The sequence below is a fragment of the Quercus lobata genome, chromosome 2 (genome assembly GCF_001633185.2).
Source record: "Quercus lobata isolate SW786 chromosome 2, ValleyOak3.0 Primary Assembly, whole genome shotgun sequence".
NCBI lineage: Eukaryota > Viridiplantae > Streptophyta > Magnoliopsida > Fagales > Fagaceae > Quercus > Quercus lobata.
Window position 1 is genome coordinate 40,874,519 of NC_044905.1, and position 71,784 is coordinate 40,946,302.

The following is a 71,784-nucleotide window of genomic DNA, read 5'->3' on the forward strand; positions in this document are numbered from 1 at the left end:
TTCAATGCGGGGGTAATTTCATAGGGAAGTCCTGCCACAGAAATTGCCCACTTTGAGAGAATGGGCCTAGATGGATTATCCTCAAATTCTTTAATCCTCACTAAAGAGCAGGCTTTTAGAGGGAGAGAAGGGAATAGCCTATTGGTACATGTCCACTATCACACTCTTGCTCACTCTCTGTTTTTCATTTCTGATTTCTTTTTCCTTTCTAAGTTTCTTGTTTTCCCTCTTATCTTTCACTCCTTTTCTTACTTCTTTTTCTCTTGTTTTATCTAACATGTTCTCTGTTCTCTTCCGTTCTCCCTACTATGCACAGCTAAGGCCCTTTTTATACTGCCTGTCGTGACGGGTTTTTTATTGTTTTACCCCTTAACTGCTTTTGTCCTGGTATAGGTGTCCTGCCCAGACCACCCATTGGTCTGTCAGTTACCCAACCATCACCACTTACCTGTGCTGGCCGTGCCACACTCCATTCCCAGACAAAAGAGTTTTGTTTTATTTTCTTACTCTCCGTGACATTCCTATCTAGATAAGGGTGGGAATTCTCTCTTACTGTCCCCCATAGCATGTACTTAGTGATTCTAGCTCATCTTTCCGTCTTTTGGGTGGTATGTCATCCTAACAGGACATTTCCCCCAAAAGAGCTTGAGCGAGAACCCCAAAATAGGCTTTCTCCTTCTCCTCACCACCAGACCATACCCTTTCTTACCTCTGACTCATGGCCCACCACTCCTGTATTGGCTGGGTACAAATGGGTGGTGCCTGAGCCTTGTGCGTGCTCCACTTCCATGTGTGTCCATGGCTTGCCTATTGTTCATGCGTTCACCATGACTTGGGGGCTTGTCTGGTCTTTGCTGTTTCTGCTACTCATTCTTGACCTCTTGTGGCGTGGATGAGTCACTGGGCTTTTGTTCTTTATATCTTGCTTCCTCCCCGAGCTAGGTCTTGCTTGGGCATGGGTCTTTCCTTCTTCAATCCAACCTTTACCCTTTTTGTGGGTCGGTTGACATTTCTGCCATGCCACCTCGTTGTTTCTGCCATGTTATTATTTGATTTGTGCTTGCTAGGCCTCCTTTGGGCCTGTTGTACACTTTCCTTCTGCTCAGTTCCAGTAGGCCAGTACTATCGTTGGGCTTGTACTCACGCTGTTTTGGGCTTCCTTGGCCCATTTTATTCTCTTGGGCATCCTCGGCCCGTTTCATTTCCTCGGGCATCCCCGGCCCATTCCAATCTTTCATTCCCATGGGCTTTTGTTAAGTCTTTCGGGCTTCCCCAGCCCAAATTACCATATCCTTTACTTTCGGGGTTTATAGGCTTTCCCACCAATCCCATTTGCTTAGTTTCTTCCTTTGGGCTCCTTCGGCTCATTTTTGCTTTCTTATCATTTCTCATAATGCCCATGGATTTACTACTTCTTTCTTCGGACTCCTTTGAGCTCGCTTGCTTTCTTTGAGGTCATTTTGCTATTTTACAGGCCTATGGACTATTATTCCTGCCATTTGGGCTCAATGGTTTTCTTCTCAACTTGCTAATTATTCTTCTTTACTGTCTCCCATATTGTTGGGCTTCTTCCTATTATTGGGCCTCCTTGCTAAAGTGAGCATCAAAATGTTGATTAGAAACCTTTACTCCATTGAGCTTGTTTTGCGTTTTTGACCCCTATATATATATATATATATATATATATATAAGGATATATTCATTCTAATTCAGAACATATTCAACCATTGAAAAATTTAATCATTACTTACGTAATAATATTTAGGGTAAATTGCAAAGTACACACTTGATGATTTTTTTTTTTTTTTTTTTTAATTTCTTGTGCTAATTAGTGTTGATGCTCATTTTAGGAAACCCGATAAAAGGAAGAAGCCCAACAATATGGGCAGAGAAGAGTTAGGGAATGGATAGAAAAACCATTAAGCCCAAATGGCAGGAATAATGGATCATAGGCCCATAAAATAAACAAATGAGCCTTAAGGAAGAAAACGGGCCTAAAGGAGCCCGGAGAGAGAAATAGCAAACTCATGGGCAGTATGTGATGTAGAAAAGCGAGAATGGGCTACAACAAGCCCGAAGTAATGCAAGCAAAAAAAGTAAGGGGTTGATGGCAAGCCCATGAGCCCCAAGGATGAAGGATAAAGTAATTGGGTCATAGAAGCCCAAAGGAATTAGTAAAAACTCATGAGAACGCAGAGTTAGAAAAAGGGCCGAGGATGCCCAAGAGGAAATAAATGGGACAAAAGGGCCCACAAGAAATGTAATAAAAAGCCCAAATGACCATATTGAGTCATTGAAAGAAGAATAAGCAGTAGGCCCAATAGGCTGGAGTCAAATAACATCACAGCAGGAATGGCAGAGTGGTACGGCAGGAAATGGTGGCAAGACTGCGGAAGGAGTAAGAGAGTAGGTTGAAGGAAGAAGAGCCTACAATCAAGCAAAGCCCAGCCCTTAAAGGGAGTAGGCCATAAAGAATGGGGAATCAGAAAATAGCTCACGCCATAAGAAGTTATGGATGGGCTGCAGAATGTGCAAACGTGCCTCCAGACCACGACAAACGCATGAGCAGTGGGCAAGTTTTGGACATACACAGAAGTAGAGCACAAGCAGGGCCCAGACATCACCAGTCTGTACCCAGTCAATACAGGAAGTGGTGGGTTATGGGTCAGAGATAAAAGAGTATGGTCTGGCGGTGGGTAGAGGGGAAAACCTATTCTGGGGTTCCCGCTCAGGTTCTTTTAGGGGAAATGTCCTGCTGGGATGACACATTACTCAAAAGAAATAAGGATGAGCTGGAACCACTAGGTGCATGCCATGAGGGATAGAGAGAGAGAAAGCAACCACACCGTAGCAGGTAGGAATTCCATGGTGAGTAAGCAAACAAAACAATCTTCTTTGTCTAGCAATGGGGAGTGGCGCAGCCAGCACATGTAAGTGGTGGTGGCTGGTCAACTGATAAATCAGTAATAGTCGGCAAGGACACCCAAACCAGACAAAGGTAGTTAAAGGATAAAATGGTAAAAGCCCAGTCACGACAGGCAATATATAAAGGACCCTTGCTGTGCACAGAAGGAGGTCGGTAGAACAGTAAGAGTAACCACTAAGAAAGAATCACAACTTGTTAAATGGGTAAGCGCTGAAAGAAGAAAAGAAAAGAATTAGAAATCACAAAAAACAGTGAGAAAAGATAGAATCAGTAAGAGGAAACGGAGAGTGTAGAACAACAGGCATGCACCAATAGGTTAATCCCTTCTCTCCCTTTAAAGGCATGCTCTCTGCCAGAGGCAAAGGATTCTTTTGGGCACAAGCCATTCAAATCCGCTTCCCTCAAAGTGATTAATTTCTACGGAAAGATTTTCCTGGGAGATTATTCACATTGAGGAAAATGGTTCCCTTCTTAGTCTTGGTCCTGCGACATAACTTGGCATGACGGATTGATCTTTTTCTTTCTTTTGATAACTCATGTCTTCCCTATTTATTTCCACCATTTTCTTTACAAAGTGTTTCTTATTGTTGTAATTATCATTTTAATTGGGAATTATTTATTTACTTTGTCTAATGGCAAAAATACTTTCTTTTATTATTATTATCATGTTTGCTTGCCATGACTCGTCCAAAGTAGCTCTACCTGCCATAGGCATGTGAACAAAGCTTTTGGCCAACGAGGCATAGTTTGTGCACAAGCCGGACCAAAGTGAGTTGTAGTTGGACCGGTCTCAACTCCCTTATCCATAACACTTGGGCCTCAGTGCAGCAGGAGGCAGTCCAGCCCAAAATCACAAAAAGGCCCACCACAATTAGAAAATTGACTCACACATCTACATAGATGGCATCATTTTATTGGTTGGGATAACCATTTTAGCAATCCTTCTGGTGGATCTAATAATTTCTCCCAATAGTGGGAAACCAAATTTCAGGGTATAAAATCCAAGCAACCCCAAATTTTAGGAATATACTTTGCAATTTACCCTAATATTTAACAAAACTAACTAAATAAATCAAATTAACATATATTTATAATATACCCAAAATGGTATTTTACACCTCAAATCCACTATCACATAGAAGCCCTTGCAAAAAATCAGAGTTCTCAAATCTCACATAGCAATTAAAAAAAAAAAAAGTCTGATCTCACCCAAAACGCTCAAATCAATAGTGCACCAAAAAGCCATTGACTTATTAAAATGAACACTTCAAAAACAATAGCAAGCAAAAAATTTCCCTTTTCTCTCACTCCATCTCCCTAAGAGAAAGTGTATGTGAATGTGTTAGAATATGAGAGTCACCATCTCCCCCTTTATCACTGCCCAAAAATTCTATACAAATCAAAATAGATTCAAAATTCACAAAATAATAATATTTAACCATCAGGCAGGCCTTAGGCACAACATTCAACATCAAACAACATTATAAATATGGCCAATTCATACAAATACAATCTTAGTGCTACTAGGAATAATGTTGAAGGAAGCAACTCCTTCCATCGTCTAGTCTCATTCCTTGCTCGATAGATCATCAAGCGTGTTCTGTGTGGCCGAATCAGAAAACATAGCAACAACAGCAATTGGGATAACTATTAAATAATTCCAAACAATAGAATCATGGTTACACAGCCAACACCTCACCAATGGAATGGACATGCAAAGGAGTTTAGCAAAAGATATGTATGTTAATAGGATAAGAGACCCATTGCTGTTGAGAAAATTTGACAAAATATAACATACCCTCGTCAAGTCGATCTCTTGTTATGCGAAAATCCCCAAATAGTAATGACACAATAGATAATAGTGTAAAACAAATAGATTTCTAAAAGAACTATAGCAAAAAAAATTAAAATAATTGTACCAAAACACTCACCACCATTGTAGGCTAGTGGCCATTAATCTAACAAGGAGGAAATAAGGATGGTCAAATTTCTGTCAAAAGTGAAGATCTATCTTTTTTCTTTTTTCTAACTTCTTTCTTTTAGAAGAAAACTGATGATCTGACAGGGCAATTTTGAATTTTAGATATTTTAAGTAGACTTAAACCTAGGCTGTAGGGTATATTCATTCTAAATTCGGAACATATTCAACTAATGAAAAATTTAATCATCACTTATGTAATAATATTTAGGGTAAATTGCTAAGTACACACTTGATGATTTTTTTTATTTTTTATTTTTTATTTCTTGTGCTGATTAGAAAGTTGACTCACACATTTGCATAGATAGTATTATTTTATTGGTTGGGAGGACCATTTTAGCAGTCCTCCTGGTGGACCTAATAATTTCTCCCAATAGTGGGGAACCAAACTTCAAGGTATAAAATCCAAGCAACCCAAATTTCCGGAATATACTTTGCAATTTACCCTAATATTTAACAAAACTAACTAAATAAATCAAATTAACATATATTAATAATATACATATTCAAATGTATTAGTGGGCTCCAGTTAACTCAGTTGAAAAAACATCTTATCGTCAAATAAGAGATCTGAGGTTCGATCCCACCTAGGTTGAAACAAGAATTTTTTTTTTTTTTTTTTTTTTTGCATTTTACCTTTATTTTTTAAACATTTTAATTAGTTGTCATCTTTGCAAAACTATGTAGCAAACTAGCATCTCGATACTCTAAAACTCGAGTTCAAAAATAAAACTTGAGTCTTTAAGTCTTGAGTTGCATGTGGTGGCAATCTATTGTGAAAATAAATCCATGTGGAACTCAAGTATTTAAAACTTAAGTCCCTAGGTTCACCTGATCTATCCTCTATCCATCTTCTTCCTCCGTGAGTTCTAATTCTTCCTCTGTTCTTCTTCATCCTCCATCCGTGGGTTCTTCTCTTCCAGTGGCTTCTTCTTCCCGTGGCTTCTTCTCTTCCCGTGGTTCTTCTTCAAAGCTCACGTGGGTTCTTCTATCTTCTTCAAATTCTTCAAACCATGGGTTCTTTTTTCTTCAAATTCTTCGGATCTTCTTCTTCTTCTTCTTCTTCTTCTTCAAATTCTTCCATGGAACTCGAGTCTTAGAGACTCGAATTCCCCATGGCAAAAATCTCCATATCAACAATCAAAACTCGAGCCTGACAGACTCGAGATGTTAACTTGCTTAATAGTTTCAAAGCCTTGCTTACTAACGATATGATTTCTATATATAATGCTAGAGGGCAAATATCCCCTTGAAACTCTCTCTCCATAATATATAAAAATAAAAGGCATTCAAATTGATTGAACTCTAATAATACATGATATATGAGTCAAAATAATAATTTTTTTTCATCATCTTGGCTAATTAACACCATCTAATTAAGAGAGACATATTGCATGATACTGACAACGTATTTACTGATGGGAAACAGCTAACAGTTTTTTGATTTGAAACCAGTTAGGATTAAGATTTGATTTTGGGATGTTTAGTTTGCTTCTTATGTGTATAATAATTTTTGTAATTTTTTTCATTACAAAATTACCAAGTCCCTATTCAGTTAGCAATGTAAGCAATATCACTAATGAAAATTAACAAAATAACTAACAGCATTCATTCTAAAACTTGAAAGACCAATTACACTCACAAGTTAAATTTTCAGGGAACAATAATGTAGTTTCACCAATATGATATGATCCGATATTAAAATAGTTCAATGGCAAAGGCTTTTGCACTTTCGACTACACAGATGTAAGAATTTGTGAACTTGATTTCTAGGAACCACTAGATCAGCCAGGGCTCCTTAAATTCTCATATGATTGCTTCTTTCGTGAGGAGTCCAATCTTAAGTACGTTTAGCCAAAAGAAAATAATAAAAGTCAACAATAAAGAAAAAAGTAATTAACAACTAGATATTGAAACTATCACATTGCATGGCCAAAATTCACCAAAACTTGCATCCCAAACACTATCTGTACAGCGTACTCAGAGAGTCGGCACACATTGGAAACATTTTGAACCCTTTAAATGGGTTATACGCGTTATTGTATAATATCATATCTTGTAAACGGGTGTGATCCCAAGGAGATAAAAGCATTTCCTCATCACAGTTGCAGTTGCTTCGCATAGCAAGAGTCTGCTCGTTTCCTCAGCTGATCCAACGACCTAATCAAGGTTTCAATATAACAAAATTAATTCAGAATTAGGAACTTGACTAACCCATACATTCACTTGCATCTCAGAAATTGGATAACACACTAGAAATAGGAATTTGTTTATGACATCTCATAAATTGGGTAACCCACCAATATATCTTTCATCCCAAAGTGTAATAGAGGCAAAGATGGCTAATCCATCATTGTTTCATTGTCCTACAAAATAAAACATACTCATAAAGCATAAGAATGAACACACGTGAACCATACCTGACAATTGGAATAGAACGTCGTAAAGAATTCCGACAAATTATAGAGGTATTCACACAACACATTCGGCAATAGATTGGTGCAGGCCTCCTCAACAACCTAAAAAGTGAATTGGCAGACAGCAATCAGATCCACGCATCAAGCTGGCTAGTTAAGTTGCATTCATCCCAAGGTCAAGAAACATGAGAGCAACAAATTCTAAAAAGATCTTACCTCAGAAAATTGTAGCAGATGAAGCCCCAATGCACGTTCATCTGCATGATCCAAAACTATTGCCCCCATCTATCTCAAACAAACAAAAAACAACATTAGACTTCAACAAGTTGACTAGTTGAGCCTCATCACCCTGAATTATCAAGCTGCCAGGATAATCTCCAAAACAAAAAGTCCATATAAAACCACAAACAACTTACAGGGATGAGACAGAAGCCTTTACATGTCCTAAAGCTAAGGCCTTTTAGGAGCCAAACAAATAATGTAAGTTTAATTACGGTCATTAACTTATTATCAACATGAAGCTACAGTACATGATTGCATTTGGAAAAAAAGAAAAGATGTATTTATGATGTTTGAGTTCTCTTGTTTATTGCCTGTATACTAGAAAGGTAACCCTCTTTTGTGATCTTTAATTCAAGTTTAATTATCTATCCTAAAAAAAAGTAGCTTTACCAATCTAGTCAAAATTCAGTCCTCATGACACCAATTCAGGTCAAACTAGGGGCTACTGAAACTTAGTTGCATACAAAAACGCAAGTGCAACATTAATCATTCAGCTATAACTACTGTTTGAAGTAGGAACTTACACTCTTCAATTCCTCTATGTCTTTACCAGATTTCCTGATGATTGAACAGATCCGAGCATGAGCATACAGCAAGTATACAGCAGTATTCCCCTGCTCACATCAATTTTAGGAAAGTTAGAAACAAATATTAGTAGTAGTGGTAGTAAAGCAGTAGCTGCAACTGGGGGGGGGGGGGGGGAGGGGGTGGGAAGGGGAATTGCCCCACTGGCCCCACCAATGCCAGATTCTTTGTGTTTATATATAGAGATATCTCTTTCTTTATCTCAAGTTTCATAAATAAATAAAAAAAATTTCTACTATATCAATGTTTTAAGGGTTCAAAAGTTACAAATAATAATAAGCAAAAGTTTTAATTCAAGAGAAAAAAAAGTACAAAAAATATTGTTACCTTTCAAAAGTGTTTTGAGCTTAAATTCTATATATGATAACTTATTGTTTTTCATAAAAATGTATGCAAGTAATAAAAATTGGAAATAAATATATAATAAACTTCATAAATTGGTATTGTTTTCAAGTTAAACTCTAAGTTTTAGATGCACAAATATTTACTATATGGTTTAAGGAAGTTGACTACCTTCAATAAAGCTTTATTAGGAAAATGGCTATGGCGCTTTGGGGTAGAGGAGAATCAACTTTGGAGGAGGGGGATAGCTATGAAGTTTGGGGAAGAGGGGGGGATGAACTTCTAAGTTGGGAATGGGTGTTCATGGTTGTGGTTTGTGGAGAGACATTCGTATGGGTTGGGAGGATTTTAGTAAACATACTCAGTTTGAGATTGGGGTGGGGAATAGAGTAAAATTCTGGCATGATTGTTGGTGTGGGGATCAACCTCTTCAAACGACATTTCCAGTTTTGTATGAGCTAACCATTGATAAAGAGGCTTCTGTTGCTTTATCCTTACCCAGGCAGAGAGAAGGGGAAAGGAGGACTTGGGATGTGAGGTTCACCCGGGATTCAAATGATTGAGAAATGATTGGGAGGTGGGTCCTATGCTGGATTTTCTTCATTTTTTGGGAGGTGGGGACTGATTGAGATGGACTTTGAAGAAGAATGGGAACTTTGACACTTTCACATTATAAGACTTTACGAGGCTCTTCTTCTATCACTTTCCCTTGGAAAGGTATTTGCGGAGTGAAGGCCCCTAGGCGAGTTTCTTTTTTTGTCTGGATTGTGGCTTGGAATAAGATACCCACTAGCGATAATATGAAGAATAAGGGGTTTGATTTTGTTGATTAGTGTTTGCATGTGTCGATGTTGTGGGGAGACCATGGATCATTTGTTGATTCATTGTAAGAAGGCTCGACAGTTATGGTGTTTCGTATCTTTTGGGGTTTTTTGGGTCTTACCAAAAATGGTGTTTGATTTTTTTTTTGGTTGGAGAAATTGGCTAGGGAAACACTCGTCAAACATTTGGAATTTAGTGCCGTTGTGCTTATTGTGGTGCATATGGAGGGAACGTAATTGTCTTGAGGATGTGAATAGTTTTGATGATCAGTTGCTTGCTTCTTTTTGTGGTTATTGGTTTGATTGTTCTCAGGCTTGGGGCCTCACATCTTGTGACTCCATGCCTTTGTTCATTAGCTCTCTTCTATTTTGTAATTAGTTTTCTGTTTTTTTCTTTCCTATTTTTGTACTTTTTGACTACTATGTGCTTTTCTTGCATATTGTAGTGTCTTTAATAAACTTTTTCTTACCTATCAAAAAAAAAAAAAAATAGTAATCATTTTATGAGTTTAACAAAACTCAATATAAGTAGTGCTTGAGGTTTATCTATGTGAGAATTATAATTAAAAATTTCACTATATAAAAAAAAATAAAAATAAAAAGTTACTAAACAACTAATTCAGATATAAAATAAAAAAATACACAGCAAAATAAATAGAATATAATGCACCTGCCATCTTTTATGGGTTTTCTAACATTAAAATAACACTTAATAATCACTAATCAAAAAAATAAAACTTAATAATCACATGAGTGACATTTCATTCTATAGATTTGTCATATGTATATATATATATATATATATATATATATATAGACACACTAGCCGTTGAGCACACATTCACAAGCATGCTCAAAGGCTCTTCTATTTTTTTGTAAAGGTTAGTAATTTTTTTTCATCATAAATTGGGGTTGTTACCATTTTCCAATCACAAAAATTCCTAGGGGTGTGATGAGATTTATATATAAATAAATTATTTCACCCACAAACGCATAACACTCATTACACTCCTAGGTATTTTTTTAATTGGAAAATATAACAACCTCGATTTGTGAGACATTCGCCTATTAGGGAAGAGTTTTTGTTTGTAGTGGGAAATTTGTGAGATGCAGGGAAGAGTTTTTGTTTGTAGTGGGAAGTTTGTGACATGTGGAGTGGGGAGATTATTTGATTGTAATGGGATTCCTTTCTCTCTCTCTCTCTCTCTCTCTCTCTCTCTTTTTTCTTAAGAGAATAGAATTTCTATTTTAATTAGAAGCTTTTGGGTGTTTATCCAATCTTTTTTTTTTTTTTTTTTTAGTTCAATGTCATAATTTTCCATTTGAGGTGTACACGCTTTGCGAACTACAACTTCTCAAAAGATAATACTTATGACAATGTGACATTCCATCAAAATCCAAACACATTAGAGCATCCACATCAGTGGGTGGAAACTCTTGTATAATAGAAAAAACTACCATTTTTACACATTCTGAAGCAAAATTGCTCTACATCAGTGCTTCCAAAGTCTTGTATAATCATGTATATTTTTCCACGAGCTACAGTAACCGTGGATATATACAGGGTTACTGTAGCTCATGTATACAATATTTTAATAATTTCTGGTTCGCTCGTTTTTTTCTCTCTCTTCTCCATCTGCACAACAAACCATCCCTCATCATGTTCTTTCTTCCTCTGAGACACACTCCCACAGACACAAAATCAAAAATCAACTACAAACATAAAAAATCAACCACAAAATCAACAACAAAATCAACCACTAGAACAAAATCGTTTGATCGGTGATCGGTGATTGTGGATCGTGGATTGGAGAGGCGATTTGGATCGGTGATGTGAATCGGTGTTGATGGAGATCAGTGATGGGTTGACGAAGATCGGTGTTGATGGAGATCGGTTTTAATGGAGATCGGCGTTGATGGAGATCGGTGATGGGTTGACGGAGATCGGTGAGATCGGTTTTAATGGAGATCGGCGTTGATGGAGATCGGTGATGGGTTGACGGAGATCGGTGAGATCGGTGTTGATGGAGATCGGTTTTAATGGAGATCGGCGTTGATGGAGATCGGTGATGGGTTGACGAGATCGGTGAGATCGGTGTTGATGGAGATCGGCGTTGATGGAGATCGGTTTTGACCGTGAAAGAAAGAAGAGGAAGAAAAGAAAGAGGAAACGGCAGAGATAAAAGAAAAAGAAAGAAAGAAGAAAGAAAAGCTCTAGTGCCTCTGGGTTTTGACCGTGAGAGAAAGAAGAAGAAAGAATAGGAAGAAAAGAAAGAGGAAGCGGCAGAGATAAAAGAAAAAGAAAGAAAGAAGAAAGAAAAGGATATATTGGAAAAAGAAACGGTAGGTAAAATAATATTAAAAAAAGAATATAAAAATATTATTTATATAAAATATAGTGTATAATAGATGAACTGATGTGGATGTTTTGTAAAATTGGATGTGTAAAATAGAAAAGGTAGCTTTTTCGGTGTAAAATAGATGATAAATTTACACGAGCTGATGTAAATGCTCTTAGAGATAGGAAGTGCAAAACAAAATCACATCTTCTAAAAAAAGGGGGTGGATATTTGTGAATATCTTCAAAACATACATGATGAATAACTGTCAAGAGTCAACCAACCAAGAAATATTATTGGCCTTGCCCGTGTAATTTTCAACACCGTCCAAGAAATATTAGGAGCTTGTTAGTTGAGTCTTGAGTGCGCAGTTACTGTGGACTCCAGGATCCTGTGTCTTTTTCAGGTCATTTGTGTTGAACTGTTTTGGTTTTGAGAGAGAGAACGCGGAAACACTATAAGATTCGAGAGGCATAACGGTTGACAACAAAAATTAATACCTTTAGTTGTCTTGAAAGGAAGATGCTGGCTTTGGCACACACTGCCTTGGGCATTTCTCTTTGAGATTTGTAGAATAACTGCTGACTTTAATTTCATTGGAGTGTTGAATGGTGGTGTCTGGAAATTTGTGAATATCTTCAAAATTGATAGTGGGAAAGTTTTTAAAAAAACTGGATTACAGGAGATAAGGAAGAGTGGTAGTTTTTTCTAAGAACTCCTTATGGATAAGAACTGACATTTAAACTCAAATAAGGAAATGACATAGGTGAACGTGGGTTTGAAATTTGAAAGCGTTGAACATGGGTTTTTCTTTTTTTTTTTCTTATATAAAAGAGGCTAAAATTTAGGATTTTGAAAACTATTAGTTTACTTTGTTGACCCTATTGTTGAAAACTTTTCAAAAGTTGCATTTAAGGGCATTTTGGGATAACTGAAATGTCCATCCCAAATAGGGGAAGCTCCTTAAATAGTAGTGTGTGTATAGGCAATGCTTCTGTTCATAATATGTATAAATCTATGTATGCCATGGGTGTATGGAGACATGTATATTAGACTATTGGTTATAAATTTGTCTCCCCCTAAATTCAAATCCTGGCTCTGCCATTGGCTACAACAGTTACTAAAGCAAGCATAGAGAGAGCAAACAGATGACAAAAAACTAACAATACCAGTGAGTGGTAAAAGCACCTTATCATTCAGCATTTGATCAAAACTAAACGTGTAATTGGTCAATCTGTTGTTCTTCAAGTCAGCATACCTGCCAAAACCATTGTGAAAAATGAGTACTAAAATAAAAATGCATGCTCATGCCAGGCATGAATTCGTAATCACAATGTGTTACAGAAAATTGTTGTATAAGTTGGGCAATATTCCAGGAAGAGCAAAAAGTGATACTCTAACTAAGAAACTATCTTCAGTAACGTATTTTCTACCTGACAAATACCATCTGCTAGCTACAAAATATAAGAATAAGCATCACATAAACTATCCCAATGTAAAAAACATTTGATAAATTACTGAATGAGAATTACAAACTTTATGGAATTATCAGCAGGATATCATGATAATCATGAAATTTCAGAGAGAAATTAAAACTCGATATAATCTTTACTTCAGTAATGAAATGATCTACAAAAATAAAACCATGAGCTGGCAAGATACACTAACTTCATAATACATGTAGAGATTTGTTGTCTTATGGTGGGGATACTTACAGGTCAGACAACCAGTGAGTTTTAGATCAAATGACATCTCTCCTTGTAAGAACAAGGTGGGGGTAGGTGAATGAGTAATTACCAATATAAAAAAATACTAAATGGCACTGATTCTGCAAGTATTTATAGAATTATTGTGTATATTACTGATGTAGATAACAGTATAACTTACTTGACAGCACCATAACCTATTGCCTCAGCAGTTTGCTCAAGCTCCTCTTCAGTCCATTCATCCCCCTTACCTAACCAACATTGGAGAAATAATAAGCATTCCATAAGTTTAAAAGCTTCCTAGTTATGGTCTTATAAAAAGAACAAATAAGACATATTAAGAGTTTTAGGTATTACAGCAGAAAAATAGAAGCTGCCTCATATACATAATTACAAAAATAAGAAACAGAAAGAGAGAGAGAGAATATTTAAGACAAATAAAACAAAAGACAGGCCATTCAGTATCATACCACGTTCAATAAGTGTTGTTTTACAGCGACTCTTGGCTTCATCCAGTAAATCAGCTAACCGAACCACTTCACTGCTGCGAGTTCGAAAGCGCTTCTTATCATCTCCAAGAACAAGACCAAAACCCACATGGCTAGCTTTAGGGTATGCATTATCATCAGTAGAAAGCCAACCTGCACGTTTGGCAGCCTGAAATACAAAAGCAAAAGTTATCTCTGGTTTTATGCTTCTGACGGCAAATTTGCAGTAGTACTATCCCATGACTTATACAGATAAGTATATTAATTCAAATTGTTTTCAATAACCAGTTATGAACATTGATGTAAACAAAAAATTTCAATGACAAACAACATGCATGAATCAGCATAAAATGGGATACAAGATCTGACTTTGAATCCATACCTTAAACACCATATCAAAGTGCTGCTGCTGACCAACATCAGTAACATATATCATCCACTCAGCTTTCTCTTCATTAAGACGATACCTATACATTGTAATCAGAACTTTCAACAATCATAAATGCATAGACAAAAATCTATTAAAAAAATCCAAAACATAAGCCTTAAAGCATTAAGCAATTATTAGATGATTATGGAAAAGAGTGTACGCATCAAAGGAGTCAATTTCGTACTGTAACAGCAGGTTGTATGCTGTACAGATACCTAGGCCAGTACAGAAACACAGATGCCTTGTGCCATTCCATATACCAACTCATTCTGGCAATACCAGAGAAAATATCATATAACAGCCAGAGGGGAAAAAAATAGCAAACATTACTGCCGTCGATACCAATTTTATGGCTGATCATCCCCAACCACCCCCCCACCCCACCTCTCTATTTTTTTTTTTTTTTTTGAATTTTGTTTAGTGTCTTTTTTGAGTGGGCCTGCCCCTGCCTGAAACCAATGTGAATTGATTGCACAAGTCAACTTAATTCAATTTTTGTACCACTGCCACCTGCCAAACATGGAAACAACTTGGTGTGCTTTTATTATTATTATTAGTATCATCATCATCATCATCATCATCTAAGTACAACAATTGTCTATTTTTATTAAGGAGCTGACATTTAAGCTATAGATTAGCATATTATATATGGACTTATAAATTTAGAATATTTTTGACAAATTTCATGGGTTTTGACTAATAAACATATAAATAAAAAGGTTATACCCAGTGCACAAAACTCCCACTTTTTGCCCCAATTTATTTTAGAGAGACTGATTCCCAGACCCAAACTTGCGACCTATCACTTTTGACTAATTAACATGTAAATAAATAAATATCTTTATTTATTTATCTATCTATACAATTAGTTGTGATCCCAAAACAGTATACCAGTAACTGATATCGAAATATTTTGTTTCCCTGAAATAGCCTCCTGTATGGTATTAACTACATTGGAACACATACATGCATACAAATAATAAATAAATTAATTAAAAAAAAAAAACTCATGCATTAAAGTAATAATTTTTACTAGATGATAATGGAAACTATAATGTCGGTTTTATTCTTTTGGCAGTACTAATATTTAAGATGCCTCGGTAAATTATGCAAATTAAAGTCTACAGGAAACAGGCAGAAGAAATGCAAATATGAGAACAGCTAAATGATCATAAAACTACCAACTGAGGAATCAACTTCAAGGTTTATTAAAACTAAGATAATAGTAGCAAAAACTACTAACCAAATAGCTGCTAGATCAGTTGAAGCATAATTGTAACCACCATCACTCTTCACAACAATAAGGGGTATATTAAACCCTTCAAGAAAGATCACACGAGCCCCCTGACTGTCCTCAACTAAATTTTTACTAGTCAATTCCTTCAAAACCGCAGGAATATATGGATTGTAGAAGCTTTCCCCCTGTCAGCGAGAAAATATATATACATGTAAGTATTACTATCAGTTAGTGGCCTAATTTTCAGGAAACCTCACTATAAACAAAGATCTTTGCTGTCTATATGCAGCAAGGACCATCTGCATTTCATGTGACTTTAACGAAATCTACTATGTCCTCATTTTCAATTTATTGAATTGCAACACTATAAGTAGAAATTTAATCCAAAAAAAAAAAAACAATATAAGATATTGAACATTCACATACCTTTTCCTCTAACTGAACTCCAAGGCGTTGATAAACCCTGTTAAATTCATTTCGACTGATTTCACAAATCTGTGTCCATGCCTTACGATACTTCTGTTCCCCACCCTGTAGAAAGTTGAGCCACGACAAATTTGTAAAAGAGAAACTCAACAAATATAATGTGAAGCCTAGATATTCAAAATTTTAATAGTGACCTAAGATATTGCATTATCGGAGAGATCAACCTCAGTCCATAAGCTACAAAAGTAAACAAATAACCTGGAGGCGAACCACTGCCTTCTGTGCCCTCTCCTTAAAATCAGGATCACTGTCAAATCTCTTTTTTGATTCTTTATAGAATTCCTAACAAGTACCATTCAAGTTAGAATCACATTTCATCATTTAATTTTTCATTTTTGAAATGAGTCACAAAATCATTCACTATAAAATGCCCTAACGAACAAAAGAATTCAAAAGTATAAGAATCACACATTGAAAAATACAGTCATATTAAAATGAAGGTAATTCTTTCTTGACGACATCTTACTCCAAGTTTCACTTTGCAGGAACTGCAACTGAAGGTGATTAGGTAAATTCCCTAACAAATCAATTCCGTCTGACCTCACCATCTCCCTAATATCACCTTCTAATAGAATACATAATTCTAATATTGGTAATTATACACACATCCAATGGGTCTTGAACCCACAATCTCACACTCCACCTTGTTCTTATAAGGAGGGGAGATGCCATATGTGCTAGAACACATTGGCCAAAGTGCAACATGAGGTTAGTGATATAATAAGGAAAGATCCAACAACAATCCACAGCTTTAATAGTTTCATATACCTGTAGATCTCCAATAGCTGCTTCATTAACATCTTCCCAATTTGAAAACTTTTCAAAGAGGAATTCAATCAGCATACCAAACTGCAACACACATGGGAAAATTTTCAGCCTTATGGTAATGGTACTGATGAAAAAAGGAAAAGAATTTCTCTACAAGATAGAATACGTGATAATTAATACCTGTATAGCAATTTTGAACAAAAGCGGCTATTTACCCGTGCATGATCAAATCATTTCAACCATAAACAACATGACATCAGACTATCACAATGAACATGAGTGGTCTAGTTTCTGAAGTATATAACATCAGAGCATTGAATCTCATTTTATTAACTAATCTCCAAAGGTATATGTCGCTATAAGATTACGGTGGCAATATGAAGGTAGCAAGAAAAAAGCACACAAATGCTGCCTTTGTCCAATTAGGAAGATCTATTTTTAAAACGTGTTAGATAATGGAAATGCTTGACAGAGAGAAAAAAAATTCCACCATTCTCTATTAAGAAATCAATTAGCGTTTGAAGTATATAGCTACAAGCTGATGGATTTGATTTCAACAGAGGAAAAAAAGAACAAAATTACAAGTTCATACATAAAGCAAGAAACGTTAGTCGTAGCAAAGACAGGCAAAGACACAAAAGGCCCTTATCAAGCTAAAACAGCTTCTATGCAATAAACATATGTTTTCATAAACTGCATATACCTGTGTTCCCCAGTCGCCAACATGATTTCGCCGAAGAACTTCAACACATGAAAACTCGAGCATACGGGCTATTGTGTCCCCAATAATGGTAGATCTTAAATGGCCTACATGCATTTCTTTTGCTATATTAGGTGAAGAAAAATCAACCACAGCCCTTCTGACTGGAAGTCGTGGTGCCCATGTATCGATTCCATCAATTAGCATTCTTTGAATACTCTGCATCAGCATATTTGAAGTCAAACAAACATACAAATATGCTATATCAATTACAATAAACTAGGATGCATGGATGCACCATTTTTCCTCACATACTCGTATCCAATACGTATCGTACCGGTATCATACTGGATACCTCTAAGATACATGGCCAACCAAAAAAAATTTAAAAGTGCAATACATCTAGGATGCATCTGTGATACGAATTAGATACCGTTGTAACCCAACCCCAATAGTGAGAGATAGCCCAAACTTGAAAGAATTTTTATCTATATGCTTTATATATTGGTTTCAATGTTGAATACTTGTCTAATTATGTTTTATTTACTCTTTTGGATCTCGGTTTGTATTCTACACAGCATTTAATCGTCATAGATTCATTTTATTATTCATTATTGTTTTTAAATTGATAAATGCTTAACAATATATAAAAAAATAATGATTAACAATATATAAAAAATATATTTAATAAGTAATTAATACACATATCCCCGACATATCGTACCCCAAGTTTTTCAAGAAACATTGTTTCCCCGTACCCGTACCCATATCCGTACCCGTGCATCTTAGCAATAACGTAAAGCCTTCTCTTCCTTCTCTCTTCTTATTGTTTTCCCTTATAAATAAGATATATATATATATATATATATATTATAACAAGTAATAGAGATGTCTCTTCACTCAAAAAACAAAAGGTAGAAACAAGCATGCACCTGAGCCATCCAATTCCTCGATAATTTGACATTCACAAATCCTGGCCCAGCTACGGAACAGGATTCTATTATGTCAGATTGTGGGAGGTTTCGCATGATGGCCTACAAATACCAAAAAAGATGGGGATAAGTATCCAACACTATCAATTTAAAGTTTACTACAGAATTCACAACCTTCCATTTCCAAATAAGTTCTAATACAAAGGTAGAACATAGACAAAAAATAGAAAGAATGTCAATGTCAACACCTGTCCAACAGCTGGGGGGCCCTTAAATTCAGTTTCCTTTCCTTTTATTTTAGACCATAGGCCCATGGCATTGTTACTGCATCAAAGAACAAAATCCAAGTTTAGCATCCAAAAAGAACTCCTATGGAATCCAAAGCCAGCATTGCTATTATATTTTCTAGTGCTGGTACTAAAAATAGATAATACAACACTTCCAACCAAATCCCATAACCACAATTCACATATATGTCATTTCACAAGCAAGTGAGATACCATTGGTAATCTCCAAATTTTCCAGTGCAAGCAGCAACCAAAGGCTCTACATCTGCAACACTGGGCACCGTCACCTTAAGTGCCACCTCAAAGAGTTTCGCTAACTTACGCTTCACATTTTCTTCTTCCTGTGGCAAGAGTCCATTTTACTTTTAGCCTTTTAGGAAACAACTGCGTTCTTAAAATGAGCAAAGCACTTGGCAGGCACTAAAATAATACATTATTTTCGCACCCAAATGGGAGAAAATTAGAAATAAATAAATAACCATTTGAATTAACTTACATTTGCCATTGTTGAGACAGAGCGTTTCTTTGTTGCCAAAATGAGCCTCCTAGATGTTGTTCTCAACAAGTCTGTCTAGTTTCGCATCAAACAACATTAAAATTAATACAAATTCCATTACCAATTTTAGAAATCTCAAAAAAAAAAAAAAAAAAAAAAAAAAGAACTTGAAGAAAGCACTGATGAAATTGGAGTAAACAGAATCCAAAAATCTTTCAATTTTTGCAAGAAAATGAAACTTTGCATTAAAGAGCGCTCACACACACAGAGACGAACATAATAAATAAAAGCATAAATCGAAAATTGTATGTATATTCATGTGAATACTAGGAAACTTAACAGGAAGGCATAAATTTGAGGGTAAAAAAGTAAAGGCAAAACAAATACACAAGTATGTAAATTCTTAAGCGAGAGAGAGAAGAGAAATGAGCGTACCAGTAGTGGAAGGGAGAGATATAGAGGGCCGAAAGTGAGAGAGGCGATTGAAGTTGAAGTTGAAGTTGAAGGAGAGAAATGGGGAAGAATGGGAAGATGGCGCTACAAATAGGGTTAAGCACCCTAACATATTACTCTTTTCTCTAGATTCTCTACCCGCCCAGCCCAACGCTAACCTGTGTTAACTCCAGTCTGCTTGCTTTACTTTATTAGGGTTTTTGGCTTTTTCTTTTTCTTCTTCTTTTACCAATGAAATTAATACATGTCAGCGATAAGGATGGATCGGGGCCCACTGAACACATGGACCTGTGTTTTTTTCTTTTTTTATTATTAAAAGACTAAAATTTTATACATGAAATTAACTCTATGTTTGTTTTCACGTAAAATATTTGTAGGAAAATATTTTTTTATTTTATAGTGTTTATTTTGTAGTAAAATATTTAGTCAAAAGTAAAATATTTTTAGTCAACTAAATCAATCTAAAGCAAATTTGTGTAAAATATTTTACGCTTAAAATTTTGGTAAAATATTTTACCATTTCTCTCAAACTCTCACCCGACAACTCTCAAGCCATCTATTCTCTCCCTTTCACGTTATCTCTTCTCTCCCTCTCAATTTTCTCTCCTTCTCAACCTGAACCTTCTCTCACAAAACCTGGTGGCGCCACCCACTGACCGGCGTAACACAACAGCGACGCCACCCACCGACCGGAGCCATTCACCGACCGAAGCTACCCACCAGCGGCGCCACCCACCTTTGGCGCCACCATCAACTGACTCCCACTCCTCCCTCCTCTCATCTCTCTCATGAAGTCCATCGAGTTGTTGGTGGCTGTTCCGATCTTCCTTTAATCTTGCTAGCAACGGCTTGGGTTTTTAATGGTTGCTCTGATCTTGCTGGTGGCTGTTTTGATCTTGCTGCCGCTAGATTTGCTGGGTTGTTGGATTTTCATATTAGATTCTTTGTTTGTGGATTTTCTTTTCAGGTTTTTGATTTGATTTTATGGGTGTTTTAGCTTTTCTGATGTGGATTTTTGGGTTGTTGATGGATGTTTTTTGGTTCGTTGGTGATGATTTGGTGGTTGATGGTTGTTTTTTTTGGTAGTTGGTGGCAGTTTTTTGAAGCTTTGGTGGGGGCTGGTGGTGGTTTTGATGGCTGTGTTTTGAATGGTTGGTGGTGATTTGGTGGTTGTTGGTGATTCTGATGGGGTAGATGATGGTGGTTGATGGAATGGGATTACAGTGAGTATATTTTTCAATAGTTGGTGGTGGTTGGGTATGTGGTAGCTGGTGGTGGCCGATTTATATTTGCAACATTTAGGTCACAACACTTGCCAAACACTTGCAAATATTTTAAAGTAAAATATTTACATGAAAAATATTTTACATTTGAACATATTTTACATCGAAACAAACGGAGCGTAAAGGTACAGAAACATCATGAATAAGAGCTTGTTCTAAGAAATAAGGAAACTCTTCAATCCAAGCAAAGAAATCAACAACGCCTAAAGCATGTTTAGCTAACAAATGAGCAGGCCTATTGTCTTGTCGTCGAACATGAGAGAAACCAACCTTTCGAAATTCATGACATTTAGTTAGAGATCCATAAATCACAAAAGCAATAGAAGATGGAGCATGTGACACTTCTTTTAAAGCTTGGACTGTTACGACAGAATCCCCTTCCAATATGAATTCTCTAATGCCCACTTCCTTCGCAAAAAAGATGTCAGCTTCAAATGCCTTAGCTTCAACTTCAATAGCACCCAAAGGAGCATGGATCTTACTTAAACCAACAATGAAATTCCCCTCATGGTCCCTACCTACCACAGCAATATCAGCAGCTTTTTGAGATGAGAAGATTGCACCATCAACATTCTTATAAATAGGGTATTTAGGTGGAGACCACTTTGCTTCCAGGTAGTGAGATGCTTGCATTGCAGAATTTTTCGATGATAAACAGGACACATTCCAGTACTCATCCAAATAATTTTTTCACCAACTAAGTAAACTCATACTAGCCTTTCTTTGTTTTCCATGACGCACTTCATTCCTATTTGTCCATAATGCCTAAACAATTGTCATTGTCAGCCTTGAATCCTCCATTCCCCATTGAGCATCCATTAGAATGTGCCATAGAAATTCAAAAAACTTCTAAAGTGAGTCATTGACAGCAGAGGGAAGAGTGAAGAAAAACTCCAAGTTTCCTTAACTTTAGTACACTCCCAGAAGAGATGAAACAAAGATTTTGAAGCTCGCCCACATTCTTCACGTGTACTGCACCCAAAACATTCCTACATACCAGATTTGATTTTGTCGACAAAATATCACAGGTTGCTCTCCATGCAAAGTGTCTAATCTTGTGTGGAATTTTGAGTGACCATAATCTTTTCCAAAACTAACGCAAGTTGCTCCCATTTTACTTTTATCAATTTTTGAAGTGGGGAATGACCAAATGGGGACCCATAGAGCTTAATTTCAACTAGACCTTTGTGAAAATTTCTAATATGTCAGCTATTCCTTTTTTCAATCCCATCTTGGAGAGTTTGACAAGTAATGGGAAGAGTGTAAAGTATATGTAATTTGCCCATTTATTTTTTTTATTCTCTTCATATCCAAGGTTTTTTTATCCTTTACTAGAAATAGAAAATGAATTGAATTCCACATGTTTTTTAATAAAATTTTGTGTTGCACTAAGCCACTGTCATTGAAGAATACATGATATGTGGGCTTTGCACCCAATATAACCCTATCTAATTTACCAATAGTTTTGATGGGCTATAGAGGCCCAATTAGTGATGGGCATGAATCTGTGTAACCTTTATGTAAGGGTGTGCAACTGTCAACCAATCTAACTTAACCCAACTAATGGGCATGACTATGCATTCAAACTTAGAATTTTAGAGATGATAAAAAAAAATCAACATAATGTAAAAGGATAAGAAGAGAATATAGAAATTCAGTAGGTGGTCGGTTTTAATTTTACCTCGCCTTCTCAAATAGCGAACAATTGATGTTATTTTATAAACCTTAACACCGAACGATTCATGGGACCAAGACCAAACTCATCAACCTCCTCAGCAGCAATGACAGCAATACTGCACAAAGTTTAGGGAATCAAGAGTAATATAAGCACATGTTCAAGATAAATTAGCAAGGATCTCAATGTATAGCCTAATTTCTTGCACAAATGATAAGTATGACAATCAACCATAGGGAATAAAGATACATATAAAAAACTCAGTATGCTACCAACAATTGTAAAAGCAAAGCTTTATGTTAAGATTAAAGAAAGAAACCTTAATTTGCAACACAATTCTGACACCGAACTCTTTTATGTTTATTATGCTCATTATGAAACCCAATTTTGACACCCCGACCCCTCACCCTTCTTTCTCTAATTAGGAGAGAAGTTGGGGGACCTCCCGTTAAATTTTTAACCATTCAATATATTAGGTGATTAATTAACAAAACCAAAAATAGTCAAAACTAGAACACTGACCTCTCTCTCTCTCTCTCTCTCTCTCTCCTTAATATATATTTCCTCTTTTCTTCTTAAAAAGCAAGAAAAATATATAAATTTCTAGTCTCCTTATCCTCATACCTCATCATATTCCAATTTGTCTCTTCCTCGAACCTTTGTCAAAAGCGGCCAGTAACCACCAAGATATTTGGAATTCCCATTTTTAGAACGTGTATTTTCCCAGAAACAATTTTTAGAACATCACTTATGCTGAGAACAATTGAGACTGATAGCTTCTAATATCCAAAGACATAAAACTATGATACACATGACCAAGACCCATCCCAAAAGTAAACATCAAACAAGAACAACGATCAAACCTTAGTCCCAAAATCTTGAGGTCAACTATGGATACTCAGCAAACTACTTAGGGTTAGCCACATATTTTCTTTTCTGCCATTTTATCCTATCCAAAAGTAAACATCTAAACCCTCGATAAAACTGACAGAAGCTACATATATATGGTGATGATTTAAAATCCCTGTTCTAGTTTCCGTTGGATATATGGAGATACTATCACATGCTCCAAGTTTTCAGTAGCTAATCTGTAAAAGGAGAATTCAAAGGCAAGCTATAGGAGGACTATCAAGAAGCTTGCTTTCACAGACATGGGACTAATCATCACATGCAATGAAAGTAGGATGGGTCCAGCAATAGCGATAACAAGGTACCTCTAATTGCTATATTATCACACAGAACACAAAACAATATTTAGATTGAGGCTAACAATAAAAAACAACAAAATTGATTAAAAAAAAAAAACTAATTTTTGTGTTTACAGCTCACGTGAGCACCTTTCAAATTTATGACTTGGTTTTGATCACAGGCTATTGAATCTTCTGATTGATGAAGGGTTGGTGATTAAATGTGCTCAATGTTTTTTTTTTTTGTCTGTCATGAAAAAATACCCAATGATTTATTAATTAGTTTTGGTAGCACAAATACATGCTCCATTGTTTCAAAGGAGAAAATTGGCATATAACACTCATTTTCAAACATATTCGTTAGTTAGCATCGTTTTCAAACTAATTAGCAAACTAACATCTTGAGTTTCTTAGACTCGATTTCACTATAGCAACTCGACTCTCACAAGCTTGAGTTCCATGTGAACTCAACTCTTTAACACTTTATTTCCCTAAAACAAAAATAGAAACATTAAGATCAAAACAAAAACCACAACACCCAAAGAGATTAAAACAGAATCACAAAGCAACAAACCCAGTGAGATCAAAACAGTAACACGAAGCAACAAACCCAGGCTCCAAGTGGTGGCTCGGATTAAACCTAAGCGGTAAACCTAGGCGACGAGATCGGGATGAGGTGGTGGTGCGTTTTTTGGGTTTGGTTTTCCAGGTTCCAATCGGCATGTTTGTTGGGTTTGGTTTTGTAGGTTCCAATTGGTGCATTTGTTAGGTTTGGGTTTGCCGGTTTGGTCTTGCTGGTGAAGATATGAAGGATTTGAAGGTGAGATGCTATACAATCCTGTGAGAAATTGAAGTGAGAGTGAGACCTGAAGCTCATGCATGAGGAGCTGAAGTTGTTCGTGAATTTTGTTCTTTTAGTTTTGTTTTGAGGAACTCGAGTTTTTAATACTTGATTTCCACGTGGAAATCAAATTTCCAAGACTTGAGTTGCTATAGTGAACTCGAGTTTAAGAGACTCAAGATGTTAGTTTGCTAATAAGTTTGGAAACTTGCTAACTAACAAATATGTTTGAAAATTGGTATTATATGCCAATTTTCTCCTTGTTTCAAATGACAATGACAAAATAATAATAAAAGTAAGAAACCTCAAAAACCATAGTAGCTCAAGTATCGCAAATAAGCAGAGAAACAGAAAAAAGGGGCAACCTTTAAAGTGCTATTAATAAACATTATCACAAATAATCAATTTGGGACATTGTATAATATAAATGAAATACAAAGAAATCAAAATTTGTCGGTTTTGCCATATTTTCTCAAAACCCAAAAACCAAGCAAACACTATGGAGAGAGAGAGAGAGAGAGAGAGAGAGAGAGAGAGAGAGAGAGAGAGAGAGAGAGAGAGAGAGAGAGAGAGAGAGTCCTTACTTATGATAGACGTGGAGTCCCTACCAACGGAGCCACCCAAAATACAGAGATGGAGAGCAACATAGCGATAGACAGAGGCGAAGCGGCGGAGCGACAGATAAAGGTGGAGCAACAGATAAAGGTGGAGCGACGGGTCTTTGAAGTTTGAAGAGTAAGATGAGAGGGAAGTTTGAAGTGCGGGTGAGTGAATGAGACTGAGAGAGATCGTGAGAGTGAGAGAGACCGTGAAGTGAAGAGTGAGAGGGAAGAGTGAGAGTGAGGGGGTTTGAGTGTTTGAATCTTGCTTGCTCACTCCCAAGTGCAGGCGATCGTAGCAATATAATTCTTGGAGTACCGAGGTCAAATCATAAGGAGCAGGATAAATTCCAAGACAATATAATTAAATAACAATTTGGGTGAAGAAGAAAAATACTTTTGCTTGGTGATTGTTAACAAGAATAATAATAAAAACTGATTTAAATCAATAATGTAAATACTAGGGCATCAGGGTGTTTTCCTATATCGATATGAAATTCTTTGTGATCTAAGAAAATATCTGATTGTTCTTATACAATTAAAAACTTATGATTCGGTTGAACTGAGACAATTCAAGAACGCATGATAACCTCGATTAATAATGCAGTTAGAAAAGTTTTCAGAAAAAACCCATTCACTTTAAAACCTGATTTTTATTTGAAACTATTAGAAATTCATCTAAACAATAAGAAAAACATGACTGAACTTATTGAAAGTATGGAAGAACTAATACATCAAAAGAAATCTAATTGAACAATCAAATATGTTGTTGATAAAATCCTAGAAAGAATCATATTGAATATTCATACCGTATAGAAGAAACATTACCCTTAACCCTAGCAAAGAGTTTAGGCTGCCATTAGAGAAAGAAAAATACAAGGTTTTCTCTCCAAAATTCGTTCTACCTAGCCTCCCTTCAAAACCCTAATGTCTCAGTGTCCAAAGAAAATAAAACTTTTACTATTTTAATTTCCGCCCAAGTTTACAGCAGTAAATTGTGAGTTAATTTCGGCATTTAAAAATTGAGAATTTTGGAAAACTCAAAACTGGAAAGTTGTAGATATTTAAGTCATGGTTCCAACCCATCTAGCCTTGTGTCATTTGGATTTTTGAGGAGAGAGATACGCCCAAAATACTAATCAGTGCTCAAATTAGATTTTTCCTTTTCATATTTTTTTTTATTTGATTTCTTTCCTTATTTGAAGCTTCCAATCATAGTAGACGATCCAGGCACTCTAGTTGCACCTCCTTAGACATTTAAGCATGGTCCTTTAGCTCCACTTTAATTCTAGTTTGGCCTCCATTCTCTCACAAATTCCTGTAAACTCATCTTTCTCACATGATTTCCTGAAAGTAGAAAATTACACACAATGAATGACATCTTATTCAAAAAATTATGTAAAGATAAATAATAGGGATTAATGCAAATCATGGCTTAATTATACAAATTAAGCATAGTAATAAGGAGATAACGCTCACATAAATATATAACATGTATACATTTTAAGACGTTATCAAATCTCTGAGAGTGTTTGAGTGAGACAGTGCAGTTTGAGTGTTTGGAGGGTGTTTGGTAGAGGAGTTTGAGTAATGTTGTTTGGGTATTTTTGATATACGTATGGGTGAAAAAATGTATAAAAATGTGTGTTAGTGTATTTAAAATGCTTTAAAAGTTGCTTGAAATGGCCTACCAAACAGGCCCTCATTTCTGATAGTGTTTGAGTGATGTGAGTGTTTTGAGTGATCACGTGGAAGGCTGAAGGGAAATTGAGTTCAAAAGACTTGGTTTCCATTTAAGCTAAATCGAGTCCAGGAGACTCAAGTTCTTAAATTGAGTCCAACGAACTCGAGTTCGCCGCCTACGTGGACCAAATGTCCACCTCAGCTGCTGTCGCAATGGGAAACTCGAGTATAATTTACTTGATTTATAACTCAAAAATCTTGTTAGATACCAAATTAGTTTGGCTTTTAATGTTATTTTTTTAAAAAAATCCGGATGCTAGGAAAACCCATACTCACACGCCACATGATCATGAGCAAGCCAACTCAAAATTAAAATATCCGAATTCGAAACGTGAATACTTTTTTCACAAATACGTTTCGCGGAATCAAAATCAATAAAAAGCCAAAAGCCAAAAGCCGACGCTCCGCTCCGTCCCCGGAACGGAACGACAACAGAACCAGAAAAAGCATGAAAAGCAAGTAAAACGAGAAAACGGTAACGTTATGGGCAACAAGATCGCGCGGACGACACAAGTATCGGCGTCGGAATACTACCTACACGACCTGCCGTCGTCGTACAATCTAGTCCTGAAGGAGGTGTTGGGCCGAGGCCGGTTCTTTAAGTCCATTCTCTGCAAGCACGACGAAGGCCTAGTCCTCGTCAAGGTCTATTTCAAGCGCGGCGATTTCATCGATCTCACAGACTACGAACGCCGTCTCTCTCAGATCAAAGAGATTTTCCGTGCCCTTGACCACCCTCACGTTTGGCCTTTCCAGGTCCTAAATTCTCTCTCTTAAAATTTCAATTCGGTTTTCAATACACCTAATTATTGAAAACAGAGTTCTGGTGCTTACTTCAGTTTGTAATTGTAGGATTTTTATTTTAAAGGTTTTGGAGGTTGAGCTGTGAAGAATTTTGAAATATTATTAGCAGCATTATTGTTTGAAACTCAAAATGGTAGTGTTCTATTGCAGTTTTGGCAAGAAACAGATAAAGCAGCTTATCTATTGAGGCAGTACTTCTTCAATAATTTGCACGATCGATTAAGTACTCGGCCTTTCCTCAATCTCGTCGAGAAGAAGTGGTTGGCTTTTCAGGTTTTTTTATTTATTTTTATTTTCTCACACTCAAACATTGCATTCTAAGTGTTTATGTGGGTTCGGTTAGCTCAATGTCATTGAATAAGGGACCTGGGATTGAATGCCGCCTACGCCAAAAAAGAACTGATTGGTTTGCGTGTGTGTGTATATATATATATATTTTGATAAATAACGGAATTGTATTAATCAAAAGTCCAGGTACACCGGGGGTGTACATGGATAACAGTGCATCAAACACATAAATTACAAAGATTAAGCATTTCTAAAAAATTAGAACAAGGAAGAAGATTAAAGGAAGAACTCCACTCCAGCAAGGTGTGAAGAAGAAGAGATTTAAATTCTGAAATAGACCGTTCCTTCCCTTCGAAACATCTTGAGTTCTGTGTATATATGTATATATAAGTTTTTAATGGATACAATTCGTCTCAGCAATTTTATTTCCTTGGGTGTGCAGTTACTTCTTGCTGTTAAACAGAGCCATGAGAAAGGAGTTTGCCATGGTGAGTTGTTTGTTGAAGGAATCCACATGGAGTACAATGTTATGTTGTTTTCGTGATCATAGGTTGGTTTTATTTCTGTTAATTTTGTTTATCGTCATAGGTGACATTAAGTGTGAGAATGTGCTGGTCACTTCTTGGAATTGGCTTTACCTTGCTGACTTTGCATCCTTCAAACCAACTTACATTCCCTATGATGACCCTTCGGATTTCTCCTTTTTCTTTGACACTGGAGGAAGAAGACTCTGTTATCTTGCACCTGAGGTTGGTTCTTATTCATTTCTGTTTATACTCATTCGATGTTGTTTTGCTCCTCAAAATGCTATATGCTGATTGATTTTTGACTTAGAAACTATGATTCATGTTCAGTCACTTGTAATGACTAATGAGCCATCATCTATGATTGTCATATGCTGTGGTTTAGCAACTTTGTATGGCTTTATTGTTATGTCTCTTTTTATTTTGATATTTTGCTGCTTGATAAAACTAAGGTGATATTACTTTTGAGTGTATGGTTTTCTTTGAAGAAAGAGGGTTAAAGAGATGAAGGAGACAACTATACTTATTAAAATAAAAAAGAAAAGAACATGAATGAGAGAAGGAAGAATGAGATAAAGAGAGAAGAGAAATATAGGCCCTGTTTGTTTCGAAAAAACATTTTCTGGAAAAAGTTTTCCAATGTTTACAGTTTAGGAAAACATGGTCAACGAAAAACTATGCCTTTTTGTATCAAAATAAGAGCAGAAAATATTTTCAGAATCACAACGGTTAAAATAACCCTTCTCTCTCTCTCTATCTCTCTTCCCCCTCCCCCCCTTAATTTGAAGTCCTTTGTCTCTCTGTCTCCCCCATCTCCCTTGATCCTCCTTTGTCTTTCATCATTGCCGATCCCTTCCCCCTGCTACCAGATCTGTCACATCACTGCCCTTGTCATATCGCTGCCTCTATCTTCCCCCTTTGATCTTTGATGCCCTCATTTTCTCTACATCCGTCATCTCTCTCTACCCTTCTCGTCTCTCCTCTTCATCTGCCTCTTACCCTGCCATCAAAATCTGCTCTCAAACTCCTAAACCCCCCATTCTATCCCGACTCTCTCTCTAATATCTCTCATTACAGAGGCCCCACGCTGATCTGTGGAATTTGAAAAGCAATTTGTTTAGTTTTTTGCCAAAGGTAATATCACTCTGCATGTTCCTAATAATTTGTATGGTTTGTTTTGGGTATGTTGGTTTTTGGATCTGGGTGTTGAGTTGTTGAATATAATTGTGGGGCTTTTCTTTGACTGTAAATTTTATGCAGGACTGGTTTTTTGTGTTGGTTGGGTGAGTGTAAATTTACTAAAGAACCAATTTGATTGTGTTATTAGTATTTAGAATTGCAAGAAAATATTATTGATTTGCTATGTGTGCCAAATATTGAAAAATGTTTTCTAACTCATTTTTAAGGTTGCAACCAAATAGGAAAACAAGTTAGGTTTTCAAACTTATGTTTCAAGAAAACTAGTTGTTTTTCAATAAAACATTTTCTGCCAAAACAAATGGAGCATTATACAATAAAACAATTTAGGACTGGGGGGTCTAAATGTATAAGACAAGGTTGAGAAAAAGTGAAAAAAAAAACTCTTTTTCAAATTTCTATCAATTGTCATCCATTTATCCTTTTTTTTTTGGTCACAATAAAGTGTTATACATAAATAAGCCACGTAGAATGCCAACTGATATATCAAGTTAATAGGATAGTTTTTTTAGTAAAAAAAGGTTATTTGGATCATTATCTTATTTGTTGAAATGCCTAGAAATTCTAAAAAGGGGAAAATTATAGAAACTTGAATAAGACACTACAGCCATATGATGAAAACTTTCAAAAATAATAACCATAAAAGAAAAGAAAAAAAAGACCATATTATAACTCAATTTACTTCTGTAGGTCCCATTTGATTGTGTGTTAGACTGTTAGGTTGGATCCAATTGCAAGATCAGGCTGTATTTCTGATGTTGGCATTTTATAGAAACTTGTTTACATTAGTGCAATTAATTGCTGTTTGCTGGCAGTCATTTTGCTAATTTCCTGTAATAGAAGTTTGCCAATGAAGTTTTATCCAGTCTTCAATTCTGAATAAGATGATCGGATAATTGATGGTTTCCAATCTTGCTCAATTTTCAGAGATTTTATGAGCATGGAGGTGAGATGCAGGTTGCACAAGATGCACCTTTAAGGCCATCTATGGATATTTTTGCTGTAGGGTGAGAATTCTCTGTCTTGAGCATCTCTACAATGTTTTAAAATTTCAATTTTGACAGCAGAAGAAATGCTGAGATCACAGATGTGAACTTTTATTATTAGATATATCAATGTCAAATTTATTGAGAAAGTTATACATATCTATGAATTTGCTTGTAGCATAAGGTTATTTATTTATAGTATGTGAATTAAATGTCTAAAGTGATTACAAGCAGTTATAATAATATCTGTATATATAATTGGAACAGAACATTTTTATAATGTCCGCATTTTTATACTTCCAAAAATAACCCTATTACCGAATTGAAAGTGATTTAACAATAAGTTAGATTAAGGAAACAAAGTTAAATCGAGAAATTTAAAATTATTCACCAACTTCTCCTTGCACTAACAACCCCCCACAGATGCCTACATAAATAAGCAACATGCTCAAAATAAAATATTGAATGGAAAATGTTTTTTTTTTTTTTTTGGTTGAGAAAAAGGTAAAAGTAATAGTAAAAACAAATTTGAATTTCATAAATTAGGGCACACGTTTTACACTTAAACTATAACTGCTTGCAGTTACGACTTAGAATTGAAAAAGAAGAGCCTTTGAACTCACGCGAAGTGCGTGTGAAAGCCTACAATGATGAACTTGCAGCTTAATAATAATGGTATAGTAATCACTTTCTTACCTTTTCGCATTCAGAGGTTGAGCTTGATGAGCAATCATTTATATGTATTTGATAATGAAAGCCTATAATGACTGTTGGAGAGTTGCACTAGATTTCTTGTTTGAAAATTTTCTTGCCACTAGTTAGGATAAACTAAAACACAGCCATTTTTTTGGTTCCACAAGTTTCATTCACTTCTTCTTTATTGGGGGGATGGGAGTTTTCCTTTGCGTCTCTATTTCTTCAACCTTACAAAATAGGAGATTTAGATGGCTTTTTTTAGAATTTACACACTAATGAATGAAGTTTATTTTTGTTTTGGCCACTTGAATGCGAAAATGATATATCCTGTTTTTTCAGATCTTTTTCTTGGTGTGAATAACATGAGATCTCCCACTCTTCTCTCTCTCTTTTCTGAGCTGCACTTATCGAATTACTGTTTCAGGTGTGTCATTGCAGAGCTTTTCCTTGAGGGTCAACCACCATTTGAACTCTCCCAACTTCTTGCTTATCGCAGAGGTCAATATGATCCTAGCCAACATCTTGAGAAGGTAGTCTCTCTCTCTCTCTCCCCCCCCCCCCCTCTGTCTAATTTATACTTTATTTTGGAGCCATAATTTTATATTTTATATTATCATGTTGTACCTCTAGCCTCAACCTTAATTTTTTAGCCTTGCCTTCATTCTAATATTGCATTAGAGTTGATCAATGTCACTTCTTACTGGTGTCTGTATATCTATGGTCATGTTTCTTTTACCTTCTTTATGTTGTCTGGCCTTCATGCTCAATGATTAGCCATTTGTTGTCTGTGCAGATCCCTGATTATGGAATCCGCAAGATGATACTACATATGATTCAGCTGGAACCAGAGTCACGACTTTCTGCTGAAAGCTACCTGCAGGAATATGCGGATGTTGTGTTTCCAAGCTACTTCTCACCATTCCTGCATAATTTCTACTGCTACTGGAATCCTCTTCATTCTGATATGAGGGTAAACAACTATTATATATAACATGTAAAATGAATTTTAAGATCTCAACCTTTTGCTACTTATTGCAACTCACATATGGTGCCTTGCTTTCATGTAATTATTATATGTAGGTTGCATTGTGCCAGAGAGTTTTCCCAGAGATACTTAAGCAAATGATGGACACTAGGTCATCTGAGGAGACTGGTAGTGGACTCTGTACGCCTTCTAACAGTACTAGTGGTAAGCTGTCGCAAGAGATGGTTGCAAAACAAAATGTCAATTTGACAAAGGACTCATGTAGAAAGAGAGAGGAGACAGAGAAAGGTTTAACACGTGATCAATTTGAACTTGGTGATCTCAATACGCTGCTCAGGGATGTTAAACAGAATAACCATTACCCTGGTGCCAAGCTGATGCTTGAGGATGCGCCCAATTCTTTGTTTTCCCAAAATCTTAAAACTTGTGGGATGCAATCTTCCAGTGACCTGCTTCAGACTATCTCCAATGCATTTAGGAGAAATGATCATCCCTTTCTGAAAAAGATTACGATGAGCGATTTGAATACGTTGATGTCTGAGTATGACAGCCAATCAGATACCTTTGGAATGCCCTTTTTACCATTGCCTGAAGATAGTATGAGATGTGAGGGTATGGTTCTGATTGCCTCTCTTCTTTGCTCCTGCATACGAAACGTCAAGTTACCTCATTTGAGGAGGGCAGCTGTACTCTTACTCAAGTCTTCTGCACTATATATTGATGATGAAGATCGGTTGCAGCGAGTGCTTCCATATGTTATTGCAATGCTTTCGGATACAGCAGCAATTGTTCGTTGTGCTTCCTTGGAGACTTTGTGCGATATTCTGCCTTTAGTTCGAGATTTCCCCCCAAGTGATGCAAAAATTTTTCCAGAGTACATTCTTCCAATGCTTTCCATGCTTCCTGATGATCCAGAGGAAAGTGTGAGGATATGTTATGCCAGCAATATTGCTAAGCTGGCACTAACTGCTTATGGTTTCTTGATTCACTCAATAAGCATGAGTGAGGCAGGGGTTCTTGATGAATTGACCTTAACAGAGAAGCCATTGGCATCGTCTAATGAGGCATCTGGACGACTACAAAGGATAAATAGTGATGCACAATTAGCACAGCTGAGGAAGTCCATTGCAGAGGTCGTTCAAGAACTAGTTATGGGTCCAAAGCAGACACCAAATATCAGGAGAGCGCTCCTTCGGGACATTGGCAATCTATGCTGCTTCTTTGGCCAGAGGCAAAGTAATGACTTTTTGTTGCCCATCCTACCTGCTTTTCTAAATGATCGAGATGAGCAGCTACGGGCAGTTTTCTATGGGCAAATTGTGTACGTATGCTTCTTTGTAGGCCAAAGAAGTGTGGAGGAATATCTTTTACCTTACATTGAGCAGGCTTTAAGTGATGCAACAGAAGCTGTAATTGTTAATGCTTTGGATTGCTTGGCCATTCTATGTAGAAGTGGTTTCTTGCGGAAGAGGATACTACTTGAGATGATAGAGCGTGCCTTTCCATTGTTATGTTATCCCAGTCAATGGGTACGAAGGTCAGCCGTCACTTTCATTGCTGCTAGCAGTGAGACCTTAGGTGCAGTAGATTCCTATGTTTTCCTTGCTCCACTTATTCGGCCTTTCCTCCGTAGACAACCAGCATCTTTGGCTTCTGACAAGGCTCTCCTTCTATGTTTAAACCCTCCAGTTGCAAGACAAGTGTGTTATCAAGTTTTAGAAAATGCCAGGAGTTCAGATATGTTGGAGAGACAGAGAAAAATTTGGTACAACTCATCACCTCATTCTAAACAATGGGAAAGCATGGATATACTCAGGAGAGGGTCAGGGAAGAGCTGGCCCAATAACCAACAAAGTCCTGATGATCAAAAACCTGTTGGCAATGCATTGCAACAGCCAGAACTGACTGAATCTGATGATGGTGAGGCTAATTCTAGAGGCATGGGAAATTTAATGAGTAATGCTTGTAGCACAGTTGATGTTCGAGATCCCCTATCCTCAGAAAAGTTGAAATTTTCAGGCTTTATGTCGCCACAGGTTAGTGGTGTGAGTAGTTTTATATGCGATAAATCATCAGAAGGCATACCGCTGTACTCCTTTAGCTTGGACAGGCGGGCAGTTGGAATTCCTCCTGCTGGGTCTGATTCTCCATTACAAGTAAATTCCCCAGGAATTGGTTCATCATCAATGCCTTGGATGGATCCTGTAAATAAATCATTTAGCTTGGCTAGTTCAGTTCCAGCACCTAAGCTTGTTTCAGGCTCATACAGCATCAGCAGCGGCTCAAAACAGTTCCATAGAGTGGTACATGAACCAGAAGGCAGAGAAAATGATCAAGTGGCTTATGTCAATAGCAAATTTCAAGAGATTGGATCATCTAGCGTAATAAAAGGCAGTTCTATTACTGTGGAAGATGCCTCCACTTCAACTGATCTAACAGGATTGCCAACTTTTGCACGAACATCATCAATTCCAGATTCAGGTTGGAAGCCAAGAGGGGTGCTAGTTGCGCACCTCCAGGAGCATCGTTCTGCGGTTAATGATATAGCCATATCAACTGATCATAGTTTTTTTGTGAGTGCATCTGATGATTCTACCGTCAAGGTTTGGGATTCAAGAAAATTGGAAAAGGACATCTCATTTAGGTCGAGGCTAACTTATCACTTGGAGGGAAGCCGAGCACTGTGCAGTGCAATGCTTCGGGGCTCTGCTCAGGTTGTTGTTGGATCATGTGATGGCACGATACATATGTTTTCTGTTGATTACATTTCTAGAGGCCTTGGTAATGTTGTTGAGAAGTACTCAGGTATTGCTGACATAAAAAAGAAGGATATCAAGGAAGGTGCTATACTCAGCCTTCTTAACTACTCTGCTGATAGTAGTTTCAGTCAGATGGTTATGTTTAGCACCCAAAATTGTGGGATCCATCTGTGGGATACAAGAAAAAACTCCAGCTCATGGACATTAAAAGCAACTCCGGAGGAGGGCTATGTGTCTTCTTTGGTAACAGATCCTTGTGGGAATTGGTTTGTTTCAGGATCTTCAAGAGGTGTGCTTACACTTTGGGATCTGAGGTTCCTTATACCTGTGAATTCATGGCAGTATTCTCTTCCATGCCCCATTGAGAAGATGTGTCTTTTTGTACCTCCTCCAAATTCCTCTGCATCTATTACTGCAAGACCCCTTATTTATGTTGCTGCTGGTTGCAATGAAGTTTCTCTTTGGAATGCAGAAAATGGGAGCTGCCACCAGGTACATGGGGTTTATTTCTAATAATTGTTTATTAAAAAAGAGTGTGATTGCATTGCATGAGTCAGGAGTTCCCATAATCTCCTATAGGGGCTCACATAGTAACTATAGAACAAATCTTTTTCTCCCCCAACCAAAAAGAAAAGGAGAATGAAAGATTCAAGTAAAGATAAAAGCAATAGTGTAGTTTTGGTGGAAAAGCTAAGTTGAATTGTTGGAGATCTAAAGTTCAACAGAAATTGATTGATAATATCCTGTATGCTTTCTCTAGGATGAAGCATGGATTGCCCCCAAAAAGTGAATCATCAATACATAGTCCATCTTTTCTTCAACTATTTTAAGTAGTTGGTAATTCCATATAAACTAAAATTTGCCAACTCTTCACAAGTCTGGGACTAGAGCCCTGTACTCATTGAATTTACTTCAGTGACCTTGTTAAGTTACAAATGGATATACTAAAAGGCAGTAATTTTGGCAAGATAAAGAAGATGAGCATAGCATGTGCCACCTCCTTGACTTAATAATTGTGTGAAGTGTTACTTAGAAATAATGTACGAATGACAAAGTTGACTATATATTGATGGAACTATGAAGTACCTCCTGCTTTAAGAATGATGAAGGTGCATATTCATGTTTCATTATAGGGGCTCTTGGTTTTCATTGCTTATAGTGGCATAAAACACTCTGGATTACTATCTCTTGTATTATTGACATATTGATTTGATCAATCTTTACCTAGTTAAATTTGGTTTTCACAATATTCAACTTTTGTTTTAGGTACTGCGGGTGGCAAACTATGATAGTGATGCGGAAATGTATGATGGGCCTTGGGCCTTGGCTAGACCATCTAGTAAGTCAAATTCTAGACCAGATCTCAGACGAAATGTTAATCCGAGGTACCGAGTTGATGAGCTGAATGAACCTCCCCCCCGTCTTCCTGGTATCCGTTCATTGCTTCCCTTACCTGGGGGTGATTTGTTAACTGGGGGTACTGACTTGAAGATACGTCGATGGGATCATCACAGGTCTGTAAATAACTTCTGATCTTGTTTGCTTGTTTTCATGAGATTTCTGTGATTGAATTGACTTTAATTGTTGATGTTACAGTCCTGACCGAAGTTACTGTATCTGTGGGCCGAACTTGAGTGGAGTTGGGAATGATGATTTCTATGAAGCAAGATCGAGTTTTGGTGTGCAAGTTGTGCAGGTAAGTTTTATGTTTCTGTTCAATTGTGTACTGAAATTAATATTTGACTAATATGGTATGTTTTCTTTTTGGGATTTAGGAAATAGCTTGTGCTTTGCCCTTTTTTTTTTGGGTCAGAATCTAGTCAAACTTTTTTTTTTGCATCTCCACCCTATGATTCTCTTATCGTCCTACCTTTCTAGGTGCTTGTTTTATGACAATTGTGAATCAAACTGTGCTCATTTCTTGTGAAGTGTTTGTTGCTTTCAATTCCTTAACTTGTTTATCAGGCAATTGAAAGTTTTCTCAATTTTATGCAACTCATGCAATTATAGCTTGTGATGCTAAACTTAGTGTTTTTCTTTGGGTATATAGGAGACAAGGAGACGACCGCTAACTAGTAAGTTGACAGCAAAAGCAGTTCTTGCAGCTGCTGCCACCGACTCTGCTGGTTGCCATCGTGACTCCGTTCTCTCTCTAGCTTCTGTCAAGTTGAATCAGAGATTTTTAATATCGAGCTGTAGAGATGGGGCTGTCAAGGTTTGGAAGTAAATGACTTAAGCATACATAGTGAGTTTTTGTACATATTTAGTGCCAATGCTAGTTGAAATTGTACATTGTATTCTAAGACTAAAAGCATGGATTCTCTTGCATATAATTCAAATTATACCTGTCTGATTTGTATAGCATGTAAGCATGTAGGATTAGTTAGCAGTTTTTGTTGTTTGACGACGGCTTTCTTTTGTTGTTATGATATTTTAATTTAAATGCTTCAAGTTAAAATGGTGTATTATCAGCTTCTGTAAGATATTTATCCTGATTCAATTGTACCTTTTGCTTTTATATGGAAAGTTCCATTGCCATGATATCTCCTGGTCTGTTGACTTGAGCTTTGTTTATCTCAGTAATCTGAGAAATTATGGATTGTCTAAATTACAATGCTGTGCTTCCTTCATTTAAAAAAAAAAAAAATATTATAGCATTTGGAAAGATGGGGTTTGCATGATATTCTTTATTGGCATATAAGTATGCAAGATCACAGTTTTGACCTGGAAAAAATTATACATTGAACTGCCATTTGGAGATGTGCTTTAACCTTAAGGTTTGGCGTAGTTACTTGTCTGCCTAAGACAATTACTTTTTTTTTTTTTTTTTTGATAAGTAAGAAAGATGTATATTCAAAAAACTACTTTGTGCAAAGAAGTACAAAAGCACAAAGCATAAAGATTACAGAAAAGAGAGAAAAGCAAAAACAAAGAAAAGAAACTAATTGCAAAGAAAAATAGAACTAAGAAATAAAGGGAGAGATGCATTAGATGTGAGTCCCCAAGCCCTAGACCAATCAAAAAGGGAACCAGTAAAAAGGGCAAGCAACTGGTCATCGGATCTAAGTCCTCAAAGTCCGCCGGTTGCATTCCCTCCAAATACACCACATCAAACTCAACGAAACTAAATTCCAAATTTTAAATGAATGCTTCCCCAACCAATTCCACCAACCAAAAATTAAATTTGCAACCGATTTTGAGAGAACCCACGAAATCCCAAAAATTCTAAAGACAACTCCACAAACGATGAGCCTTCTCACAATGTAGCAACAAATGATCCACTATTTCCCTACAACAACGACACATGGTGCACCAGTTAATGAAATCAAAACCCCTTCTCTACAAATTATCACTTGTGAGAATCCTATCCTAAGCTACTGTCCAAACAAAGAAAGAGATACACCAGAGTGCCTTAACCTTCCAAATGCCTTTCCAGGGAAAAACAATGGAAGAAGAACCACGCAACTTATGATAAAATGAACGGATATTGAAATTCCCATTCTTTGTCAACTTCTATCTCATACGATCACCATCATCCGTTGAAGGTAAATTTGCTGCAAAGAAACGAAAGAAATCATCCACCAATACCACTTCCCAATCATTAGGGCCCTGATTGAAATGAACATTCTAACTTCTCCTATCCCCCGCTCCTTGCCTTATCAAAGAAGAGTCAACAAAGGCTGCTCTGTTAGTAGCAAAATTGTATAAGACCGGAAAAGCCAAATGGAAAGGAAGATCCCCACATCACCTGTTTTTGCTAAAAGCATCCCAACCCACGTGGATACTTCTCCATAAGCCACACCCGTGGACGCCTCTCTCCAACTTGGAAGTCCACCAAACCCACCCCCCCCCCCCCCCCCCCCAAAAAAAACCAACTCTTCCCCAAATTTGGCAGCTACAACCCTCCTCCAAAGCCGAGTCTCCTTGACCCTGAAATGCCAAAGCCATTTTCCTTGTAAGGCTTTATTGAAGGTGGTCAGTTTCCTAACCCCTAAAAAGAAGAAGAAAAGCTTTGTGGTTTTAGAAACTATTAAGAGAATGTTTGAAATTTTGAGCTCCTATATCTATATATTTTCATTTTTAGAACTTAAGAAACTCCTATTATGGTTTTTGTTTTGCTATTTCTTGTAAGTTTCTGTCTGTCTCTTATTTAATAGGTGGTTTTTTTGTGCAACTCTTTCAAAAGAAGACATTAGAATGTGACTATATATTGTGCCCAAAGTTGAGTAAGGTGTTTTGTTCCCAATGTAGGAGATGCATCTTTTTGGAAGTGTGTGCTTGTTGTAAGAATGGGGACCTTGAGAATTTTGAGCCATTCATGTTGGCCTTTTGCTTTGGTTGTGTCATCTGTGGGATTAATAATATGTGAATGGTCAAATAATCTCCATAAAGCTGGTTAAGTTTTCTTAGGGTTTCAAGTGAAAGTAGCCTAAAATCTTTTTCTTTTAACTATAAGTAATTTTGGCCCCAAGGGGAGGGGAAAGGGAAGATTTGATCCCCAGTTGATTGTGCTAACCCCTTGATGTGGAATTAACCTAGATGCTAAGTGAGCCATGTTAAGTTCTTCTGGCTGTGTTGTGTTCTTTGGATTTTTCGTTTCTTCTCTCCATCTCCCCCCAGAGGAACCACTAACTGAGAGTATGATGGAATCATCTTTTAGATGCTCTGGTCATGTGCAACATAAGAATAAGACTGAGGAAAGCAAAGACAACAAGGGATGCATCTAAAAGGAATAATTTTGATTTCCCCCAGTTGTAGAAGAAAAGTATATCATGCAAGTGGAAGGAACTACATGGAAAAGAGGAAGGCTGATGAGAATCTCAGTCAAAGGTTGTAAGAAAAACCATGGTAATCTATGATAAAAATAAATTAGCCCTACATGGAGTGGCACATTTTGATTCGTGCAGTTGAGGCAATACATTAGGAACTTGGGATTTAAGGTTGAGTTCAAGTGAGCCGTGTGAAGTTCTTCTGGCTGTGTTGTTTTCTTTGGGTTATTCCCCACATGGCCCCACATCCACCCTGATCTAAGACTGTTGTGGCTAAGATGAGGGTGTTGAGATTGTGATTGGTACTGAAGATGAGTTAGAAATAACGCAATAATAAGAAACTGGAGGTACCACTAAGTGAGAGTATGGTGCAATCATCTTAGATGCTCTGGTCATGTGCAACATAAGACTGAGGAATGCATCTGATAAAAGGAATTATTTTGATTTTCCCCTGTTGTACCAGAAAATTATATCATGAAAGTGCAAGGAGCTACATGGACAAGAGGAAGGCTGATTTAAAAATAAAATTATCTCTATATGGTTATGTATCATGTTTTGATTCATGCAGTTGAGAGAATTCATTAGGAGCTTTGGATATAAGGTTGAATTTCAATGTCGGTTTCATTGTTCATTAGGAGCTTCAGAAAACTACAATACTCAGCGGAGATTTATAAGTAGGCTTCAATTCAATTAAGTGCATTAAGGTACCACTAAATGAGAACACGATGTGAGATTCATTTAAGATGATTTGCTTGTGCACAACATAATACTTAGGCGATAAGGGGATTTTTTTGGGCCCTAGTGCCAAATACTGATATTATATGCATGGAAGAAGCTACAAGGACAAGATGAAGGCCAAAAAGAATGGGGGTTGAGGCAGTAAGATGAGACCTGATAGCGTATGACCAAGTGTAGTCCTAGATAAATTTTGATGAAACTTGGGATTGGGACTGATCAAGTCTTGAAATAAAACTAGGCCATGCTAGAGAATTTGCATGAAACTTCATTTTTTTGATTCTAACAAAATATTATTTGAATTAGGACTTGCAGTAGTGATGGATTATCTGTAGCAAGATTTGGAGAAACAATAATATGATCAGTGATAAATCACTAGTTGTCCTGAAAGTATTAGCAAATGGTGAATTTAATCATTTAACTATTATTCTGACACTCTCCCTTGTGTAGAGCCCATATTTCTCCTTAATAAATGGGACCCAAAATGTGGGATTTTTAACCCTTTTATTTTTAAATTTATATAATGGGAAGTGGAGTGGAGAATAGGGTTTGAACTCAAGACCACCCGTTCTAATACCATGATAAATTACCAGTTGTCACTTGTCACAAAATTAGGTTGTTCAGAAATGATGAATTTAATCATTTAACCATTATTCTAACTATCAAATTAATAAATGACAAGGATATTTGCCTCCTTTGAATACATGACGTGCACGACTCTGAGGACTGAATATATCAGTACATATTCATGTTAGTTTACCATTGAGGACTAGTGAAGCATGTTTAACAGCTCGAGAGACTCGCCAAACTTCATGTTGTACTGCACGCCATGAATCTGCAGTATTCAGGTTCTTTGCCTTCTCTATTGCATCATCTATCCCAGGGAAGGTTTTAGATCCATAGTCATCGTGCTTTGAGGGCCCATAAATCTGTAAAATGCAAAATAATAAATTTGGTTACGTTCTGTAATTATAACATTAATGCAAGATATTCACTCGGGTTGAATCTTTTCAATTTAATATCTGGGGAAATTGCTTTTATGTTGAGTTTTTGAAAAATATAGTTATCGTGAAAGAAGTAGTAATAAAGCCAACTAAAGAACTACGGAAGTAAGTTTGGCTAAGGATTCATATGTTGATTAAGAGAAACATACCAAATGCTTATACCAGGACCTTCCAAAGAGTCCATCTTTGTCTGTAAATGCGCGCTCTGCCATCATTAGTCTATCATTCAACTCTCTCACCTTCAAATGATCTTTATTCCACATTGATGTCCAACCTTTTCTTTCTATTATTTCCTAGAGAATCATAGTTCATGTTTCTGATAAATGTGGAATGTTATTATTAAATGCAATATATAGAAATGCAAGTTTATACCTTTCTCTGGTTGTTCATCATGGTGGCAGCTTTATGGAGCTCCTCTATGGACTTGAACAGAGGATTTAGGCTTATGTCTGTTTCTGAGATCTCATCTTTCAAGTCCTTTGTGCTTTTCTGTTAGTTCAGGATTAAATTCATTGTGTTTATGTCTGCCCCTAAATCTCTATGATAAGCAATTGTATTCCATAACACTGCATGTAATGATTTTCTTCGCATTTAACATTGTGATACCTGGATCTCCTTTGCATAGGAGAGATAGTTGAAAGGCAAAAACTCCTCATCTGCTAACCAAAGAGCTACTAAACCCCAAACACTTCCCACTGTTTTTCATAAATTTGATAGAAAATAAAGCTTTAGGCCCTTGGATTAAGATATAGATGTTGTTAGTTGATCCAGAATTCAATGCAAATTCTCATTCAAAAAAATGTTTCTTTTCAATTCTTGAACATGAAATGGTTTAGTGAGAACTGAAGTAGTAAAAACTAAAATATGAATTGGAAAAACTGACTATTATCGTATTTTCTAACACTCTTGAGTGCCTTTTTGTTTGTTTTCACTCCTCTTGGTGTATAATGGAATTTTCCAGACTCAATAGGCAATCATTAAAGAGTGCTTCAAATGCAATTTTTTGGCTTGTGAAGGAAATCCAAATTGGTTTGGGTGCTGGTAAATAACAACTAAATGGCTCACCTGCTACATGTCTATGAAACATTGGATCCCCAAATTTTTCCATCCAGACAAAGTCATCGTACATCGAGTGGTATACAGGGTATCCTGCATTTGGGAACAAGTAACAACAATTCATTGCTAAGCCATGAAAGTTCGAAAAGGCACGCTGCCATGTTATATTAACTTACATATTTCTTAAGGATAAAATGTTCTGCCATTTTGAAGCTTACCAAAGTAACAGTCTTTAGTCTTTTTTTTTTTTTGGTTGCTAAATAACTGTTTTAGTCTCTTACTACAGCAGTGAACATCATTGGTAAGTTAATGTGATAAGATTATGGTTGCGCGTTTGTTCAATGTTAGTTTTGACTTGTGATTTATAAGTTGTTTCCTTTTAGAAGGAGAATCATTAGTTCGTTCATGTCATAAGATAGTTTTCCATTCCTTCCACCCACACGCTGCCAAGCATGCTTTCATTTCCCTCTATTCAAAGCAAACAAGAACTTCGAGTAGTATGAGCTAATTGGATTAGTAACCAAAATTCAATCTTAGACTAAAATGTGTGACAAATTTAATGGGATGGTGGTAGTTAAGGGATGAACCATAAATTATATTTAAAAAAAAAAAACTGTCAATTGAGATATCCAGGGTTCAAATTCCCCCTCCCCCATTGTAACCATCCAAAAAAGAAAAATGACTATAGTGAAAGTAATATTTTTATTGACTACGAGAGATTAAAAACATTTGATGGAGTACTTCTGTCATATCTTTGGATAGGTTAAGTCGTTCTGCTAACAGTATTTGTGGGAGGTTTTGGTTACATTGTGATGAATTTGCCTTCACACTGTATTTAGCATCTCTTTGCTTGTTTTAGCTGGTGGTTGTTACGAATCGGTTGGATACCGTTGCTGGATTTTCATCATATCATACTTGATTTTGAAATTAATGCTTTGTTTTGTTTGTTTTTGCTTTACTTGGTGAAAGAACTTTTACATTTGAACCTTTTCAATTATTGATTTCGTTATGTCATTGTGTTTTCTAAGAAGTATATTCATAGTTGCTTCCTTTAGAATAAAACTGGCCTATATGTGCATATGTGCATGTGTGCATGCGTCACCTTACAAACTAAAGGATGATGTCCAAAGATTAAAAGTATTGTGCTTGTACATAATACTTTTTCATTGTAATTATTTAGACTTCTTTGTGTTCATTGTACATAAAGTAGTCTTTTTTCATTAACATTTTTCTTTACTTATTTATAAAAAAAAAAATAAAAAAATCGTGCTTGTTACCTCCTCCAAAAAACATTGCAGCTGCTGGAATTCCTACATGTTGCACAAAAGCTGCGAAATCTGATCCTCCATCTCCTAGCCTTCCAATCTTTGTATAGAAAGTACAGGTTAATGAGCACCAATTATTTAACTAGATACGTTTCAAGGTTTGATTAAAGTTGTCTCCTATGCATGATCTATCTGTGCGGTAATATGATGCTAGACTTGGGAATTATTTATCAAAATTGGATGGCTTGAAACAAAGTTGCAGTTTTTAAGGGTCACTGCAATGCAGGTCAGTTTGTTTCATAAAAAATTAATATGAAATCTTGAAGTCAAGGTGGTAGTGTAAGGCATTTGTATTTTGCTTACCGGGGGAGAATTGCTGGAATCAACCCATGAATCATAAATAGTTTGTGATGCGTTCTCTGGGTCTTGAACCTTCAAATCAATTACAAGTTCAATAGAGATGAGTGAGATAATAGCAGCAACAGAGAGAAGATTTCTTTTGACCTGAAGCAGGAGAAAAGATTTAAATCTAGATTAACTCTTAAGTTTTGACTGGCATCTTATGCGTTTCTGCAGCTGCTAATGCCCATCTGTATGGCCAGGAGTTGTGATATCAAGTATCAACTCTTGGTATGGATTCTGTAATTGCTGCTTTCGAAATTGGCTTATGCTTACTGTTGCTGGTTTTCCTATTATTACTACTTTTGAGATACCTGTTGAGTTGCTCGTTTGAGCAGTTCATCAAGCTGGGGCGTCGCAGAGGCATGGAATACTGGTCCAGCTACTCCACAGTCAACATTCAAATAAGCAACAGCCCTTGAAGCTAGCATTTCTCTGTTTTCTTCTACCCATTCAGTGGATCCTACCTGGATATGGTGCTTAGGTTAAATTTCTATTGTGTGTGTGTGTCTGAGAGAGAGAGAGAGAGAGAGAGAGAGAATGACCAGGCCATATTCTTCAGCGTCCCAATTGCATAAGACAATTGTTCTTCGAGGTTTCCATCCTTTTTTTTGCAGCTTACCCAGTCTTTCTGCAACCTACGGTTAACTATCAAAATCAGGTGGGGCTGTTTTGTTGATTATTCCTCATTAGTAGATACTGGATAGGACATTTTGTACCTCTAGCAATGCTGCGGTGCCACTATTGGGATCAACAGCTCCAAATGTCCACGCATCCCGATGATTACCCAGAATGACAAATCTACAGATAATCGTAACATTTGTGACTTAACCATTGCAAGTTAGGCTTCATTACCCCCATTGGGATATTGATTAAAACAAGTTAATATGTTTTACCGCTCTAATTTTGCAATTAACTTTTAAATGTCATTCAAAGTCAAGTGAAATAGTAAATAGATCTGAAACGTTTGAAATGCAGTTAATCCTTTGTGGAGCAAGCTATATTGCAAAAATTGGTGAACACAACCGATTCATGAAGATTTTCTTCTTTTGGACCAAAAACAGGCAAGGGGTGGAAACTGTACCACAAAAGAAAAGTATACCTAATAAGAAGGTAGTTGTCAATTTGTCCTTTCTGTTTTGATGAGTTACTAAATCATGAGCACTATGCACGTTTTCTTTAGAGTGATGCATATTGAAATTGAAGTGCAAGAATGAGCTAATATCTGCTGTTTATGAAAATTTTTGGACATACCGATCAGGCTCTTCCGCTCCTTCAATTATACCAATGACATTCTGAATAGTCCCTATGATTTGATTTCCCTGGAAAAAACACCCCTCAGTAACCAGTCTGATTTTACTTATAGGGCTGGATTGGACGTTAGTAGAATGTGCACAAGAATACAGAATGGTACTTGAAAAACCCAAATCTTAGTTTGAACTTACAGTGTAACTGAGATTGATAATCCCTGGCCCTGGTCCAACCCTGTAAGTAGGTGCATCTATGCTTCCTTGCCAATCCTCATGGGCAACATCTCCACCAACCGATCTCAAGATTGTTTCACCATCTGCCCCAGATATTGGCAAGGAAGGTATAAGTGGAACATCCCCTCCTTTCTCTACTTCCTCTTCAGATAACCTTTCACAGTCTCCAGTGCTTGCCCATCCAGGTGTAGTAGGGTCGCCGATCCCATTATAAACTGTTCCCACCTGAACCCCACTTGGTGGCATCCACTTCTCATCTGGGAACCACCTTGTATCCCCTCCTCCACCACCATAGTCTTTCCTATCTGTATACAACAATGCCCCAATAGCACCTTCTTCGTACGCATTCTTGACTATGTTTCCTCTGTTACAGGGGCGGAGGCACGTTATGCCTTGGGGGGGCCATGGCCCCCCCAAAATTTTTTAAAACCCCTATAATAGTAGGAAGAAATAGGCCTCACACTTTCTCATTTAAGAGCTGGCCCCCCTATGAGAAAAACTTGGCCCCTCCTCCAATACGTAGCCATAAAAATGCCCCATCCCAAATTCCTACTTTTCCTCTTTTTGACTTTTCCTTTCATTCTCTAAGACATGTCAGCTCTATCCCACATTTTTTTTTCTTGAGTGAGGCTATGTCCCATAGCTATTCAAAGTCCTGGTGTGGTGTGGGAATTATCATTAGAGTGTAGAGAGAGGATACAGTATTAGAATATTAGTAGGAATGAAATTGATTTTGAATTTAGTTGAGATGAATGAAATTGATTTTGAATTTATTTTTGACCATAGTAGTCTAATTTGGTTGAGTTTAACTGCTATGTATTCTATAGTTGCTTATAGTGACTTTGTTATATTTAATTTCTATAAATATTATTTCTTGTAAATGTAGTCTAATTTTGGTTAGATTTTATGTTTTTTTTCTACAACTAATGCAGGAAGATATGTATATATGTATATATGTCATACTTTGTACTTTTCTTGAATTACAAATCAATATGATAATATTACCTCGGCCCCCCCAACCAAAAATTTCTGGCTACGCCCCTGCCTCTGTATATTTCTCCATACCTTGCCAAAACAATTGTACCTGATACATTCACACCCATTTCTTTCAGTGTCGAGTAGTCTACTATGCGTCCATAGTTCACATAAACCACAAGTCCGGAGACACTGCCTGACTTTGCATATGCATGGAAAGTAGGCTGAACTTCATCTGCTACATCTGCATATGGATCACCATCATAAATTTCTTGACGAAGATTGAAGGTTGTGGGTGTCTCTGGAGGTGTTGGTATTAGTGTTAAGCAACGGGAAGAAGGGTAGGTTAGAGAAACCTCATAGGATGCTATGTGAGATTTGATATTGCTGGAGGTGAAGATGGATAAAACATAGGCTGCAGCCTCTGCGTTTGCCTCAGAACCAGCAGCGTGGGGCCGGCGAGTGAGGGTGTGTAAATGATGTGATATTGAGGTGTTGTCGGATAGAGAAGTGGATATGTAGAGGGAGTGGTAGAAAGATTTTGGAGGAGGAGGAGAAATGAGGAGGAAGGTGAAAGAGGTGGCTAAGCCTAGGAAGATGGTGGTGGCTGTTTTCAACATGGGGCTTAGTTTTCCCCTGTATTTTGAGAGAGAGAAAAGTCTTTTGGTGAGTGCAAATTTTGTTGTTGTGCAGCTTTTCTTGAGGTGGGATTTCGAATGTGTGTGGAGTAATTTACTTGGATATATATATTTTTAATTATTATCACGTTACGATCAAACACCTAATCTTAAAATGAATTATAACTGATGTTTCCATTATCATTATCATTAAAGATAGTATATGATGTCCTCTGTTTTTGTCTTCCTCATAATTGATTTCTGATTGAGACGAATTCCAACCTTTAATTTTTTTATCATTTTGAGCAATGTTAAACAATAATTTTTTTAATAATTAATTGAAATGATTAGTAAAACATCACTTTCATATGATTTAATCATTGTTACCATTTTTATTATGCACTAACCACATTATGTCATTTGGCTAAGTTAGACTTATTATTATTATTTATTTATCCTACCCTCCTTTCGGATGATGAGGCCACATTGAAGATATTGTAAAATATAAAGAAAGATTATAAATGATGTTATAATTATTCTCTAGCTTTATTTTATTATTATTTTTTTTTTTGAGAAACAGCTTTATCTATATCTTATGTTCAATTGAGAATCTTTAATTTTAATAAGTATGCATAGTATTGCGTGCCCCAGTTAAATTTAAAATTGCTAGTAAAAGACAATTTAGACATGAAACTGCGCACAGATAATCAACGAAGGGATGTGGGTACCGAAAGAAACAGAGTAGTTATGAAGTTAAGGGGACAATGGACTTTTGTCCTTATTTTGTAAAAAATCTAGCATAATATTTTGAAACTATTAAGCACTGAGTCTCTATTTTGAAACTCGATCTTTTAAAAACTGAGTTATAAGTGGAACTCGACATTAGTAATGTCGAGTTCTATGCATATTTTACCACTTAATTTTTTTTTTTTAAAATTTAAGTGAAACTCTACTTTATTAAAGTCGAGTTTCAATTAAAAATTTACATATAACTCAATTTTGAAGACACGGTGCTTAATAGTTTCAAAATAGGGAGATTGTGTTAGATTTTTTTTTTTAAAAAATAAGGGCAAAAATCCATTTTCCCCATGAAGTTAGTGACTTTGTCCCTGCTTCTTACAATCTTTAGTTTTACAATCCTTTATATATCTCATTGGAGCAAGTAGAGGATGCAAACAATACAAGTCCTTTCTAAGCATGCCCTCTGTTTTTATTCCTCAATTATATGTTTTATCACTGCAACCATCAATTATAAATTTGTTGAGTGTTTTCCTTCATTAAGGATGTCTTTTTTTTTTTTTTTTTTTTTTTTTTTGTTAGGATTATAATTATGTGTAATCTTGTATTAGTTGTTACCATAAATTGCTGTGTGTTGGCGATTCATGTGCATTAAATTCGTTTGTTCAGATCCAATATGAACAATTAGATTTGGTTGTTTGAGTCGCATGACTGAATAATATTGTAAATTATAGCTAATAGACCAGGTAATTACCCTCGTCTAGAAGAGCCAGCCTGGACGAGCATAGAGCGCCATGAAAGTAGCTATTCAATGCCCCGACGGTTACATATTAGTAAGAAGACCGTTGGAATCTTCATTAAGGTTGAATTGAGTAGGCCTGGGACGTTACCAGATTAGCCTTAAAGCCACCATTTAAGAAGGACAATAGCTAATAAGAATAGCCTATTTATAGGGCCTACCAAATCCAAGACAAGGTACATACACACTAATCGCTTTCACTTTCATTACAAAATTCTTTTTATTTCCTGAGTTCCATTAGCTGATTTTACCATCGGAGACTTTGTGGCCGGCACCACAACAGTGACCACCTGAGAGGATTTCCTTTTTTCTTTATTAACTCTGCAAGAACTTGGACAAGCTCATATTGGTTCCTCTGGACGAACCCAACTACTAACGATTTCAGCATCATCAGTTTGGCGCCGTCTGTGGGAACAAGGGATTCAGGCCTTTGTTTGAAATCATAGTCCCGTTTGGTTCCGACATCTAGATGGAGTCCAATACACCACAAGATTCTGCGGCATTAGCTTTGCAAATTCAGACACTTACAGCTAGCGTGGAAGAACTCACCAGGCAAAACCAAGAGATGAGGCTGCAACTGTAATAGGAAGAAAATTGTTCACCTATGAGGATTGAGACTAACAGGAATAACGATGAAGATAGCCATAGGAGAGATGACTACTGACGACCAAACTCTTCAGACGAAGCAAATTCAGATCTCTTCAGAGATATAAGGAAAGAGATGGATGAGCTGAAAAACGCAATGAGGGAAAAGACTGATCGGAATCTGAATGAGATGGTCCGAAGGATGGACTCACCTTTCACTACGAAAGTCCTAGAGTCCTTTGCCCCTAAAGTTTCGTCTTCCACAGCTCGAATCATTTGACGGCTTGAAAGACCCGTTGGACCATATCACCACCTTTAAGACGACTCCGAGTCTACAACAGCTCCCAGACGAAATCTCGTGTCGCTCTTTTCCTACCACCCTTAGGGGAGCAGCATGAGTGTCGTTCAGTAAGCTAACAACGTCATCCATTGACAATTTTGAGTAGCTAGGTAATTCCTTCGTGTGCCATTTTGTTGATGGGCAACGTCAGAAAAGACCAGCGGACCATCTACTTACCATCAGGTAAGGAGAAAGAGAGCCCCTGAGGACATACGTGAAATGTTTCACCAGAGAAGTCCTAGAAGTTGATGAAATGAATGATAAGGTACCACTTTCAACGCAGGGTTAAATCCATGGAGTTCGTAGTCACCCTCATGAAAAACCCACCAAAGACAATGGCTGAGATGCTACTAAAAGCCTAGAAGTACATGAATGCAGAGGATGCTCTAGTTGCAATAAGGGAAGAAAGCATGCCTAAGGAAAGAGAAAGTGCCAGGGAAGACCGGAAGGGACACAAGAGGGAAATGAAAGATTGTCAGACTAGTTCTGACGGAAATAAACGGAGAGATGACAAAATTCCGTGGACGGTAAAATTCACTCCTCTGGTAATGCCGTTGACAAAATTTTAGCGCAGATTAAGGACGACCATCATCTCAAGTGGCCAAAATCGCTCCATTCCTCGCCCAATGTATAGGATAAGAAGAAATATTGCCATTTTCACAAAGACCACGGCCATTATATTGAGGATTGCTGAGACTTGAAGGAGCAGATAGAAGAATTAATCCGGAAAGGAAATTTGCAAAAATTTGTAAAAAAAGGTGAGTCTAGCCGGTCTAGGGACGATCATAGATAGAAATATGAAAAACATCCTATAGACAAAGATAACTCATACAACCATCCGTAGAGTGCGATTAAGGAAATAAAGACAATTGCTGGAGGACCATCCATTAGTGGATCTTTCAAGTCCCTTAGGAAATCCCAACATAGATTTGTGAACAGTATTCATGGGATACCTCATTTGAAACAGAGAAGACGAACAAGTATGGACATCCAGTTCTTGGAAGGCATGAAGCAGCCATATGGTGATCCCTTGGTCATCATGCTTATGATAGAGGGATTTAACATCAGATGGGTTCTGATCAACAATGGTAGCTCTGCTGACATTATTTACCTCTCGGCTTTCCAGCAGCTGAAAGTGGATCCCAATATGATGCGACCATTCGAATCTCCCCTCGCCAACTTCAGCGGAGATTGGGTATACCCTAAAGGAATAGTGACATAGACATTCATAGCAGGTTCTTATCCCTTGCAACTTACCAAACAGCTTGACTTCTTAGTGGTGGATTGCCCGTCATCGTATAACATGATCATCATGAGACCCACCCCTAATTGTTGGAAAGCAGCAATGTCTACATACTGCTTGAAGGTAAAATTCCCAACAGAACGCGGCATAGGCGAAGTCAAGGGAGACCAGGTGTTAGCTAGAAAATGCTATTAAGCCGTTCTAGCCACCAAGGAGAACCATACCTGGATGATTGAGGAAGAAGAGAAGGAGAAGGTGGAAGCCCTGGAAACGGTAGAATTAGTAGATGGAGAACCAGAAAAGACAATGAGAAAAGGGACAAACCTGAATAATCAAATGAAGAAGGAGCTAGTACAATTTCTCAAGGAGAACTTGGACATTTTCGCATGGAGCCACGAGGATATGCCTGGCATAGCGGCAGAAGTCATTCAGCACCGTCTGAATGTCAATCCTGAAAGGAAACTTGTCTAACAAAGATGACGTGTCTTTGCCCCTGAACGTAATAAGGCCATCATGGACGAAGTGGATAAGCTACTTGCAGCCGGTTTCATCCGAGAGGTCTAATATCTTGACTGGCTGGCCAATGTCTTCTTAGTGAAGAAAGCAAATGGAAGTGGAGGATATGTGTGGACTTTACCGAACTGAACAGTGCCTGCCCTAAAGACAGCTTCCCGATGCCAAGAATTGACCAGCTTGTGGATTCCACTACCGGGCATAAGCTCCTCACTTTTATGGACGCCTTTTTAGGCTATAACCAAATCAAAATGTCAGAAGAAGACCAGTAGAAAACTGCCTTCATCACCAGTTAAGGACTTTACTACTACAAAGTGATGCCCTCTGGGTTGAAGAATGCAGGGGCCATTTACCAAAGGTTGGTCAATAAGATGTTCAGTAGATAGATCGGGAGGAACATGGAGGTGTATGTTGATGATATGCTCGTCAAGAGCAAAGAAGAGGACACACACTTAGACGACCTTAAAGAGACCTTTGTAACCCTTAAGCAATATCAAATGAGGTTAAATCCTCACAAATGCGCCTTTGGAGTATCGTCAGAAAAATTCCTTGGGTTTATGGTATCTCAGTAAGGAATAGAAGCCAATCCTGAAAAGATACAGGCCATACTAGACATGACCTCTCCAAAGACAGTGAAAGAGGTACAGACATTGACAGGGAGGATCATTGCTCTCAATAGGTTCATCTCGAAGGCTACAGACAGATGTTTTCCCTTCTTCAACTCTGAAGCAGGCTTCTGCCTGGACGAGCGAGTGCGAAGAAGCCTTCCAAGAGCTGAAGCACTACTTAAGCAATCCTCCCTCCTAAGCCCATCACAAGAAGGTGAAGATTTGTTTTCATACTTGGCAGTATCAACCACAGCCGTGAGTACAACACTGATTCGAGAAGAGAATAGAGTACAGCTCCTTGTTTACTACGTAAGTCAAGCATTCTAGGGAGCCAAGGTGAAATATCTACGCATGGAAAAGATTGTCTTTGCCTTAATTGTTGCTTCACGTAAGCTTCACCCCTACTTCCAGGCAAACCCCATTTTGGTAATGATGGACTAACCTATAAAGAAAGCAATGAAAAAGCCCAGAGTGGCTGCGAGGTTAGTACAATGGGCGATCGAGTTGAGTTAATTCGACATTGAATACCATCCGAGAGCAGCCATCAGAGCTCAGGCATTGGTTGATTTCATTGTCGAGTTCACAATCTTGGACAATGAAAAAATGGAGGACATTTTAGAGAGCTGGACGATACAAATATATGGTTCGTCAATTCAAAAAAAGAGGAGGAGTTGGGGTCGTCATCAAAACGCCTGAAAGAGAAACCCTCAGGTATGGGGTACGACTTCAATTCCCCGCCACCAACAACGAAGCAAAGTACGAGGCCATACTGATAGGACTTAGGATCGTGAGAGCCTTAGGAGCCAAAAACATACTCCTTAAAAGCGATTCTAAGCTAGTGGTAGGGTAGATAAGAGGAGAATACGAAGTGTAAAAGGGAAGGATGCAAAAGTACCTCAAGTTGACACACCAATTGGTCCAGGAGTTCGACCAGGTAGATTTCATACAAGTTCCCCGAAGCTAGAACTCAAAAGCAGACGAGGTAGCAAGGCAAGCATTGTCAGAGGAAGGAATGGGTTCACCCGATCTGAAAGTGGAAGTACAAAGACATCCAAGCATTGACGAACTCCACACTTTCACGATCTAAAACCGAAATGGATGGATGAGTACAATCATCTCTTTCCTTTGAGATGGACACCTCCTAGCAGACACGGATGAGGCGAGGAAGGTCAGGAAGCGAGCAGCCAAGTTCACAATCTTGAACGACGCTCTGTATAAAATGGGCTTTTTAATGCCCTACTTGAGGTGCATTGAAGAAGAGGAAGCTAGATACATCCTGGAGGAGGTTCACGAAGGAATTTGTGGAGACCATACAGGGCCGAGGTCCTTGGTTAGCAAAATTATCAGAATAGGTTATTAGTGGCCAACCGTGTAGAAGGACGCGAAGGAGTACGTGAAAAAATGTGATAAATGCCAGAGGTTCGGGAATGTTCAACGTGTCCCAGGATACCATAACCTCCCCATGGCCCTTTGCTTAATGGGGGATTGACATCATGGGCCCCCTACCACAAGGTAAAAAGCAAGTAAAATTTCTGTTAGTTGCAATTGCCTATTTTTCTAAATGGGAAGTAGAAGCTCTATCAACAATCACGGGAGTAAAAATTAGTAGTTTTGTGTGGAAAAATATAGTCTGCAGGTTCGTCATACCAAGGACAATCATATCAAGCAATGTTAGTTTGATAGCCCAGAATTCAGGAGCTTTTGTTTAGAGCTTGGAATTAAGAACCAGTTCTCTTCACCGGGACACCCACAAGCCAATGAACAAACAGAAGTGACGAATTGAATGTTGTTGAAGATCATCAAAGTTTGACTAGAGGGGATAAAGGGTGTATGGCCAGAAGAGTTATCAAATGTCTTGTGGGCTTACAGAACCACTGTTAGAACCCCAACTGGAGAGACACCATTTAGGCTAACCTATGGTATTGAAGCAGTAATACCCATCGAGGTAGAAATCATTAGCATGAGAAGAGAATTCTTTCAAGAAGGCATTAATGACGATCAACTAAAGGTCAACCTGGACTACTTGGAGTAAACAAGGGAGGAAGCATCCAAGAAAATGACCAAGTACCAACAAAAGATGACTGAATACTACAACAAAAGAGTAAAACTTAGAAGACTGAACATAGGAGATCTTGTTTTACGTAGAATCACACGAGCAACAAAGGACTCAGCACAAGGAAAGCTTGGACCAACATGGGAAGGGCCTTACAAGATCATTCATTACTCAAGACAAGGGAACTATCACCTAGAATCGATAGATGGGAAAAGATTGCCACATCCATGGAACATTGAGCATTTGAAGAGGTATCATCACTAGAGACAAATCACCATTGTTATCGTGAAAGAAATTCTTTGTTGATGAAAATGAAGCAATAAAAGTATTATTCAGCAAATATTCTCGAAAATTGTGCACAAATAAACTGCTGACGAAGCAAAGTGATAAAATTCCTTCAATGGATGTAAATCACCTAAAATGGCTAAGAGATAAGATTTCTTAAACAGATGTAGATCACTGACGAAGCGAAGTGATAAAATTCCTTCAATGGATGTAAATTACCTAAAATGGCTAAGTGATAAGATTTCTTAAACGGATGTAGATCACTGATGAAGTGAAGTGATAGAATTCCTTCAATGGATGTAAATCACCTAAAATGGCTAAGTGATAAGATTTCTTAAACGGATGTAGATCACTAACGAAGCCAAGTGATAAAATTCCTTCTATGGATGTAAATCACTTAAAATGGCTAAGTGATAAGATTAGCCAAGTGATAAAATTCCTTCAATGGATATAAATCACCTAAAATAGCTAAGTGATAAGATTCCTTAAACGGATGTAGATCACTGACGAAACCAAGTGATAAAATTCCTTTAATGGATGTAAATCACCTAAAATGGCTAAGTGATAAGATTCCTTAAACAAATGTAAATCATTGACGAAGTGGATGTAAATCACTGACTAAGCCAAGTGATAAAATTCCTTAATTGGATGCAAATCACCTAAAAAATGGCTAAGTCATAAGAATCCATAACTGGACACAAACCATTGATGAAGGTAAGTGATAGATGTAAACTATCAGAGAAGAAAAGCAAAGGATGCAACCCTTAACAAAGACCTGGATCATATAGACGAGCTTAATGGAAGCAAGTTCATGCAACAAGTAAGGACAACCATCAAAGGTAAAGAAAGCAAGCACATGATATATATATATATATATATATATATATATATATATTAATATGTAAAGTGCAATTGTTCCAGAGTTACCATCTAAAGCCCAAAAACATACTCGGCACCACCAAAAAAAAGAAAAAGAAAAAGAAAAAGAAAAATAAATGACAAAAACAAAAGAGAAAAGCGCTTCAAGTTGTAGCTTCATCCCCTCCAACTGCATCAACAGGAGCACCCTAGGATTAGGGTTGTCACCCTCTGGAGCATTTTCTTCGGAAGCAATAGCAGCTTGGGCAGCTTCGTGGGCCTCCATCTCTTTGTTCACTTGAAGTCTAATTCCCCTAAGTTGACTCCAGAGGGATGCTTCACCATGTATCGTCTAAGGAGCTTGAAACTTTTGTAATACCAACCAAAGAGCACAGTATTGTACTTTTCAGTCAGCTGAAAAGCTTGAACGACCTTGATAGCCACGGATTTAACCTTTTGGTTCGCAGCCTGAAGCTGTTTGTCCTTTTGCACCGTCAGCTACTTCTCAACCTTGAGCTCGTTGGCCAAAGCCTTGGCCTTCTCCTTAGTTGAATTGGCTTCGTCCATGGTAGCAATGAGATCCCTCTTCAGGTTCGTGACATTAGCCTCTAGAGCCTCCACCTTGGGCTTTGCCACCACGGCCTTCTCCTCCTGGCTAAGATACTCAGAAGATATGTGGATCGCCTCTCCTAGCACCTAAAATTCATTAGAAGGGAAGAGTTATGAACATCAAGGACTATCCTGCTTTATGAGTTATGCAACCAAATAAAAAAGGTCTCACCTGGACGAGCTTGTGAATATGGTGGCTTACAACCATGTAAGAAGGGACGCTAGAAAGCGCCTTGAGGTCCTTGGCAGTAACGACAGAATGGGCCCTCGCCAAGGCAAGGCCAGCATCATCCCAGACACTGGATGTTTGGGAAACCACCTTCTCCTTCCCTTTTGCCAACGTCTTCTGCCTCTTTGGACGAGGAGTAAGCTCTTCTAGTGAATTAGCAGGAGAAGCCATCCTTGTGGCCTCAGGAATGGAGGTGGTTGGGGTGATCAGGGTCCCTTTCTCAACGACCCGCACCACCTTCTTTCCCAGAGTTGAGAAAGGCCTGTTCGTCTTAGCCTTCATCCTTGCATACATCTTTTGATTAAACTTATTCATCATCTCTGCATGGCCAAAAAGGATACATATATAAGAGAGAGAGAGAGAGAGAGAGAGAGAGAGAGAGAGAGAGAGAGAGAGAGAGAGAGAGAGAGAGAGAGAGAAGGAAAAGATGGAAAAAACTCAAAACTAAACTCACTTTTCTCTTCAATATTGATACCATGCAAGACAAAGGGAGAGGGCTTTAGACCAAGACAGTGATGAGCTAAGGTTTTAGGGTCGACAAGATCGTCAAAGTTGTCAATCGTTTTCATGTATTCAACGGCTACTTGGACGCGAGTCTTATACTTGCTCTTAAGCTTGGGATGCTTCTTGACTACAAAGACAACAAATAAAAGGTGACGAGCCAAAAAAGAAGAAGAAAGAAGAAACTGACGAGAAATAATCATAAGGACAGCACACCTAGACTCAAGGCCTTCCAATGACGAAGCAACCTAGGAACTTCACCTTAGAAGTAATCAGAGAGAGTCTCCCATCCATCCCCAGACACAAAAAAATACTTGGATTTCCAATATCGGAAGGACGAAGGAAGATCGGTTAAGCTCGTAGTACCCATACTCCTTGGACTCCTTCAAACGGTACAGGTAAACGAACTCGTCCAACCTGATTGTGTCTCCCTTAGTGATGACCATCCATATCTCCATACAGCTAATCATTATCCTCCACAAGTTTGGCATAAGTTGCCTAGGAGCAATATTGAAGTGGTTCAAGAGTTCCATGATGAATGGGTGGATGGGGAACCTAAGGCCACACTGGAAAGCAGCCTCGTAGAAGCACACTTCTCCAGGCGAGAAATGACATAGACGAATCCTAACTTCCTCAAGGAACTAGAACATGTCCCTAAACTTAAAGAGGGTGTCGGCATCTAAAGTGCACTCCTCCCTGAGGGCATGAAAAGACTAATCTCCTTTTGTCCAGGCAACAAAGGGCCGAAGGCAGCTGTATCTACCTCTGCCTTGATAGGGTCATCGCTAGACGACAACCCCATTTCAAGCTCGTTGGACCTTACTTCAGGCACTACCTCCCTCTCACCCACCATTTCCTTAAACCAATTTAGAAACTGATGTAGCAGAGGGTGCAGATCAACCAACACAAAACCTAAACTACTACCTCCAAACACGAAACCCTCAACTAGGGGGCAATAAGTGCTAAATGGCAAAGAGAAACAAAATAGAGGGACAAAGTTGCCTAACCTCGAAACTTTCAACCATGGAACCCAAAAGGAAAAGGTGCGAATTTCTATCTCGAAACAGAAAAGGAAAGGCAGATAAATTTTGCTATGAAAGGAAAAAAAGAAAAGGAAGAGAAACCTTACCTCAAAAAACCAAGCTTAGAAAGGAAAAAGCTGATGAAGTTTAAAAAGCTTGGAGGAGAAAAATACAGAGCAACAATGGTGAAAGAGAGAGAGAGAGAGAGAGAGAGAGAGAGAGAGAGAGAGAGAGAGAAAGCAAAGAATAAGAAGAAAAGCTAAGCGGTTTAAAAAGCTAGACTGGGAAAATCGAAAATTGGTGGGAAACCCAAAAGTCCCTTGAACAAAACACTACTATCCACCAATCAGAGTACGCCATATGTAGCCACGACATGTACGGCGCTGCCACTTCACATTAAATGCGGAAAAAAAATAATCTCAAGGGCTACATCTGAACAAATGACCTTCATATTCTTAAGATTGTCATCGCACGCAAGGACGATCTCAAAATAGGGGGGCAACTGATAGACCAGGTAACTACCCCCGTCCAGAAGAGCTAGCCTGGACGAGTATAGAGTGCCATGAAAGCAGCTATTCAATGCCCCGACAGTTACATATCAGTAAGAAGATTGTTGGAACCCCTATTAAGGCTGCATTGAGTAGGCCTAGGACGTTACTGGATTAGCCTTAAAACCACTATTTAATAAGGACAACGGCTAATAAGAAGATCCTATTTATAGGGCCTACCAAATCCAAGACAAGGAACATACACACTAATCACTTTCACTTTCATTACAAAATTCTCTCTATTTCTTGAGTTCCATTAGCTGACTTTACCATCGAAAACTCTATGGCCGGCACCACATTGGTGACCACCTAAGAGGATTTCCCTTTTTCTTTATTAACTCTGTAGGAACTTGGACAAGCTTGTATTGGTTCCTCTGGACGAACCCAACTACTGACGATTTCAGCATCATCAATAGCTGTTGTGGGGACTTGAGGACTGAGGAAGGATACAACAAGCTATGACTATCACAATACAAGCATTCTAAGCCCGAATAGGGGATTCACTCGAGGATAGGAGGAGAAGAGACAAAATACCTCCTGGAAGTCCAAATGGCGAGGACGGTTTTAAGAGAGAAAGTCAAAGTAGGTGAAGGAAGTTTCTAGTGAAAGTTTACATATTGCCTCCGCATTAAATGATTGGCAATAGTTTTATCAGCTGCATTGATGAGGAAGTGACTTGAACAGTAGAAGTAACCTGAACAGTAGAATTCACAGCTAAACAGCTCCTTCTACCACCTTCAACAGAAGTTTAAAAGGACAAGTGTCATAAGGAGAATCTAGAAAATTGTAGATGGAGGGCTAGGATGCAATAAGCTTAGGAGTATATAAAGAAAGAGAGCTCCTAGATGAGAAGGGGCCATAAAAAATCAGGGAAAAGAGATTAGAACAAGAACAGTGATAGAAGGAGAGAGAGAGAGAAGAGTGTACATCCTTGCACAAGAACATCATCCTTGGGTGAGATTGAAAAGAACCATTTACATACTTAATCTTTGACTTTTGTTCATTTCCTCTCTGTTTGAATCCTCGGGCTAAGCCCAACTTGTTTTACACCACTCTCTTTACAAATATCTATTGGTTTGGGTCTAGTTGGATAGCACAAATTTCACTATTCTAAGTGAGTTTGGGCCGCCATATTTTTGTGTCCTTACAACTGTTATTGGTGAAATCTCCATCTAAAGAGGTAATATGCATTGAATTTGATAAGTTAGTGGTTAGATTTGGGTTCTTTGGCGTAATCGAGTCTAATCCTCATGCTGATTAATCGTATGTTAGTTGCTCCCATTGTGTTTCCTCTTAGGAATAAAATAAATAGTGAGAAATTCTCATGTGTATGTAATTTAAGCTATGAAACATATAAATATATTTAGTAAGATCAAATAGATATATTCGGCAATGCCCAAGTAAATATTGAACATAATTGTAAATTTGTAATGATTTTTAGAGTTGAAATTCAAGTTGGCAAGCTTTTTTTTTTTAAATATTTATTTATATATTTATATTTATTTTATAATTTGATAATTACAACAGAGAGGAAAGGTTTTAATCATGAATATCATGGGCATACTAAGAAGTACCAACCAGTTGAACTAAAAGACTCTTGACGGTGAGTGATTGTATTTGCTTTTTCATTATGCTAGATTTGTGATGCAAAAACCAAATAATACAAGAATGATAATAAATGTGAAATTGCTTCTTGTGAAATTTCTTTAAGACCGAAATAAATAAAGTGAAATTGCTTCATGTGAGATATTAAGTAAGATAAAGAAGATGGTAGAGGTTGGTGGGAGAGGGAGAGAGAGAAAGGACACTTGTATTGTGTTGCTAAATATAGGAAAACCACTTTAGGAATAGTTGAATTAGGAAAATAGGTATTGGGATTTCGGAAGTAAAATGAACATAGGATGTTTTTTGTTGTGGGGGAACCTTAAAATTTTTCTATTGCTCCCCCTTCTCCTTTTCTCATTTTCCTTTTTTTATTTATTTTTATTATTTTTAATTTTTTTAATTTTTTAAATCTTTTGTACATTGTGACTCCTTTTTTGGCAAATAATTTTGACATTAAAGTAATCAAAGGTTGGCTTGTAAGAGCATTAAATTGCTATTTTAGCAACCCACCCACTCAAAAAATTGAGCTTTACCCAGGTGTGTGTTGCTAAATATTTTTAGCAATCATGAATAGTAAGTTTGTGTATATACAACCTACTGTTCATGGGTTATAAATATAAAAATAATTATTGTAACCGTTCTCTCTCTTCTCATAAAAACCAATCAGACTCTCTCTCTTCTTCCTTTTCTCTTCTCTCTTTGTTTCAATCTCTCTCCTCTCTTCTTCTCACATTGACTCTTGCTTCTTTCTCTTGCTCAAGACTTTGGTTAGCTGTAGATCGACTTTAGGTGGGTGGCTTTAGATCGGCATTTTAAGTGGTGGAGGCATTAATGGGTTTTGTGGGTTTTGGGTTTTGAGATCATATTTTAGGTTTTATGGGTTATGGGTTGCCGCTGGGTCATGGGGTGGTGGCGTGGGTCGTGGTGGGTGTGGGTTGTGGGATGTGGTGGGTGTGGTTTTGTGTGTCATGTAGTGGCTATGGGTGGTGGGTTTGGTGGCGGTGGTGATGGTGATGGTTGATTGTGGTTCGGTGGTTGGTTTAGTTGGGTTGTTTGGTGGTGGTTTTTGTTTTCCTGGTTGGGTGGTGTTTCAATGGTGGAGGTGATGGATGGCTTTTGGTGGTTGGGTTGAGTTTTTGGTGGCAAGTGGTTGCTGGCAGTGGGGGGATTGCTGGATTTGGTGGTGATTGCTGGTTGTATGGGTTTGATGGAGGAAGAGAGGATGAGAGGGAAGAGACAGATGTGAGTTTTTTTTTTTTTTTTTGGTTTATATTATTTGATGGTGTAATTTATATTATTTTAATGAGTTGTATGAAAAAATAGAAACTAGGATGATGGGTAAGTTATAAAATGGGATGGTAAAATAGATAAAGTAGGTTTTGAGGGTGTAAAATAAATGCTTTTTTACATCTCGGATGTGAATGCTTGAAGAGTGGGTTTCACAATAACCCACCTTTTGTTAGCTTGTCACAACGTAATTGATTCTTGGCCAATGGCTTTTTTGAAGCTTATAGCATGGAGAAGTGGGTTTCATGGGAGATTGAATAGATATGATCTTACACTGAATAAGGTATGATTAAGCTAGCTTAGTTTAGTTTGATACTATTATAAGAGAGGAAAGATAGCTTTTGGGTATGCTAATTAGATAGTTCAAAACAAAAAAAAAGTATCAATTGTGATAAAGAAAGAGCCGGTAGATTAATTGGTACCAGGTGTTTCCAACAAAGATGTTTAGAGTTTAAATCCCTCCATCATAACTATCAAATTTTCCAAAAATAAAAAGGAATTGTAGATGGTGTGAGCTTTTATTCAATAACTCAATGAGATCTTTCGTGTAAGTCAATTTATTGCATTGTGTACCTATCATGGGCTCTCATAGGCTTGCAAGTTGCAAGTATTCCAAACATTTGCTAGGCTATTCATGGAGACCAAAGGAGGTTGCCAAAATTTCCTTTTATGCCCTCCAAATTACAACTCTTTTATATTCCACAAGAAAACTACACCCAAGTTTTTTCAATGTGTCTGGCTTCATTTTTTCTCTTAAAAAAATAAAGGCCAAAATGCAAAACTCACCTTCTAAATTTCACAATTTTTCATTTCAGTCCTATAAGTTTAGGTTTTGTCATTTCAGTCCTCTAAGTTTCATTCTTTCCCAATGAAGTCCTCCGTTAATGTGCTATTAGTTTTTACCGTTAACTTTTTTTTATTATATATTTATTTATTTTTTAATTTTAGAAAAAACGTTAATTAAAAAAAAAAAAAAAAAACCAAAAAGCCATTTAGAGGAATGTTCCCTCCCACACCCAAACGTTTCCCCAACATGAGCAATAAATACTTTGAGTAAACTCAGATCAAATCGGTAACCGTTAAAAGATATGAAAATAAAATAGAGACAACCCATTTAGGTTCATTTCATGTTTATACATTTCTAAACAAAATTCAGCGAAGTAGTGGATTGGATCAATGACTCACCTAGTTGCACAGCTGCATAAGGAAAACGAGATTCAAATCTGTACCCATTAATGCAAATGAGAAACTTAACAAATCCCCTTTTCGGGAAATTTAATTTCTCCCTCAAATTCCACAAATATTTGTTAAAAACTAAAGCCCAAACTAGACTTAGTGAGTTAACTTGTCCTCATAAGAAAAAAAGAAGAAGAAAATAACTATGAAAAGCTAGAGCAAGTCCACACCTTTCGGTGAACAGTGAGAAGGCACTTTCCGGGAGCATCCATGAGAACGATTTCACCTTTGTTTTTCTTTTCTTTCCCCCTCTACTCTCTCACTCTCTCTCTTCCTCCTGTTTCTCATTCTCAGTTTCTCAGATCAGGGTGGGGTTTCATTTTTGTTATTTAGGTGTGGGAGGGAACATTACTCTAATTGCTTTTCTATTTTGCTAAAAAAAAAAATTGCCTTTCAATCTTCTTCTTCTTCTTCTTCTTCTCTTTTTTTTTTTTTTTTTTTTTTTTTTTTTTTTTATTATTATTTATTTTTTTAAATAAAAAATTAACATCTTTTCTAAAATTAAGAAAAGTAAAAATTAAATAAAAAAATAAAGTTAACGGCAGTTCGTTAACGGAAGACATTATTGGAATTGAATAAAATTTAGAGGATTGAAATGACAAAACTCAAACTTGTAGAATTGAAATGAAAAATGGTGAAACTTAGAGGGTGTGTTTTGCATTTTGAAAAAAAAAAAAAAACATTTTAATAGATCTATAGATTATATATTCTCTCTACACCAATATTATTTTCAAGATGTTTCTTTCACAACGTATCATCCTTATTATTTCCATTCAATAATAGTTATCATTTATATTTTTGGAGTGTCTATACGGAGGTGGAATTTTGTATCATGAAAGTATATAACACCCTAGAATGTGAATTATAGGATAAAAGTAGGGTGGATAAAGTTGATAACTGCATTAAGAATATTGTGCATTCATTGAATGCCTATTAAGTTAAAATGGAAAATTTTATAAGACCGTTGGGTTGTTAAGAAGTATCACATTTATAAAATGAGTGTAGTTGAAAAGAGAATGTTAATATGATAATAAGTGGAAATAAATACAAAGATAATATTCAAAATGAGACAACTGATTTAAAAATTGGTGTAATACTTATTGTTGAGGGAGAGTCGCTTCATATAGTTTGGTTATGTTCAGAGGAGAGCGACTTATGCACCGGTAAGAAAGAGTGAGTTTATCTAATTTAAGAAAACGAAAAAAGAATGTAGAGTAAGACCAAAAATCACATTAGTTGAAGTAATAAAATAAGGACATGTCAATTAAAAATGTAACAGAAAGTATGACTTTAGATGAAATAGCCAAATCTAAAATTTTGGGACTAAAACTTTGTTCTTATTAGAAGTATACAACACTCCACTCACATATATGAGTGAGATATTGTATATTCCCGAGATACAAAATTAAAAAAGGTTTAGTTAATGACATATATTAATCATTCATTTTAAGGAATTTTTTATTAAAAATTGAAAATGTTGTCAAAAAATTTAACCACTTTTCATTTTTCTATATAAAATTTCTTAAAATGATTTACTAATGTATACCCTAAAGTCATAGGTTAGTAAAACCCAATTGAAATAAAGGTATAACCAGACACATCCAATCATTTCTTGTTATGTTAATAATTGAATAAAAAAAGATAATTTTTTTATATCCATAATATTGCTCAAATAAAATGTATTTAAAATAAAAATGGGTGCGAGGTAAACAATTGCCAATACTCAACAATTCTTGTGAATCACTGGTCTAGTTTTATTGAATTGACAATTTGGCATTAGGTAATGTTTCGTGTCTCAACTCTCAACCGACCGGTCATGGGACCATAATATTGAGGTCATTATTTTATGTCTTGGAGATATGCGTGTGCTATTTTGAGACGCTAGTCATTTTAATTCTTATAGTTGTAGCTTTTATTTTTTGTTTTTGTTTTTTTTTTTTTTTAAACTTTTTGGCTAAATTGAATATTAAAAACCAGAAAGGAATACAAACGACTATCACCTTTATGGGGAAATTACACTTTACCACCTTAAATTACACCCTAGATTACACTTTGCACCATAAACTTTTTGAATGCACATTTTGCACCATAGACTATGACTTTTGTTATACTTTACACCCCAATTTAAATTTTCTATTATATTAGACAGAAAGCTCAATCACATGAGTTGTGTACGGCACCGAGGTTCCCAAACCCAATTAGGCCCTAGGTTCAGGCCCAATGGCACGGCCCCATTACTTTAAATTTTGCTTGAAACTACCTTCACAAACTACGAGTTTTGAGCCTCGACCCCTAACCGATGCTCGGCATAAATTTCCCGAACAAGTAAGGAAGTCTTGTCCAGACGTACCATAGGGTGCTCGGTAATTCAGGAAACATCACTACCGAGCATATTAACCTGAGTTGGAATCAAGTTCCAAAACCATAATCTCAACATTTCACTCTCACCTAAACACACACTTACAACGGATAATATTGGACCTTTGATTGCACTAACAATGGCAGTAATCATGACCTTCCCACTAACTTAGATCTTTAAATAGTAGAAGTTGGGGAAGAAAAGGGGGTTGAAAGATTAGAGGGAGAAAAAGAAAAAAACAAGGGAGAGAGAGAGAGAGGAGGAGGAAAATTACTTTGAGTCTCTATGCCGAGAGCGACCCAAAGTAGGAAATCCAAAAACCCACCTCATAAATAAGTTGTGAGCCCAAGTGAAATTAGACCCACTAATTTCATTTTCGGCGCGCACAATTGGCGCCCACCGTGGGGTCATCCTACGAAGCTATGGTTCGACTGAGACTCAAACGAGGGAAATATCCCAGGGGCATTCGGGGGGGCACGTCGAGAGCGGTTCGATAGGATCTTCTCGGGGTTCCACATGGTGGGAAAGAAGACAGAAAAGGCGTGAGGATAGGGAGCGTCTACGAGGAGAAGAAGAATCTGGCCTGGGAGAGGGATCAGACCAGATTCACCGAACGATGTCGGGTGCCTCGGGACACGGGCAGCGTGATGATAGGGACTGAGAGCTGGAGCGGTTGTGCAGACTGGTAATGGATCTAGAGTTGGAAGTAAGAGGTCGACGCTAGGGAAGGAACTGAAACCACCAATAAAGGAGAGATGATAGCATGGGAAATCGAGGCGAAGAGAGCTCTAGCCAATCCGGTCCCCAACGATTCCAGGACCGGTCACTCTCCCGAGAATCACGCCGACACAGGAACCATTCGCACTCCCGAGAGACACGTCATCACCAGAATCGTTCACGTTCACGCGGATACGACGACCGAGGCTCGGATTCACCAGAGGAACGACGAACCCACAATGCTGCCATGGATGCCATGAGCCGGGCCTTACGAAGGGCTGCTCGGTCACCATTCTCCAATGAAATTGAATAGGCCCCTATGCCGAGTCGATTTACACGACCACCATTCAATTCCTACTATGGGAAAATGGACCATGTGGAGCATGTCAGTTATTATATCCGCATGATATCCTTGCATGCACACAATGATGCGCTGATGTGTAAGGTATTCCCCTCTAGTCTCGGCTCCACGGCCTTGAGATGGTTCAATGGGTTACAAAAAGGTTCCATTCGCAGCTTCGCTGAGCTGATCTAAGAGTTCGGCAGTAGATTCGTGACATGCAGCTGAGTGTCGCAACCGGTGGATGCGCTACTTTCCATAAAGATGAGGGTTGGTGAAACCCTTCGGAGTTATGCCAGTCGATATTGGGAACTATACAACGAGATCGGTGGGGGAAATGAGAAGATAACGGCAAGCACCTTCAGGATGGGGCTCCCCGAGGATTCTGAATTACGGGAGTCGTTGACGAAAAGACTCCCGAGGATATGAGGCAACTTATGAGGCGCATTGAGGAGTATAAGCATCTGGAAGATGATCGGCTGTAGAATAAGGGGAAGGCCCCATTACTCGGCAGATCTCGGCAAGAAATTATTCCGGCAAGACCAAAAAAAGATTTCAGGATGCAGGAATCAGAAGCGCAAATTGAAGGAGTTAATGTGGCGTTCAAAGAGCCGGTGCACAAAATTCTAGATCGGATTAAGAACGAATCGTTCTTCAGGTGGCCGAACAAGATAGGGGGTAACCCATCTCGGAGGAATCAAAACTTGTACTGCACATACCACAGGGATAAAGGGCACACCACCGAGCAGTGTCGGGTATTAAAAGATCATCTGGGGCAACTAGTAAAGGCAGGGTATCTGAAAGAGTTCGTAGTGGATTCTGTAGACCGAGAAGTCGGCCAGGGTGTTCAGCAGAAAATGAATCCCCTCCCACCATCGCTGGGAGTGATCGAAGTCATCCACGTTGCCTCGAGAGGTGCGGCCATAGTTAAGGGAGTATTGATAGTGGCATGCGCGGAGGGAGAATCACCCGAGAAAAGGATAAAAGTTGGTCGGCTGACAATCTCTTTTGACGAGGAAGACTTGGAGGGGACGATCGAACCTCATGATGATGCGTTGGTAGTAACAGCATGGATAAGCAGGTTCTTGGTGAAAAGAGTGATGATAGACCAGGGAAGCGGAGCTAACGTAATGTGCCCAAATTTGTTCGAGGGGCTCGAATTGAAGAGCCAGGACTTGGTGAAATATGATACGCCGCTGGTCTCGTTTAACGGAAGAGTTGTGATCCCCGAAGGTCAAATTTCTCTCTCGGTGGACATGGAAGGCAAGGAAGTAATGGTGACCTTCATAGTAGTCAGATCGTTCTTGCCGTACACTGCAATCCTAGGAAGGCCGTGGATTCACACAATGAAGGCTGTTCCATCCACCCTGCACGTGAAAGTTAAATTTCCCACCGAGTATGGAGTCGCCGTGGTACGGGGGAACCAATGAGTGGCTAGGCAGTGTCTTGTCGTCGCGGTCAGGTGGAAGGGCGAACAGGTTGGACAAGCAGAAACCACTGAAAGAGAAACTTTATAGCAATTATAGAAGCCCCGAGGAGAAACAGGGGCGGATGGTGCCGAGGAGGTTTTGAAGGTTAGAATCTTTCCAGACACTGACAGATATTTCCAGATAGGCACGAGCATGAATGACCGAGAGAAGGTAGAGATGTTGCTATTCCTTTTGCAGAATGTGGATGTTTTTGCTTGGAGTCGGTACGAAGTGCCCGGCGTAGATCCTGAGTTCATTGTCCATAAGCTTAACATGGACCCATCATTCCCCTCGAAAAAGTAGAAACCGAGAAGAGCATCGAAGGAGCATGTTGACGCAGTAAACTTAAAAGTTCAGAGGCTGAAGGAAGCAGGAGTGATAAGAGAAGTATTCTTTCCGGAATGGTTAGCAAATACAGTGGTAGTAAAGAAAAAGAACAGTAAATGGAGGGTTTGTGTAGATTTCACAGACTTAAATCGGGCATGTCCTAAAGATCCATTCCCAATGCCCAAGATTGATCAATTAGTAGATACCACATATGGGCACTCGAGGATGAGCTTCTTGGATGCTTTCCAGGGGTATCACCAGATCGCCTTGGCACCCGAGGACCGAGAAAAGACAGCATTTATCTCCTCGGGTGCAAACTATCACTATGAAGTCATGCCATCTGGGTTGAAGAACGCCGGAGCCACTTACCAGCGGATGATGACGAGGATGTTCCGAGAGAAAATTGGGTGCACGGTAGAAGTATACATTGACGATATGGTGGTAAAGAGTAGACAGGAATCATAACATACGGAAGATCTCTAGGGAGTATTCGAGATACTTTGGCAGAAGTTGCGCTTGAACGCCGAGAAGTGTACTTTCGGTGTGGGGGCTGGGAAGTTCTTGGGGTATTTGATTTCTACCCAGGGGATAGAGGCTAATCTCGACCAGATAGAGGCCGTGAATTGTCTCAAACTACCGAGCAATACCAAGGAAGTACAAGTGCTAATCGGGATGTTAGTCGCCATGAATCGATTCATCTCCAAATTTGCTGATCGCTGCAGACCATTTTATCAACTTCTGAAGAAGTGGAAGGGGTTTCAGTGGGATGAGGAATGTGACAAGGCCTTTCGAGATCTGAAGGAATACTTGGCATAAGCGCTCATGTTAACGACCCCGGAGTCTGGAGAGGATTTGTTTATGTACCTCTCGGTGTCCAACCACGTCGTGAGTGCTGTGTTGCTAAGAGACTGAGGAGTGCAGTAGTCGGTGTATTACATAAGCAAAACCTTAGTAGATGCTGAGACGAGATATCTGCCCTTGGAGAAGTTAGTGTTGGCTCTGGTGGACGCCACGAGGAAGTTGCCGCATTACTTTTAGGCTCATACTGTGTTCATCCTCACCGAGTATCCCCTACAGTCATTGTTAAAAAGATCAGACTTCACGGGCCGTATAGCTAAGTGGGGAACTCGTTTGGGTTCGTTCGACATAAGATACCGGCCACGAAGCTCAGTGAAGGGATACGTTCTTGCTGATTTCATTGCAGAATTTATCCCTAAGAATGACGGGAAGATAATTTATAATGCAGAAAGTCGCCCGTGGAAGATATTTGTAGACGACGCTTTGAATGCTATGGGGGCCGGAGCCGGTATTGTCATAACCACTCCGGAGGGCATACGACTAGAACATTCCTTCAGATTAGGATTCAAAGCCTCAAACAATGAAGCTGAATAAGAGGCCTTTCTAGCCGGATTGAGGGCCGTATTGCATTTGGGCGCGAAGGACGTGGAGATTTATTCAGATTCTCGGCTGGTTGTCTATCAGATCCTAGGAAGCTTTGAAGCTCAGGACTCTCGGATGAAAGCTTATCTGAGCACAGCTAAGCAAATCATTAGCAAGTTTGGGACAGTGAAGGTGGCCCAGGTAGGTCGGGCACAAAACAGACACGTCGACTTGCTGGCCACGTTGGCCTCGTCTACTGCTGAGGAGATTCCTCGGCTCGTCAAAATCGAACTTATAAGGGAGCCAACTATCGATATGAAAGATAACTGTAACTCGACCGGGGTTGAGGTGGCCGTGGTATCAGTAGCCAATCCGTGTTGGATGAACCAAATCATAGATTTCCTAGCCGAGGATAAAGTTCCGGACGATGAAAAAGAGGCTAAAAAAATTCGACGATCGGCTTCCCGGTATTGGCTGTCGACAGATCGTAAATTGTATCGAAGGTCTTTTGCAGGTCCGTACCTTTTATGCCTACATCCTGAGAAAGTAAATGAACTTCTGACCGAGCTGCATGATGGAGTGTGTGGTGGCCATGTTGGGGGGCGGTCTTTAGCACACTGGGCAATGATCTAGGGGTTTTGGTGGCCATAGATGCAGAAGGATGCCGCAGAATATGTCCGGAGGTGTGAACAATGCCAAAAACACGTCTCTCTAATCCACCAGCCGACAGGTCGTCTAAACCCTGTCAGCAGTCCATGGCCGTTTGCACAATGGGGGCTGGACATCCTTAGCCCTTTTCCCTGAGCAATAGGTAACCACTGGTTCGTATTAGTGGCAGTTGATTATTTCATAAAATGGGTGGAAGCTGAGGCCTTGGCCAATATCCGGGATATTGACGTGAAAAAGTTCGTATGAAAAAACATAGTCATAAGGTTTGGGGTGCCGGACTCACTAATATCAGACAATGGGCTACAGTTCGATAGTAAAGGTTTCCAGACCTTTTGCAGCGATCTCGGCATTAAGAACAAATATTCTACTCCGGCATACCCTCAAAGCAATGGCGAAGCTGAGGCAGTGAACAAGACGATTTTGAACGGGTTGAAGAAAAGGTTGGACGGGGCAAAGGGGAGGTGGGTTGAAGAGCTACCTAACGTTTTGTGGGCTTACCGTACAACTCTCAGAAGATCCACGGGTGAGACCCCTTTTTCCTTGACGTATGGGGCAGAGGCCATGATACCGACCGAAGTGAGTCTGTGCAGTGCACGGGTCGTGGGATTTGACCCCGTCCAAAACGCCGATTTAATGATGGAGCGCTTAGACTGGTTAGAAGAATGTCGGGAGGCAGCAACCATACGGCTCACGGAGTATCAACAGAGACTTACCCAAAGATACAACCTAGATATAAAGGGTAGGGAATTTAGCGCCGGGGACTTGGTGCTGAGAAAGGTCATGGGAAACATGTGGGTCGTAGCTGCAGGGAAGCTAGCTCAAATGTGGGAAGGACCGTACAGAGTTACCGCCATTGCAGGCGCGGGGGCTTACTACCTGGAAGACCTTGATGAGAGGCCACTGCCCCGGCCATGGAATGTCCACAACCTAAAGAAGTTTTATCCGTGACCATCCATACACGGGAATGTAAGTCGAAATCTTGTACTTCGCTAAAATCAAGTTAATGATGAAGTTACTTGTCTAAGCTGTTTTCGATTCCGTTATTGCACTTTAAGTAAATTGCATATTTTGTACGAAGAAAGAAAAAAAAAAAAAAAAAAACTCTAAGGACAGAAGCCTCTTTCTCGGTTCGATCAAAATCGCTGAGCAGGTGGAAACCTTATCATTACAAAAAAAAAAAAAAAACTCTAAGGACAGAAGCCTCATTCTCGGTTCGATCAAAATCGCCAAGTAGGTGGAAACCTTATCGTTACAAAAAAAAAACTCTAAGGACAGAAGCCTTATTCTCGGTTTGATCAAAATCGCCGAGCAGGTGGAAACTTTATCGTTACAAAAAAAACCTCTAAGGACAGAAGCCTCATTCTCGGTTCGATCAAAATTGCCGAGTAGGTGGAAACCTTATCGTTACAAAAAAAAACTCTAAGGACAGAAGCCTCATTCTCGGTTCGATCAAAATCGCCGAGCAGGTGGAAACCTTATCGTTACAAAAAAAAACTCTAAGGACAGAAGCCTCATTCTCGGTTCGATCAAAATCGCTGAGCAGGTGGAAACCTTATTGTTACAAAAAAAGAAATCTAATCTAAGGACAGAAGCCTCATTCTCGGTTCGATCAAAATCGCCGAGCAGGTGGAAACCTTAACACCCTTACAAATACTAACGTCTGCAATTTCATTCTCGGATCGTCCAAAATCGCCGAGCAGGGGAGAATTGTGCACCAGGTTTTGAGGCATCATGCCATTTACAGTCAGGAAAACTAACACACGTTGTATAAACGTGATATATTGGGGCACGATTTAACCCACTGTGCAGGCAGCTCCTGGCCAAACATGCGATAGAATAAATAGCAACGACAAAAATAGATAAAGAAAGATAGCACCAAAGGTCAAAGTGAAGCACTCGCAAACATAATCCAAACAAACA

The 71,784-nt window shown here is 38.0% G+C and overlaps 3 protein-coding genes across 5 annotated transcripts; 1 reads left to right on the forward strand and 2 right to left on the reverse strand.

Moving 5' to 3' along the window:
- Positions 1-6,518: 6,518 nt before the first annotated feature.
- Positions 6,519-19,845, reverse strand: LOC115975620 (arginine--tRNA ligase, chloroplastic/mitochondrial-like). Of its 2 annotated transcripts, none has more exons than XM_031096481.1 (18): positions 19,656-19,845; positions 19,221-19,291; positions 18,938-19,065; positions 18,686-18,761; positions 18,438-18,539; positions 17,509-17,724; positions 16,806-16,886; positions 16,236-16,319; positions 15,978-16,082; positions 15,558-15,736; positions 14,267-14,351; positions 13,867-14,053; positions 13,578-13,647; positions 12,879-12,948; positions 8,128-8,217; positions 7,538-7,606; positions 7,325-7,423; positions 6,519-7,064 (listed from the first exon to the last, which is right to left on the reverse strand). In XM_031096481.1, the coding sequence occupies exons 1-18, from the start codon at positions 19,783-19,785 to the stop codon at positions 6,954-6,956; spliced, it is 1,953 nt and encodes a 650-aa protein (XP_030952341.1). In that variant the 5' UTR covers positions 19,786-19,845; the 3' UTR covers positions 6,519-6,953. The 2 variants fall into 2 exon arrangements, with proteins under 2 accessions (XP_030952341.1, XP_030952342.1); XM_031096482.1 differs by having other exon boundaries at positions 19,221-19,295; positions 19,656-19,840.
- Positions 19,846-27,253: 7,408 nt separating this feature from the next.
- On the forward strand, positions 27,254-37,783 carry LOC115975621 (serine/threonine-protein kinase VPS15). Its single transcript, XM_031096483.1, has 11 exons — positions 27,254-27,757; positions 27,956-28,078; positions 28,536-28,581; positions 28,682-28,842; positions 30,742-30,821; positions 31,921-32,026; positions 32,290-32,466; positions 32,577-35,732; positions 36,507-36,754; positions 36,837-36,936; positions 37,291-37,783. Exons 1-11 carry the CDS (start codon positions 27,485-27,487, stop codon positions 37,465-37,467), a joined length of 4,647 nt encoding a protein of 1,548 aa, XP_030952343.1. The 5' UTR covers positions 27,254-27,484; the 3' UTR covers positions 37,468-37,783.
- Positions 37,784-41,360: 3,577 nt separating this feature from the next.
- LOC115975622 (probable glutamate carboxypeptidase LAMP1) lies at positions 41,361-47,645 on the reverse strand. Of its 2 annotated transcripts, XM_031096485.1 has the most exons (13): positions 46,998-47,645; positions 45,914-46,314; positions 45,723-45,790; positions 45,188-45,269; positions 45,014-45,106; positions 44,783-44,935; positions 44,433-44,501; positions 44,082-44,169; positions 42,814-42,897; positions 42,355-42,443; positions 42,121-42,237; positions 41,898-42,041; positions 41,361-41,673 (listed from the first exon to the last, which is right to left on the reverse strand). In XM_031096485.1, the coding sequence occupies exons 1-13, from the start codon at positions 47,545-47,547 to the stop codon at positions 41,491-41,493; spliced, it is 2,121 nt and encodes a 706-aa protein (XP_030952345.1). In that variant the 5' UTR covers positions 47,548-47,645; the 3' UTR covers positions 41,361-41,490. The 2 variants fall into 2 exon arrangements, with proteins under 2 accessions (XP_030952345.1, XP_030952346.1); XM_031096486.1 differs by lacking the exon at positions 41,361-41,673 and having other exon boundaries at positions 41,904-42,031.
- Between the last annotated feature and the right edge of the window lie 24,139 nt (positions 47,646-71,784).

What these genes read in the sequence shown, in the direction of transcription:
- LOC115975621 (XM_031096483.1), top strand. Translation starts at nt 27,485, where the DNA reads ATGGGCAACAAGATCGCGCGGACGACACAAGTATCGGCGTCGGAATAC. An exon ending in AAAATGGGAGCTGCCACCAG is followed by an intron (nt 35,733 to 36,506) that starts GTACATGGGGTT and finishes CTTTTGTTTTAG; the next exon opens with GTACTGCGGGTGGCAAACTA. An exon ending in CGTCGATGGGATCATCACAG is followed by an intron (nt 36,755 to 36,836) that starts GTCTGTAAATAA and finishes TTGATGTTACAG; the next exon opens with TCCTGACCGAAGTTACTGTA.
- LOC115975620 (XM_031096481.1), bottom strand. Translation starts at nt 19,785, where the DNA reads ATGTTAGGGTGCTTAACCCTATTTGTAGCGCCATCTTCCCATTCTTCC. An exon ending in ATCAAATGCTGAATGATAAG is followed by an intron (nt 8,218 to 12,878) that starts GTGCTTTTACCA and finishes TGATGTGAGCAG; the next exon opens with GGGAATACTGCTGTATACTT. An exon ending in CGTTCTATTCCAATTGTCAG is followed by an intron (nt 7,065 to 7,324) that starts GTATGGTTCACG and finishes AACCTTGATTAG; the next exon opens with GTCGTTGGATCAGCTGAGGA.
- LOC115975622 (XM_031096485.1), bottom strand. Translation starts at nt 47,547, where the DNA reads ATGTTGAAAACAGCCACCACCATCTTCCTAGGCTTAGCCACCTCTTTC. An exon ending in ATTCCAGCAATTCTCCCCCG is followed by an intron (nt 44,170 to 44,432) that starts GTAAGCAAAATA and finishes TTCTATACAAAG; the next exon opens with ATTGGAAGGCTAGGAGATGG. An exon ending in CCTATGCAAAGGAGATCCAG is followed by an intron (nt 42,238 to 42,354) that starts GTATCACAATGT and finishes CTGAACTAACAG; the next exon opens with AAAAGCACAAAGGACTTGAA.